Source organism: Rattus norvegicus, chromosome 2 (genome assembly GCF_036323735.1).
Source record: "Rattus norvegicus strain BN/NHsdMcwi chromosome 2, GRCr8, whole genome shotgun sequence".
NCBI classification, from domain to species: Eukaryota; Metazoa; Chordata; class Mammalia; order Rodentia; family Muridae; genus Rattus; species Rattus norvegicus.
In genome coordinates this window covers 112,683,261-112,754,924 of record NC_086020.1, presented here as the reverse complement: position 1 = coordinate 112,754,924, position 71,664 = coordinate 112,683,261, and the positions used below count along the sequence as shown (strand labels likewise).

Genomic DNA, 71,664 nt, shown 5'->3' with positions numbered 1-71,664 from the left:
TCAAGAGATAGAAATGAATAGAATGTTCAGGGGGCCTGTGTTTGTGGCAGCAAAAGAGCTGGGAAAAACACTTGGCAAAACAGTCAGATTTTAACCAAGTATTTATTTCCATCAGCCCTTAAGCCAACATCATAAACATGAGAAGAAACTCTCTCTTTAGCACAAGACTGAAAGGGTTTGTGCTGTGGTCCTAGCAGCTAACTTTCCAGCTTCCTTCCACTGTTCACCAAGCTCTGTAATAACATTAAGATTTCAGTGTTCCCACTTCCCTCCCCCACCCCACCCCCACAGATGAGACATTATCTCATCTGTATCCCATGCTGGCCTGTGGCTGTGGTTGGCCTGCGTGCTTGAAGATGACATTGAACTTCCTACTGCTCTGCCCTGACTTGCTGAGTGCTGACATCACAAGGGTGTACCACCAGGCTGGTTTTATGCAGTGGTGAAGAGTCAACCAGGGGCTTCCTGCATGGTAGGCAATCAGTGTATTGGTTGAGCTACATTCCAGGCCTCTTCATACTACTCCACATTTTGTGTATGTATGTGTTTGTGTGTTTGCACGTGTGTGGAGGCCAGGGCTTGACCTTAGGAGTCTTCCTCAGTCACTATCTAGTTTTTGAGACAGACTTTCTCACTGGACCTGGAGCTCATGGATTCAGCTATACTGGCTGGCCAGCTAGCCCCAAGATTCTTCCTGCCTATGCCTCCCCGGTGCTTGTATTGTGGGGAAGTAAAGACACACTGGCCCTTTTAAAACATGGTAGGTCCTCAGGCTTACATGGCAAACATTTTACCACCTGAGCCATCCCCTTAGCCCACATCTTTTCTTTCAGCAAAAAAGGCTAGGAATAGGTGTTTACTACAACAGAAGACTGTGTGGTTAGCATGTGCAAGGCCCTGCATAAGGCTTCAGTATTCAACACCACTATCAAAGCAATACAATGAAATAAAAGTCAAACTCTAGGAGTGTCATGAGCATGTTGCCCGCTTACCATAATCGGAAAAAATAGTAGCTGGTAAATAATAAAAATCGGAGCAAAATAACATGGAGAGCAGCTGTAAGTGTCATGTGGCTTTGTTCCATACATCCATACTCACCGTGTAGTTACAACACAAGCAGTTTGTAGGCCTCAAACTCTGCCAACCCAGCCTGAATTTACCCAGCTTCACAGAACCAAGGAACCACCAGGCTGAGGACTCACACAGAAAGAGTTGAATCTGTTCGTCCGCTTCCTTCTTTGAGACACTGTAGCCCAGGATTCACAGCAATCCTCCTGCCTCAGTTACCACAACTATGCGGTTCTTTAAAACTTAAAGGTAAATTGAAACTCTGTTCCCTTCCTAGACTTTCTGGGACGGGTTAATATTGTCAACTTGTGAGCATCTGGAGTACCCAGCAGATGATGATCTGAGTAAATCTGGGAGCTTCTACACTGAATTAAGTAAGGTGGGAAGATGCATCCTAAATGTGGGTGATGCCATGTCCCATTATTTAATTAAGAGGTGACAATAAGCTGAGGAGTGGCATCTGCCATCCCACTTCCTGTCTGTAAATACAGTGTGACAAGACACCTCCCCTCCCCTTCACCATGTGCCCCCCACCATGATGCTCTGTTTCCCCTCAAACCGTCAGCCAAGACATACACCCCTCTTTGCTAATGATATTTCTTGTCATGTGTCAGGTCACAGCAACAGGGAAGGCGACTGATAAACTGTCTCAGGATGGTGGTTCTTCTGTCACTAGATGGAGTGAAAGTGTCTCTGCCTTTCCTTAGTGGAGGAAAAAGTTGTAGGGTATCGTGCTCCCTCCCTCTCCAGTGTGTGTGGGAGTATGAGCCCTCAACTAGGACAGTGTTATTTCTATTTCATATTTTGTTTTTCTATAAACAAACTTTATCTGTGGCCTTGTGGCAGACAGTCAGTTCCAGGAAACACACAGCTGACAATGTCATTCCCCTCGAACTGCACATAATATAAAAACAGACCTTAAGTAAATATTTGAATTAGCACAATTACAAAAATTTAACTTCAGGCTAGCCTTTCCGAGCATGTATCGATCACTCCTTCCCAGGGATTCTTCAGTGGATTCGACGAGTCACACCTGCTCATTCAGAGGAAGCTGAACGTGACATTGGCCATGCTGGCAGAGGATGGTTGAAAGAGAGTGTAATTGAGAGGTTAGGTTCCTGCCACCTGTCTATAAATAGCAGCCGAGCGGCACCTCGTGCTAAACACAGAGATAGCAGAGAGGCGCTAACAGCTGGCCCTGGAAGGTTAGGTTGGGCGGCCATTGGATGCTTTTTCTTTTTCAACTATGGATTTGGTCCTGGGAATGACAGGCTAAGCATAGCTGGTTCCTAATGTCTGTCAGGCTCTCCCTGTGACTCTCCAATTGGCTTACCCCTTCATGCTTCCCACTGTTAGTAACACGCTCTTTTCTGTGAACTCGTCTGTTAGATAAGGTGGCCTTGCTTGGCCCCAGCTTTGTCAGTTTGTTTTGTATAGACAGTGAGGGAAAAAAAATGGAAATGCTTCATCAAGGAGAAGTTGCACAAACACTCTTTTATTGTTGTTGTTATTCTACTGTGGAAATAAACAAACAACACCAAGGACAGAAATCTAGGTTGAAAAGTGAAAATCACAAGCCTTTCTATACAATGCTAATACCATAGATATGCCACCAAAGCGTGATGTTTGCGGTGGGACCCAGCTCCTAATAACATAAAGGGTATGTTCATATTGCCAATTTTTCCATCTCAGAAAATATTATGATAATTGTGATAACATCTGTATGGAGTTATAGTGGGAGAGTTTGCACGGTCCATTTCCCTTGCTTACTCTTTCTTTCTTTCCTTCTTTCTTTCTTTCTTCTTCCCTTTCTTTCTTTCTTTCTTCCTTGTTTTCTCTCCTTTTCTTTTATTTCTTCTTTTCCTCCCTTCTTCCTTCCTTCCTTTCTCTTTCTTTCTTCCTACCCTCCTTTTCTTCTTTCTCTCTTGCTCCCCTCCCTCCTTTTTTTCTTTCCTCCTCCCCTCCTTTCTCTTTCTTCCTCCCCTCCTTTCTTTCTCTTTCTTCCTCCCCTCCTTTCTTTGTTTTCTTTCTTCCTTCCTTCCTTCCTTCCTTTCTCTTTCTTTCTTCCTACCCTCCTTTTCTTCTTTCTCTCTTGCTCCCCTCCCTCCTTTTTTTCTTTCTTCCTCCCCTCCTTTCTTTCTCTTTCTTCCTCCCCTCCTTTCTTTCTCTTTCTTCCTCCCCTCCTTTCTTTGTTTTCTTTCTTCCTTCCTTCCTTCCTTTCTTTCTCTTTCTTTTTTCTTCCCTCACCTCTTCTTTCCTGTCAGGATCTTAAGCACCCCAGGCTGACTGTGAATTCTATGTGGCTGAAGAAGACTCTGAAATAATTCTCCTGCCTCTCTGATGTATATACCACCACATCAGGTTTGTTCAATGCAGGGGACGGAACACAAGACTTAATATGTGCTAGGCAAGTAACCTACCAACTGACTTTGTCCCCCACCCCATTTGATTACCATGAGCAGGGCCTGATTTCTAGTGGATTAAAGAACTGCCCATCAGAGCTCTTTCTCAGCGGTGACAGTCCTCGCTGGCTCTTGAGAGGCTAGTCTGTACCTGTGTCTTCTTCTGTTCACCACCACGTCCTGTGATTCTGTGCCTTGTGCCCATACAGCAGGGTTAAGACAATTTCCGCATGCTTACTTCCGTGTGCCTTCTCCTATGCCTATGTCTGATGTCCATAGGACGTATCCACAGGGCAGTTTCCCAGCTGGCTTAGCTCTCCCCAAAGATGACCCTTGTGCCTCTATGTGGATTTTCAGAGAGAAGCTGGAGGGGTTCAAGGGACCAGGTATCGTGTGTCTCTCAGGGAAGAGCTGTGGATGCCTTCTATAGCAGATGGCTTAGATGCACTAGCGACTGTGAGAGGTACAGCCTCGTCATTAATTTCTTCTCCTGCAACCCGACAATCTACCCTAATCGTGTACTCCAGCCTGGATACTGTTCTTGTTTTTGGTACACAGTAACTTAAACAAAGGCTTTGCATTCACAGAGCTCCACTCGAATCAGGGAAGACACAGCACATAAGACGAGAGCTGTGAGAAGAAAATCAGACGTGATAAAGTCATAGCATCGTATGAAATATACCCCACAGGCTCATGCAGCTAAATACTTGGTCTCCAGCTGGGGGTACTGTTTGGATTAATTGTGGAACCTTTAGAAATGGAGACTCACTGGAGGAAGGGGGTCACTGGAGGAAGGGGGTCACTGGAGGAAGGGGGTCACTGGGGACAGGTCTTGATATTTCAGCCGTGTCCAGCTCTTGTGTCAACTCTCTGTTGACCTTCTGCTTCCTGACTGCTGCTGCAGTGGGACCAGCTGCCTCCAATAGTCACCATAGTGGGCCACGTCACCTTTGATGATGAGCCCAAATGAGCCCAACCTCCCCCAAGTTTTCTTCCTGTCAGGAATTTGGTCACAAAAAGAAAAGTAATAGAGTCCCAAGAATAGTGGGGATGGAGATGAAATACTGAGTGAGATTGTCATTGGGGGCAGGGGGGCTTTGAGTATAGAAGCTGGTGGCTGAGGGCATGAGAAGAACTGTTTATAACACCTGCCTGCACCTCACTGGCTTCCTTTGTAACAACTGTGCTTCACCTGGCTTCCTTTATAGCACCTGTGCTTCACCTGGCTTCCTTTATAACACCTGTGCCTCACCTGGCTTTCCCACCTGTGTTCTTATCTGGAAAGTCCAGAAAAACGACTTTGTTTTCAGACTGATCACAAATTTCTAGAGATCCAAAAGACATTTATTCTATCCCATCTGAGGCTCAGAGAACATTGAGGAGGAGTCAGACAAAAAGAGAAAAACTGGAAAACAGGGAGAAGCACTGCAAAATGGCATCTCAGGAGGCAGCCATAGCCATATGAACTCACAGTAGCTGCCTGCACTGGATGAGCACAAGAGTGGGCCATTCAACTGTCAGGTATGGATGGAGGAGGGCTCCGGTGTTCTGCCCCTCACTGATGAACCACTTACCACTAATACAACTAGGGAGATAGGCAATCATTGTGCATTTCTGTGCCCACCACCCTATCAGACCCCATTGCTACTTCTAACCCAACAGTCACAGAGCTGGTTAACTAAATAGGTCACGGGACCAAACCAAAAGTCATGAGTCTGGGAGAGGGACTGACAGTGGTATGTTATGTGGTAGAGGTGGAAGGGAAGGGAGAGAAATAATGTGGGGGTGGGGTGGGATGGAGGATGGAGGTGGGGAAGAGAGAGTGATCAGAATACATTGCATGCATGTACGAGACTGTCAAATAAGAAAGCTAATCAATAGTGAACGAGCATGGATTTTTGTAGAGGTCTTTGCCTCTGAGCTCTTCTCAGGAAGCTGGGAAAGCACCCACATGACAGCTCACAACTGGATGTAACTCCAGTCCCAAGGGATCTGATGCCCCCTTCTGGCCTCTATGGGTAGTGCACACATGTGGTACACAGATGTACATGCACACAAAACCTTCAAAACATATAAAATGAAAAAAAGAGAGAAAGAAAAAACGTTTAAAGAACATGGAAAAGCTTAGTGATTCTATGTCTGCCTCATGCATTTTGATTTCTTTATAGCACAGACAACCATTAGCTTATGGTTCAACCATTAGCTGATGGCTGAGATTAACATATACTTTAACTATGATTGCATGTTTTGTCATGGGTCAAGGTACATGCCATGGTGCACATGTGGAGGGAAGAGGATCGTGGAGTTTGTTCTCTCCTCCCTTTACTTGAATTCTGGGATACCTTGGGGTGGCAGGCTTGAACAGACATTCTCTTATAAGATGTATAGCAGCAAAGCGTCGGTTTTAGCTCTGTCCTTTAGTTTAAAAGAACCAAAAGAATGGTGAGGGTGGTGGGGGATACAGCATGGAGTCTCTTGTCCGTTTCTTTTTTTAACTGTGGGTGTAAAATCCTTATCTGATGGTCTAACACTTCCTTGATGTATCTATCTGCTTCATCGACAACTCCCTCTCAGGTGTGCTTAGATGGAGCACAACACTATTTGCTTAGGAAAATGTTCACATGTACACACACAAAGGTGAGCATGGAGGGAAGGAAGGAGGGGAGGGAAGAGGGAGGGAGAGAGGAAGGAGGGAGGAAAGAAAGGAGGGAGGGAAGGAGGGAGAGAAGGAGGGAGGGAAGGAGGGAGGGAGGGAGGGAAGAGGGAGGGAGAGAGGAAGGAGGGAGGGAAGGAGGGAGGGAGGGAAGGAGGGAGAGAAGGAGGGAGGGAAGGAGGGAGGGAGGGAAGGAGGGAGGGAAGAGGGAGGGAGAGAGGAAGGAGGGAGGGAAGGAGGGAGGGACAGAAGGAGGGAGGGAAGGAGGGGAGGGAAGAGGGAGGGAGAGAGGAAGGAGGGAGGGAAGGAGGGAGGGACAGAAGGAGGGAGGGAAGGAGAGGAGGGAAGAGGGAGGGAGAGAGGAAGGAGGGAGGGAAGGAAAGAGGGAGGGGAAGAAGGAGGGAGGGAGGAAGGAGGGAGGGAAGGAAGGAGGAAAGGAGGGAGGGAAGGAGGGAGGGAAGGAGGGAAGGAGGGAAGGAGGGAGGCGGAAGAGGAAGGGAGGGAAAGAAGGGAGGGACTGAGGAGGGAGGGAAGGAAGAGGGAAGGGAGACAAACAGATAGAGAAAAGCCCTGTATTCTAATCTAGTGAAGCTTTGATCTCCAGAGTCAACCAAACACAATTCGGAATACAGTGAGTACAGGAAAGGTGTCAGCCATGGGCCTCCACTACTCCTCCCTACCTTGACCTTTGGCCTTGGCCTTCACAGGATTAAAAAAAGCATAGCAAATATCACACAGAAAAACATGTTTAAAATAAACATTTTAAAACAAGGAATTAGGTGATCACACAGTTCCCATTTTAAAGGACCAAGCCTTAGGTGGTGGAACACACAGGGGTAACCCGAGAACTTGGGAGACAGAGGCACATTCAAGGCCAGCCTGGTCTATATATCAAGTTCCAGACTAGTCAGGGCTACATAGTGAAATACACATACATACATATGTATGTAGGTACAAGAATGCATGCATGAGTCAAAGCTTCTTCCTTAAAGCAATCTGTAAAACAAACAGCATCAGACGCTTCCTCCTCACTTTCTCCCCATTTTCTGTCCCCCTTTCTCCACATCTCTCACTTTCCTCCACTCCGAACATCGAGAGACCTGTACGTGAGCTGCTCCCAGCTTCCCAGGTTCCTGCATTCCCAGTCAACTCTGCTTTTAAAGTCTCTCAGACCTTAGACTTTTGGACAGCACAGAACGCTGTTTATGGCCCTAGGAGTCTTTTCCTCTGGATTCCAACATGACTCCATCCCTTCCTGTCCATCTTCCCCACACCCCTCTCCTCCGATACCCTTGCTGCATCTTCCTTCCTGTCTGAGCTCCTTATCCCTCCTGGCGGCCAGCGTGCCAATCCACCCCATCAGTGTTCCATCTGTAATTTCTCTGTTTCTGTGGGAAAACAAGACAGGAGTGGCCGCTGCAGAAGACAATGTCCACAGTGGCCTGTGGGAGGCTGCTGGCACGGACCAGAGCAAAAGCTGTCCACTGCAGCAGAAGAGACAGGTCTCTTCAGACAGATGCCTAGCCGCCTGAGCTCGCAGGTATCACAGTCATCTTGCCTGGCAAAACTAGGGAAAAGTCTGATAGATTCCAGATGATTTCAAAACACACTTGAGGGGGAGACTCTCAAGTGGAATTATGCTGGTGCAATACTATCTCTGTAGTATCTTATAAATTGGAGGGTTTAAAATAGAAATTTGACAGTTTCCAGTTAGGGATGATAAACATTGAACTTTGTTCTCTGTCAGCCCCGGGTCATTATGAGGAAAGAGAGTTCACTCAGAGTTGAAACTGAACAACCAGGAAAAGCAGAAGGAAATGCACTGTGTATGAGCACTGGGAAGGCTTAAATGGGTTGAAAAATGGTTGGAAAATCTGTGAAAATGTATGACTAAGCATGAGGCATACCTCCACAATGCAACCTGGCATGCCTCCTCAGTCTTCTGAAGGAAGAAAACAGGCTTGAGCAGGCTGCTAAAGAAGACCCAGGAACATCTTCTGCACCGCCAACCTATCAATGTCAGCAAATGTTCTGAGCCAGCGCTCTAGCAGACTCGAGCCTTTCATTTTATGCAGTTTATAACTCTACCTAGCTGGGCTTGCAGGCATAGGCCTGAGGGCAGCTTTATCACAAGTTCACAGCCTTTGTGAGAAGGGTTTGAGGTCAGCCTGGGAAACTTAGCATAGACCTTGAATCAAAATAAAATGTAAAAAAGGTGGTGGGAAATGGCTACCAACCTAGTGTGTGTGAGGGCATGGTGTGTGCAAGTGCATGTGTGTAGCATGTGTGGTGTTTAGTATGTAGTGTATGTGTGTGATGTCAGTTTGTACTGTTACTGACCATGTAAAGCTTGATCACTTGGTTAAAACCATAACTGAAGGAGCATATATTTGTACAAATATGTGCATATGTGTATATGTGCGCACAGACACACATGTATGCATCTATGTTTACATATGTTCATACTTATTTGCCCATGCTATACAGCAGAGCTTTGTGTGTACGAGTGAGTGCTGTGCCACTGAAGTGCAGCTCCCAGGCCTCTTTCAGCCGGGGCATGGAGGTGGGCAGGGCCTCGTGCATGCCAAGTCCTGGTCCCACTGTGCAGCTCAGGACGACCTTGGTCTTCTTGTCCTTGCATCTCCGTTTTTCAAATGCTGGGATGGTAAGTGTGTGTCACCCTGCCCCATTTGTTTGGTACCAAGGATCAAAGTGGAGGCTTCCTGCAATGCTGGACAAGCACTCTACCATCAGAGTTACATCCATTGCCCTCTTCTTTCGACCTTTAATTTGAAATTTTCAAGCCTAGAGAAGACCGGGAAGAAAGCATCAAGAATACTATGTAGTCCCATCTCTAAGACATCCTTTTTGAAAAACTAATACTCACAGTCATGGCATGGGCGCTGGGCACGTGCACACGACGGGTGGCACACTTACTTGCAAAAGCACGAGTATAAAGTTCAGAGGAGAGGTTTGTGGACTCAGCTCTCTCCTACACTTCTGTGGGTTCTGAGGCTCAAATTCATCATCAGGTTACAGTGTAGGCATCTTCACCTGACCAGCCCAACCCAACCATTTATACAAATATAATGTCATAAAATACCCAATAGTCTAAGTACAGACAAACCAGAATCGTGTAATTCCAACTTCATGCTTAATTTCCCCAACTGTCCCAGCACCCTTATTGTTATTTTTCATGACTTATAAATACTTTAAAAGTTTAATAGTTTGGAAGGGTTCATTTGTAAAATGTCTCTAGCACCTAGGTTTATCCGTTTCATTTTTATTAGATTCCACTGAGATATTCATGCACAAATGCTACCCAGGTGAGCATGTATGGGTGTCGCATCAGGAGGCAGAGATATCAGCTTGTCCTGTTGTCACACTTTGATCTCTCTTTACTATGGCAGCTAGCACATTCACTGTCATTGTCTCCCTTTCACCCAGTGTCTTTACCATCCAGTGGTGAACCCTGCTGGAGTCAGTTCCCACACTGGCGTTATCAGTGTTAATGTCGTTCATTTTTTGGTACTGTTTACATATTAGATAGAATCTTCAATACTAAACTAGGTCCTTTCTTTCTTGGGGGACCGAGAGAAAGAGAGGCCCTATGTAGTCCAGACTAGTTTCTAACTTGTTATGTAGTGAGGGGTGACTTTGAATTCCTGATCCTCCAACTCCATCTCCCTTGGGATTACAGGTGTGTGCCACCATGCTGACAAACTTGAGTCTTTAACACCACAGTAAATGCTCCTTCTGCTCTCAGGGCTACAACCCTTCAATACTAAAAGGAAGACAGATCTCTGAAACTACTAAGGAAATACATTTTAAGTACATTTCTCTTTAGGACTCCATTTTTCTTCATTTATTTTCTTTTTGATATAAATGAATCTGTCCTGGAGTTTTAAACCCTTTTAGACCCTAAGACCATAGCAGTCACAGGGCTGTTACTCATAGGAAGGAATACACTTCAGAAGCTAGAAGATGATGGACCCAGAGTCCCTCCCTTAGCACACCTGCCGTCATCCAACCTTTGTGAGTGTGGGATGCCTTACTTGGTTGTGTGCAGTGTGCAAGAGGGAACTGGATTCAAATGTCTGTTCTGGTGGGTTGTTCTTCCTGCTGTTGTTGTTCGTTTGTTTGTTTGTTTGTGGGAGGGGTTGAGACACGGATTTGCAGTGCAGGCCACGCTGATCTGGAGGTACTGATTTTCCAGCCTCAGTCTCCCAGGTGCTGGAATTGCAGGCTTACAGGTATTCACTACTGAACACAGCTTTGGTTTCTCGGGTTTTTTTTTTTTTTTTTTTCATTTTGTCTTTAGTGGCAAAGCGGGATTGAAATCTTTGTGGAGCGTCCACTCTTCTTCCTTGAGCCAAGATCTTGGGTTTCGCCTGGGTTGAAGAGAAGGTGAGGTGTGCACCTTTGACTTTGCCATCTTCTAGAAGAAGTCTAGAAAGTTGGCGCCAGATGGAAGCTCCCCAGGAGGGAGGAGCTCCCCTGTAGCCATAGCTACTGGTGCTTAGGTACAGTACCATGGCTGAAAGAAACTGGGAACAGGCACGTCCACTTCTGTTCTCACTGAAAGATGTCCTTGCTTTAACGGTTAACAAGAATCCAGCATCTCTGGAATCTGGATCAAGATGTCTCTGGCTCTACCTCACTCTTACTAGGTCATATTTAGCCGTGACACTCTTAATCACTAATAAAGTTAGAGTGACCTCTGTGTTAGTCTGAAATGTTACAGGCACGTAAAGTGTCCCCGAATTAAAAACAAAACATTCTCTCTTTGTTATCCTTTCCACTGTGTACTGTTGAATACTGGGGGTTGCAACAGTCTTTGTTTTCCAAACGTGCTAACAGAAGAGAGTGAGATAACCCACAGTGTGCTAACACACCACAGAGCGGCAACCTTGAGATAAGAATTAGAGGAAAAAGTCAAAACAGCACAGCCAAAGTTGAGCACAGACAAATCTGTCTTTCCTCCAGACCCTTTCCCCGAGCACAAGGCAACACCCTGGCCTCAGCATTCTCTCTGATGAACCTGAACTCACATATAGTCACCCTTGTGCAGCCCAAATGCAGACTGGACAGGCGATTGGCTTCATGGATTGACATGTTGAGTACTAGTGTGTATCTGCTTCGTCCAAATATCATCTGAAGTTGTCAGAGAGGTCATGGATATTTGCAAGGTACAGAAGACTCCCAAGTTCTGTGCCTTCCAGGAACTTCTCTAGTTTATGTGAAAAGAAAATAACCTAAGAACCCAGCTCTCACCACTGAGAGGAAACACGGGACAGCGGCCCTGTCAGATGGCCTGAGCAGCTTTTGTGGATTCCTATCTGGACCGAGACTGCTTTGAAAGCTGGGTCAACTCGAGCATCGAGCAGCAGAATGGCCACCATAGATCAAAAGACAGAAAGGGGGATGGAAGGAACTCTCCAGGGAGGGCCCTCAGGGAATCTTTATCAAACTGATCAAGGAGAGTCAAGCCTAGTGTTCTGAGGTGACAGACAAAAGAATTAATACTGTCTGAGCCGAACACAGGAACCCTGAAGAAAGGTGAGCTCAGGACGTTCTCCCAGTACAGAGCTGACTCCTGAGCATCTACACAGAGGAGTTCAGCTGATGCTCTCACCCAAGCACCTGGTGAGAGGAACGCTTGTCTTGTGAAGAAGCAGACTTGGAAAATCCAAGTAGTTCATTCTTCCTCTAGGACACAAACCCAGAAAGGGCAAAGCCAAAGTCAGATCCCAGCTCTGTCTGACTTAAAACCCATGTTCTGGGCTGACAAGAAAGCACTTGCCTCTAACCCTGGAAACCTAAGTCCCGTCCCTGGGCCCAACTTGGGGGAAGAAGAGAACTGACTTCTGCAAGTTGCCATGCTATGGAATGAACATCCTCCTGCAACACACACACACACACACACACACACACACACACACACACACACATACATACACACACACATACACACACACATACATACACACACATACACACACATACATACACACATACACACACAATGTAATTATTTTTAAAATGTATTTAATATATATGGTTATTTTGCCTGCGTGTATATATGTACACCACATGCATCCTGATACCCAAGGATGTCAGAGGAGGTGTCTGACCCCCTGGGTCTGTAGCACAGCTTCAGTTGTGAGCCATCAAATGGATGCTGGGAATCTAACCTGGGTCCTCTGGAAGAGCAGTCAGTGATCTTCGCCAATAAGACATCTCTCATGCACCAGTAAATGTAATTTGTTTTTTAAAAAAAATTAGGACTAGCTGAGCGTGATGCCTGTATTCTTTCCCCTAGGGAGACGGAGGCAGGAAGATCTCTGTAAATCCAAGGCCAACCTGGTCCCTGTAGCCAGTTCCCAGACCTTCTCTAAAACAGTAATAATAAATAGTTGTATGGAATTGAACTTTGAAAGGAGAGACTCGTTTACTTTAAACCGTTTAAGTTAAATATAATGAACAGTGGGCCACAATCTGCATGTGTGATTCTTGCTTTGTATTGTGGGAACTTTTGCTGGGAATGCGACTCTATTGTGCTCAGAGGATGTTGGCTTTATGCTGTAACCACCAGGCAGGTTGAGTTCAGAAACAATTAGCTCTGTCAGTAAGCCTTTGAGTCTGATTAAGTCAGGAAGTGGTCACTCCCCGAGACAGGGCAAATGAAGGGAGTTAAGGCAGCCACTCCAGAATGAGAAATCTCCTGCCCTCACTTGTCTCTGAAAAGTCCGGGGTTAGAGTCCCACATCTAACCCACATTCAGAGTTCACTCCTTCCATTCACCTTCGGTGGAACAGAGAGAGCATTGTCTGCAGGATCTTGTTTCCCATGTTCACGGTCATCACAACTACAGTCTCTAAGAAACTTCTGTTTATAGAGGCCTGGGCTGGGCTTGTGTTTTGGTAACAGATATCACAGAGCAAAGAGTCAGGCCGCAGAGGAAAATGAAGGGCCTCTACCAGGCTGCTGGCAGGACCCTGGTCACTCTGGGGAGCCTGAGCATCTTCTCTGGATCCATCGCCTTCTTCCCTGTCTTTTCCTGCAAGCTTTGGTACACAGGATGGAGCGTTTGGATTGCCTGTCCCATCTGGAACGGGGCTTTGGTAGGACACATTTCATTAAACACGCTGGCGTAAATGGTAGTGAGAAGAAAGGGGACATAAAATAACACACGATTTAAGAGCTTTCCAGGAATTCAAAGAAGTCTATAGTCCACAGAAAAGCATAATCCTGAACTTAGAGCAGGCATTTCTGTTAGTTGAATTTTAAGAATATAATTTTTCTTAATATTGTTTCATTTGTACTTGTATGTCACGTATACAACAATGAGTTGCTTGGGAAATTCTCATGGGGTAAAGTGGCAAAACCTGTAATCTCAGCATCTGGAAGACAGGCAGGAATTATGAGCTGGAGCCCAGCCTAGGTTATACAGGGAGGCTTTGATTATTATGTTGCTGTGAGCTGGAGGCCAGCCTGGGCTACACAGGGAGGCTTTGATTATTATGTTGCTGTGAGCTGGAGGCCAGCCTGGGCTACACAGGGAGGCTTTGATTATTATGTTGCTGTGAGCTGGAGGCCAGCCTGGGCTACACAGGGGGGCTTTGATTATTATGTTGCTGTGAGCTGGAGGCCACCCTAGGTTACACAGGGAAGCTTTGATTATTATGTTGCTGTGAGCTGGAGGCCAGCCTGGGCTACACAGGGAGGCTTTGATTATTATGTTGCTATGAGCTGGAGGCCAGCCTGGGTTACACAAGGGGGTTTTGATTATTATGTTTCTGTGAGTTGGAGTCCAGCCTGGGCTACACCGGGAGGCTTTGATTATTATGTTGCTGTGAGCTGGAACCCAGCCTGGGTTACACAGGGAGATTTTGATTATTATGTTGCTGTGAGCTGGAGGCCAACCTGGGCTACACACAGGGAGGCTTTGATTGTTATGTAGTAGTTCATCCCTTATAAACTGGTATCCCCACAGTGGACTTAGTTTTGACTAAGATTATAAATGTGTGAGGTAGGTTAGACGTAGGCTGAACATTTATATGTTAGGCATAGGCCAAGATAAATGAACCACGTCTCTCTATCCTGCCACTACCTGAGTTGGAAGGAGGCGGTCTGAAGCAGGCACAGTTATAGAGCTACAGGTGGAGGGAAGTGGCTTGCATGCAAGTTCTGACTTTAATGTTCTTAGGATGGGGATCGAGGCAGGAGGCTCAGCCAGTTAGTTCCTTCCTGCTCTTTCCCGTGCTCTGGGGACAACTGCCTAACCCTAAGATGCTTGGTGAGGATGAAGGCAATTGACCAAAGACTGGCAAGAGCATTGTACTTGATTGCTAGCAAACACCAAACCTTTCCCTTACCCTGTGCTCTGTGCAAACTCTCTGCTCGGAATCACTTGCTAGGAGTCCTACTCAGCTCCCTGGTCCCCATAATGCTGCCTCGTGAGCCTCAATGCCAGCCAGTTTACCCATATGTCTGTCCCTTCCCAATCATGGCTGCGATTTCCAGAATGCCAAGGCGTGTTCCACCCTAGGGCTTTGCTCTAGGGGCTCTGTCTAAACTCTTAAGTGTTTCCCCTTCTGTTAAAGGCGGGATCTTATGTACTTCAGGCTGTTCTAGAACTCTCTCTGAGCTTCTGGTCTTCCAACTCCCAACTTCCCAGTGTTGGGATCATAAGCAAATGGCGCTCTCAGTTTCTGTGATGCTGGAGGTCCAGCCAAGGGCTTTATGCTGAGAGACAAGCACTCAGTCAACTGAGCTATACACCTGACTCCTCCCATCAATTCTCAAGTAAATGTCACTTGCTCACCCACGCCTTCCCTCTTTGCCCTCTTTAAAACTGTAACCCCTTGGAGGCCAGCAACATGAACCAACAGATAAAAGTGCTTGTTGCCAAGCCTGAAAATCTGAATTCAATACCTGGAACCCACATAGACGTGAGAACCAAGTCCCATCAAAGGTCCTTGACCTCCACTCGTGTGCTGTGGTATCCATGTGCCCACTCCCCACCCCAACACAAATAAGTAAATGTAAAAACAAACAAAAACTCTTTAAAATTGTAACCCCTGCCCCCATCTGCCATTCCAGATCCTACAGCCCCGCCCTCATCTACATCACTATATAACTTGACTATTTACTAAGCTTTGTACAACAACAGGGGTTCAGTTCTTATTTTCTTTTTTACTCTATCTCCACAGCTTGCAACAAAGAGAGCTGCCTGCTAGATTCTGACAAAGTAGCATTTGATGGCTACTGTCGACTGAGTAGATGACTCCTGGGCCCTGAATTCTGGTGTCTCGGGATGTGTTATAGAGTTCAAATCTGATAAGTTTTCAAAGGACTACAGGTGAAATCTGGCCTCTATGCAGGAGAAATCTTCCAGAGAAGAAAGCAGCAGAGTGCTCAATTCTTTCATATCTAAATTTAGAACAGTCCTTTTTTTCCTCTTGAGTTTCTTACCAAGCCACGGTTTTGTCTGATGAAGGTCAGCACCAGAAGACCTCTGCCTTTGTCCACACCACCCCTGCCAATCACGTCCCGAGACGCTGCTGACGCACATCTTCCTCTAGTGAAGATGGCTTGTATATCTCAATCCAATTCCCATTTCCTTCACAATGACTCCGTATTCCTTTTGAGACTTATAAGACAGATTTTCTTATAGGTGACACAGTCCCCTGTACTTGTCCAGAGGTTTTTATTTAAGACTTACTAAGTCAGGCCCAAGTTTTGGTCCACAGACTCTCCTAATTCTGTTCTGAAAACCACATGGCTCACAATTTTTCTAGGCTGTCTGAGCAAAGTTATTTAAAGGTATCAGCTGCTAGGAAGCGTAAAGCCAGCAGGGCATAGTAGTTTCAGAGCCCTATTAATCCAGATTCAAGGCCTGCAGAGTAATTTCTGTTGAAGAGACTGGATCCCATGAGTTTGATCACAGGTTCCAGACCTAGAGAGTCCAGGGTCTTGGTCAGAAACAAGCCACAACCTGGCTCCCAGATCCTCAGTAATACAGTATCAGGATTCCATTGGAGCCCTGCATGCCAGGCTGCTATAGAAATGGCTTAGCAGTCAAGGGACTTCCATCTAACAGATAGTATCAAAGAAAAGCCAATGTTTGGCATAGATATAATACTGAAAGCAGATCTTAATGATCTACTGCACAATGGAGAGAGGAGACTCAGCACAGGGCAAGGTTCACGTCCAGATATTAGAGCAAAAGAAAGAATGTAGGTCAAGGGGCAGGGTGTAGGGTAGTGGAAAGAGGAAACAGCAAGGAGAACTTATGGGGATGCTTGCTGAGGGCCGACGAGGTGATGAGACATTGTCCTCAGGGTGATACTGAAGGATAAAGAGAAAAGTACATAGTCAGGGTCACCAAACATCACTGCATTGAAGAGAGGCTGCTCGCTGAGGTTCTTGGTTATGTTTCATTTATTTAATCCATTTATCATGTGTACGAGTGCACATGTGTGCCCTTGTGTACCTTGGAGGTCAGAGAAGAACATTCAGTAGCCCATTCTCTCCTTCCACCTTGGGGAATCAAACTCAGGCCTCAGACTGGCAGCAAGTGATGAGATGGCACGCGCTGAGCCATCACACAGGCACCCTACTCAGATTTGACAAGGAAGTGCAGTCTGGTCAAGTTGATCTTCGTCAGTGGTTAGTTTTCCGCTTAAATAGTCTAAGCCTTTTCATAGTCAGCTTGCCTAAAAACAACTTAGTCACCTCGTCACCCAAAGCAATCTTTTCTTCTCCAACTTCCTTTTCTTTGTGTTGGGAAATCAATTTCAAAGCAGGAATGACCTTTGACTCAATTTTTTAAAGTAGCCTCTTTAAAGACTGTTTATGGGACTCACTGGGAATCTAAGATGATAGGGTCAGTACTGGGGTGGCTCTGGGGATATATGGATATGAGATCAGTGTGGGGACCTATGGATGGCAGGGTTAGTGCTGGAGGATCTATGGATGACAAGGACAGCAGGGTCAGGGCTAGGTTAAGCTGGGGCTCAGCAGTGCCTGTCAGGCAACTCCCACTTACCAGCTCTGTCGGGAGGGAAGATATTCTAAAGATAGATAGATAGGTGCGCCCCTCCCTTTAGCCATTGGGCTATTGAAACAATGGGCCCCAAGGAACTGGAATCTCCCCAGGAATCTCATGCAGAGGGGAGGAGAGGCTGAACTGGTGACATCAGGGAAGGAACTTGTGTCCATTAAGATGGCTTCCCACAAGCCTGGCAACTTGTCAGACCACCGTGACAGATGGACTTGGATCTAGACAACAATGTATATGCCATGGGCGGGTGCACGCACGTCTTGGCCCACACTGTCAGCTATCCGTATCTCTTGTCCTCTGAGGATAAACATGGCTCACAGTGGGTCCTGAAGGCAACTTGGAGGGTTCTTCCTTGTTCCTCTTTTCAGCATGGCCACACTGAACAGATCACTTTTCTCTACTTCTCCCTACTGTCCTTTTATGTCACCTTTGGAGGACAGGTGACCTAGGCTAGTTTGCTGGTCCTGTCACGGGGGAGGCTTTGGCACTAAAACCTTTGATAATACTAGAGAGTGCCATGCTGTCAGCACTAGGCCTACGCTGCAGAGCAATGCCCTAAACCAGCCCTATTTAAACCACCTGCCAGGGGTCGTTAGATTTTTCCAATGTATGTTCCAATGTTCGCTTTTCCCTTCCTGCTCACTGTGTACCTTCTCCAACCCTACTTAGATTTTATGTCTAGGCAACCCTGGAAGCCAAACTGTAGAGGCTCTATGCATTTGAAGAGAATAAAACCAATATGCAGGGTAGCTGACAGCAGTTTCAATGGATAGGGTACAATAGACTAGAGACTAGTAGAATTTATCACATAGTAAAGATCTGGTACTAAATCTATTAGATACGAATTAGACTGATGGGACTCAGATGCAGCTCAGTTACTTAGCAACAATACCATGCATGGAACCCTAGGTTACATCTCCAGCACCACATAAACTGGGCTTGGTGGTGCACAATCTCAGTACCTAGGACATGGAAGCAGGAGGATACGAAGGTCTAAGTCGCTGCCTGAGTTGGAGGCTAACCTGGGTCGCATGAGTTGTAGCTACCCCAGAAGGAATGCAGATGCTCTAAGGGGACAGTGTGCCCCTCCTTTTGGCCATGAGACCATTGAAGCAGTGACCTCTAAGAATTGAGGTATCCCTGGGCATCTCAGACAACCTTGCAGAGAAGTCTGGAGCTGGGACAATAATGGACAAGAACACACCTTGACCAAGGCTGCTCACGTACGCCTGCCTACCTCCGGCTTTCTGATTAAACCTACACCTTCTAGTAAGTCCCTGGGGTTGAACTTGGCAGAGGGGGCTGGATCTCTCAGTTCTTTCCACTGTGAGGATGGGTGGCTGATGGGCGCCGAGGGTCTGAGCTGTGACCCTAATATTGCTGCTAACAAGACCTATCTTAAAATAAATAAAATAATTTAGGAAACAAACAAATAAAAAGACTTGTGATTAAAGCAAGATTCAAGATGTGCTGCTGGCCGTGAGTGGAGTTTAAGGTCTAAAGACCAGGGTCTTGCAGGGACCCTCAGACCTCACCCGTTGTGGTCCAGCTTGCACATAGCATCTGCACTCCTGTGAGTTAGGCCGGATGCTTCCTTTTCAAATGCCACCAGCATTACTTGGTGGTCCCCAGATAATCCCAGTATATACTGACCTAGCTTTTGAGGTCCTCTTCATCCCAGCATAACACAGCTTTCAACTCTGATTTTCTGCTTTTCCCTACCAAGCCTCCCCGACCGCCCCCAACTACAGGTCTGGAACCCCTCTGTCTGGGCCCCAAGCACAGTATAATTTCCTCACCTCTGCAGATGCAGGTCTTTAAGACTGCCCTCAGGTGTCATGCTACTGAAATTAAAGCCATCCTTCAGACTTGCTCTAGACTCTACTTGTCCTGAAGCTTAACACCTAAACATTGTGTGTGTGTGTGTGTGTGTGTGTGTGTGTGTGTGTGTGTGTGCACCAAATACTCGTTCTTGTCTATTTTTATTTTATTTGGTAAATGTACTGTTTTATGTTTAATGTGTATGCATCAGAGACAGAGGCAGAGAGGAAGGGAGGAAAAGAGGGAGGAAGAGAGGGAGAGAGGGGAGGAGGGAGGGAGAGAGGGAGGAGGGAGGGAGAGACCACAAGCTTAGGTATCTCAGAGGCCAGAAGAGGGCAGGGCATCAGAGCCCTGGAGCCAGTCTTTCAGGCAGGTATGAGCTGCCTGCCATGGGTGTCTGGAACTGAATTCAGGTCCTCTGTAAGAGTTGTATGCACTCTAAAGTGCCGAGCCTTCTCGGCCTCTTCAGTGAGGACATTTGTATGTGCACAATGTGCTGGGTTTTTGTTTTTGTTTTGTTTTGTTTTTTTTTATCTTTTATAGCCTCTTAGCCTCTTTCGAAAAGCAGGAGAGTATCTCCATGACAGTTTAACTTCCTGTTTAAGACTGTTTCAGTGGATAGTGTTCCTCATAGGCACATGGGTTTGAACACTTGGTCTCCAGCTAGTGGGAGTATTTGAGAAGGTTATGGAAGCTTTGGAACATGAAACCTGGGCTTTAAAAAGAAAGGCAGTCTCTCAGGACAGATCTTGAGACCTTATATATAGATCAGTCCTATTTCCTATCTGCTTCACAAGAATAGATGCAGTGTGAATAGCCCGCCTGCTGCTCCTTCCCTCATGCCTTCTCTGCCTTGTGCTATGTCTTCTCACCTCAGTGGACAGTATCTTCCCGGAATTGTAAGCCCAAACAAATCCTTTATCCATTAAGCTGCTTCGTTGGGGGGTATTTTATAACAGAAATAGAAAGAAACTAATGCAGGGTCTCAGGTAGCCTCGGCTGGCCTCAAACTCTCCGTGTAAGAGAGACAACATCTACATAAGATCTTGTAAATGACTAAGCTATATCCTCTTTTCATACAACGCCACTGAAGTTTCCATTTCTATTGCTTCCTTCGATTCATCTGCTTCTGGGAACTTCATGGTGTACTTAGGCAGTTTAAACTTCTAGAAAAAGGTCTCATAATTACTGAGCAATGAAAGCGTTAGCCATCCCCAGGGAAACAAGCCAATAGCATGGCGGCCGGCTGGGGACGGGACACTCTCTACCACCAGGCACCTCTCCTCCTGGCCCATAACCACACAGCTTCTCCAGCCCTTCACTTCTGGGACACCCGACTCTCGTTTTCTTTTGCTCTTGACATCCCCTCTCCACTCTCAAATCTCTCCCGTTTTAATTCTTTCCCAGCTCCTTATCTAAAAATAGAAGAGAGCAGCGGGCATCAGGAAGATGGGTGTGCTCAGCTTTGGCATCCCCAACCCATCCACCAGGTGAATTTAACAAGTTATGAACAGCCAGCATCCCAGGCTGCTGCTCAAAGAGCCTTTTCAGAGCTGTGTGTAAACAAGGCAAAATTCAACTGGCCGCTACCACCAAAATAACAGGAAACTGCAATTCTGTAGCGCTTTTCAACTTTCAAGAGGAAAGAAATCCCTGCCAACCCCACACTCAAGGCAAGCTAGAATCTCCGCATCCCATAACACGCAGCTATCTTCCAGAGCTTCGTCAGCAACAGGGCAGCAGCAATCTCCTGCTTCTGAGTCTCTGTGACTGATGACAGGCAAGCCACAGGTCAACCTGGAAACTTAGACAACCCCGGACTCCATTTCTCTGCTCTTCCTAATTCTCCCGTTCTATTTGCACTCCTCTGCCTCCTTAGCATCCCTTGAAAAGGTTTCTCTTGCAGAATCGAGCCACAAACCTCTTTTGACTGCAGATGCTCCTCCTGTTTTTATCCAAAGGACTTTCACAGTAGAGCCACGGCAAGTCGGCCATCTTGGACTGACCAACAGGAGCCATGTGTGAGCCTGTGTTTCCCTCTCCTGGTTTCTCTAGATCCAAGCTTCAAAACAGTAAACACCCCAAACTTGGAGCGCTGCGAGCAGCATCCCACTAAGTCACATGGGTGAGGCTCTGATTTCTCCCCTTAAATTAACTGATTCTGGTCAGGCCACCATGTTCAGTCCTCTGTCAAAATGAAAACCAGTCTATACCTAGTGTCTAATTTTAGGATCATCTCTTCCTGACTTCCATCTCTATCTGAGCTCGGAATTTATACTTTGACTGAGGGTGAGGTTTCTCTGGTTTGAGGATCAGTGATTTCTAGTCTCAATAACCTCAAACAGCTCCATCTCCAGACCTCATGATGAATCTGAGATGAGCTCAGAGATTCCTTTTCCATGATCTACTGCAACGTTCTGGATACACCATTCCCTCCTCCATTAACTATTTTCATTCTGCGCTTTGAGCATTTTTCTTTGAATGGGGACTATAGAGAAAATCCCTTCATAAAAGTGGATAGCACTCAGAACACGGAATGCCATGCCTCGTGCCCATTCTAATGGCTGTTTTTATTATTTAGGAAACAGAGGTCATGTGACTACTCCCCATCGGCAGTCCAAGGCAGCACAATTAAAACAAGTAAAAAGAAGAAACAAGCTGCAAAAGATCAGACCGAGGATAGAATGATTTCTGGGCTCTAGGACAGGTCCCCATTCTGAATAGTCCCATTTGCAGGTTTATAAACTTGTTGGGAAGATGAAAGTGTGTCTCAGGGAGCAAGCGTGCTTGTAGCCAAGCCTGATGTCTGAGTCCAATCCCCAGGCCCCACCCCCACATGGTAAGAAATAGCCAATCTTATCAATTTATCTAACCTGCACACACAGACACACACACACACACACACACACAGCACACACACACACACATTATGCTCTGCTCTTCCTTTTTATCTGGACCTCAAAATTCACACACACAAACACAAACACACACAAACACACACATACACACACACACATCACACACACACAATGTTCATCTCTTCTGCCTTTATCTGGACCTCAAATTCATGCTTTGATACACACACACACACACACACACACACACACACACACACACACACTTTTCTGTTGCTGTGATTTAAAAAACAATAGCATAACCAAAAGCAACTGAAGAGTTTATTCTGGCTTATGATTCCAGGGCGTTTGACTCTATGGTGGCAGGAGGAAGAAGATGGGTCTTTACATTTCTACCTCCACACAGGAAGCAGCAAGCAGAGGGAGCAAGTAGGAAGTGGGGCAAGACTCTAACACAGCAGAGCCCATCCCCCACTTTAGCATACTCCCTCCAGCAAGGCTCCAAGTCCTAAAGATTCCATACCATACCCTTCCCAAACAGCTGCACCAACTTGAAACCAAGTATTCAAATCCAGGAGCCTCTGGGGCCATTCCTCATTCAGAGTACCACACGAAGCCCAGGGCAAGGTCTATGAAGCCAAGATTTAACTGTCCTGACCTGACAGTAGCGGAGGTGGTGCCGGATGGCAAAGTCAACAGAGAGAATGGAAAATAAGTTAGTGTGACTCATGTCCTGATGACTCTAATGGCTTCTTTTCCTCCCTGTCAACACAGCTCCTTTCACAGATGAGGAGGAGATCAGAGCTGTAAATCCATTTCACCCTTTGCCCTGCCTTCTAGCTTGTGATAAAGTTGTCAAGCTGTGAGACAGATTGAACTCTTAGCAGAGGTCCCTTCGATTGTGGATGTTATTTTTTTCCCAATTTTCTTTTCACAGGCTGTCACAGCTGGATCACTCGTGCTGCTGGCTCATCGAGAGTGGACTCAGAGACACTTGGTAAATTCAGAAGTGTCTGCAGTGACCATACAGTGTGAGTGTGTGTGTGTGTGTGTGTGTGTGTGTGTGTGTGTGCGCGCGCGCGTGCTATGGGTTGAACCCAAGTACACAGGCAAACCCTTTACCCACTGAACTACACCTCCAGACTCAATAATGCATTCATATCTCAGCTCTGTGGTCTCCATCCCAGTCCTCCCAGATTGGAAAGGATAAAAGGCCCACTCGAGCCTGTTTCTAATAGTGCTGAGCCAGCTCTGTCCATGCTACCAAAAGCACACAGCATCTAAACAGAGGCCTCCTTTCCATAGCAAAGGCTGAAGATAGGGGGTCAGCTCGGGTTTCCATCGTTTGATTGAGAGGGTCTGTCTGGGGTGAAAGGCAAACCCTGAGTATCGAGTCCTAGAGAAGGGACTGGTTCAATTCATTTTGTTTCTCCAAACACGGACTGGCACCCTGTGTCGGATAGGGAATAAGTAAATAAAATTCTACTGAATTGACTTCATTTTTGCTCAAGTTGGCAGACACGATGTCCTCCTGCAGCATAGACTGGTAGCAAGGGCAACCTGAAAGGAAAGCTGAGAGGACTAGGGATGGAGGTCAGTGGTAGAGTGGGGGCCTGGCATACAGAAGGCCTGGGGCTTACATTTTAAATGGCAGCACTGGGGTGGGGTGGGGTGCAAGAATCCAGTGTGGCACTTGGGAGGTAGAAGCAGGAAAGACCAAGAGTTCGAAGCCAACCTTGGAAACCTAGAAAACACTGCCTGGGCTTCAGGAGACCCTGTCTTGAAAGTAGATAAGAAAAGGATGAAAGCTGTGTGGGTCTGTCATACAGGGGAAATTAACAACCATCACTCTTTCTCCAAGTAACAGTTTGTTTCTGCTTATTTTCAGTGGGAAGCTGTTTTCACCTTTGTAGTTCTGAGCATTCTGGGATGTCCCCTTCATTTCGCAGTAGCCTTGCAGTCTGCCCTCCTTGGTCCATATTGCTTCTACTCCTTTTCAGGGGTCTCGGGGACCAATTACCTCGGTTATGCAGTTGCCTTCCCTTTTCCGTACACGAAGTTCCCATCGGTCTGTGTAGACCCACTGCACTATGAAGAGTATCACCTGACCCTTCAGGCCCTGGACCTGGGCCTGAGCCTCACCCTGTTCTGTGTGTCTGTAGCTGTGTTCATCAAGCTTTCTGCAAGACTGATGCAGACCGGACACGTAAATGTAAGTCTCAACCGATGGAGGCTGGGCTTGCTCTGTCCCGAATGGTGAAGGTAGGGACTATAGGGGATCCCTAAATGTTCTCCCTCAATCACCTCTACCTCCTGCCATGGTCACGAGGGTCCAGCATGTTCCAAGTACTCAGTGATTGATTTTGGATGCATGGGTGGAAATGTGTCGGGAGAACATACGTTAACTGTAGGCACCACCTGCCATTTTTTATCTCAACTAGAATTTTAGAACTGTGACAATGGTACACATTCCAACCTCTTTGGTATTTTCCTCTCTTTTTAAAATGTTTAAATTAACTGACAATTTCACACATGTGTATAATGTATTAGATCATGCTCACTTCATGTTACGTTCTCTCCCCTCTTTCTTATCCACTGAGCCTCTTTTTCCACAACTACTTCCCTTTTAACTTGTGTGTTTGTGTGTGAGCGCATGTGTGTGAAAGAGTATTGTGGTGTGGATGTATGTGTGAGTGTGTAATGTGGTGATGTCGATGTGTAAGTATATGTGGGGGGGGTGAGAGTGTGTGTATGTGTGTGGTGTGTGTGTGTGTGGTGTGTGGATGTGTACATGAATGTACGTATGGTGTGTGTGTGAGAGTGTATGTATGTGTGGTATATCTGGATGATGTGTGTGTGGGTGATATGAATGTGTGATACGTGTATGTGTGTATGTAGCGTGTATGTGAGTGTGTGTATGTGTATATGTGTGGTATATGTGTGTATGTACTGTGGATGTGTGTGTGTGTAAATGTGTGTGGGTGATATGAATGTGTGTATAAGTGTATGTGTATATGTAACATGTATGTGAGTGTGTGTATGTGTGGTATATGTGTGTATGTACTGTGGATGTGTGTGTGTGGGGGGGTGGGTGATGTGGATGTGTAAGTAGAGGTGTGTGTATGTGTGTGATGTACGGGTGTGTACATGAATGTGTATGTGGTATGCATGTACATGTATGTGTGTGTGTAGTATGTGTATGTGTGATGTATATGAGTGTGTGTGAGTGTGTGTATGTGTGATATGTAAGTGTGTGTTTGGACATGTGTATATGCATGCATGATCTCACTTGGCCTGATGGGTTTCATTGAAGTTTCTACTGAATCACAGTTGAGGGGACATTTACTGGCACATAGGCAGTTAACCAGTGGCTACATCACTGAAGAAAACATCTCCTGTTACTCCAGCAATCATTAACTGCCAAGATCTCCCCCAGGAAGGGGTGGGACCTGGTGAGTTCTTCCCCAATCCTCCCAATGATGGTGTGCTGGCTGGTCCAGTCTTATTCTGGGAAACTAACCACAAGTCTAAGCAAAGTGGGTGCCCCACCCGGCTCTGCATTGGTTTCGAGAACAGTGTAAGTTTTTCTCCTGGAAAGATGTATGTTAAACAAACCTCAAACTTCAAACTATAAAAAAATTAGTTTTACTTGTTTCATTTTGCGAGAAGGTCTCTTTTTGTAGCCTGAGTTAACTTGGAACTCATGTGTAGCCCAGGATGGCCTTGAACTCTTGGCAATCCTAGCCTCCCACATGCTGCAATTATAGGTGTGCCTCACCGTGCCAGGCTCTCACACACATTTTTCCTCATTTTTAATTCGTGTCTATGGGTATTTTGCCTGCATGTATGTCTGTAGAGTTCATGCAGTATCCATGGAGGCCAAAGAGGGCATGAGATCTCGGAACTGGAGTCACCCATGGTTGTGAGCTGTCAACTGGGTGCAGAGAACAGAATCTGAATCCCCTGTAAGAGCCAGCCTCTTGTCTGCTGAGCATCTCGCCAGGCACAAACCAACATTTAAATCGTGCTTTAGCACGTTCACTTGCAGTTTTTCTTGGTGCTAGAATAGTTAATCATTTGCTTTATTCTAACATATTAAACTTTACCATATAAAAATTTTCTAATAGAGAATACCAAAAGCTTCATGGAAACTGATTGTACCATCTCCCTTTATGCTTAAATATTCGTCAAATACAGATGCTTTAATTTGGCATCTACCCATGAATTTCAAAAGGTGGCTTTGCTACTGTTAAAGAACATATGGAAAAGTTCTCCCAGTATTTCTGTTTGGGCCGTGCGAACTTCCTAGCTTTTTCCGAGAGAGTTAGTAATAATCCTAATGGGAGGGCCTAGCCAACTTCTGGTTGTGTGGAGCCAAGTTTGCATCTTAGAGGTTGTATGCTTCTCTTAACCAGTTCCTCTAAGGGCTGGGGTGTTGGTACAGTGATTACCAGGTAAGCACAAAGCTCTGTGCCTGATCCTAAACACCACCCAATATAGATATGGTTGGTACACATCTGTGATCTCAGCTCTTGGGAGGCAGAAGCAAGAGTATCAGGAGTTCAAAGTCATCCTTGGCTTCATAGCAAATCTCAAGTCCAGTGTGAGGTACCTAATACCCGGTCTTGAACAAACCAGGAGTTGGGGGCAGGCACAAACCTGGTGATGAAACTTGTCTCAGATCACACAGCTAAGGGGCAGAACCCAATTCTGAACCCAGAGAACCTCTGACCAAGCCTGATTCATTCAGCCTGCCTAAGCCCCTTCCTTATTACTACTGCTGGGCCCTAGTCCCAGCCCATTGCCACAGGACTGAAGGTGGTAGAGTGCAGGTAGGTGACCCTGGATCCTAACTCTTCCAGGTGTGGTCGATGTCCATCCTCTGTCACTTGAAGAGCCTTCTTCAGAAAGAGCCGCTCCCACTGCGAACTCGGCTTCTGTGATTGAGATTCCTATCTATGGGGTCAAGTGAATCTAGGTAGTGTTGGGCAGCTTCTTTTCTTCCAGCTCAATGCTATCTACCCCAACCAGCAAAGCCAGAGCACAGGAAGTTGGCACTCTTGATGCCTTTTGTGGTCAGCCCTGTCCTCTTCAGCTCCTACATAAGTCTGCAAAGGAAGTCCTGTGCATTCCTAGGAACAGAGCTGATTTTACAGGGAGGCCTGCCAAGCAGAGGCAAGCCAACCCACATTCCCTCCCCTTCCTGCACTGCCAGGGCATCTGGAAATTTAGAACTTGACATTTCTCCCAGGTAGCAAACAGTCCACATTTTCTAGAGTTCTTTGTTAGGAGGAGCCCCCGGCTAAGAGAACCAGCGAAATGCTGGCCACCATAGGCATACGGCTACCCTCCTTTGCTACTAACACCTACGTTTAGCACAGATGGAGTTCAGGGAGAAAGGAAGGAAAAACCAGATGCAGAGTTTGGTCATTGAACTCCAGAGACTAATTATTGCAGGAACCTCTCTGGAGAGACAGAAAATGAACAGGAAGCAGAAAGTGAGTTACTTGTGGACCTAGACTCCTTTGGAGGTCAACCAACCCTTTGGCAGCGGTCACATAAGACCATCAGAAAACACAGATGTGTTTGTTATGATGCATAACAGTACCAGTGTTATAGTTGTGAAGTAGCAATGAAAATAGTGTTCTAGCTGTGGGTCTCCACAGCATGAGGAACCATATTAAAGGGTCACAGCAATAGGAAGGTGGAGAACCACTGGGCTCCAAGGTAGTAGTCACTTGGGCTGCTCCAGCAGAGCTCCTCAGCCCGTAGGGCCCAGCACTGTACTATGCTTCTCAGAGGAGATGACTGACAGCAGAAGCACTCATGCAGCCTAAGCCATTTGTTGGTTGGTTGTTTTGAGATAGTGTTTCATGTACCCCAGGCTAGCCTCAAACCCACTTCATAGCTGAGGAAGACCTTAGATTCCTAGTCCTCCGCCTTTACCTCCAAGGTGCTGGGATTACAGACAAGCTCTAATACGCCTGAATTACAAACAGGTTCTAACTTGCCTGGCTTCTGGGTTCTTATTAAAACAAATCTGTAGAACCCACCTGAGCCCTTCAGAATCCTGAAGGAAGAACATAGACAATGTACATTTATGACACACATCCTTGGGAAATTCTAATGACCACAGAAGTCAATGAATTGACACTATAACTTGTTTATTTCTTGTTTATTTCCTTCCTCCACCCCCACAATTCCCCTCTTTAAAAACAAGGTATGACATAACCCCAAGGCTAGCCTTGAACTTGCAATGCAACTAAGGCTAACCTTGAACTTGTGATCTTCCTGCCTCTACCTTCAAGTGCTGGGATTACCATACCTGCCTTATGAGGTGCTTAGAATTGAACCTATGGTTTCATGCAAGCTAGGGCAAGCATGCTACCAACTGAGCTATGTTCCCAGCCTCTTATACCTCATTTCTCTGTAAAAGCATCTCTTCTCACTGGCATTTCTGGACAGATTCCCTATTTCCCTGTCTTCCTACAGCACAGCACCAATTTAGGCAAACATCTAGATAAATTTACGAAGGTCGTTTCCCTTGAGTGCCTCTTTGGATGATTTGACGTGCCTTAATCAGCAAGGGTAGCAGATCGAGTTTCACTGACTGTCATGAGGGACTGATACAAGGAGACTTGAAAGTCTACATTAGCTCATATGGCCCTGACTCTCCGCCCATGCTTGCACAACTCCACTCAGACATCTCGACATATCAGACATAATTTCCAGCAATGAAAAGAGAATATTATTTATCGAAATTTCAGAAGACATGGGTCTTTCTTAGAAGAAAACTGGGATTCCATCAATACAGACTCCTCTACCATGTTCCTACCCGAGATGAGCCCACAGGAAGTTATAATGCCTGACATTTTCCTTTACTTCGTTTATTTATGGAGTGGGGCGCGGGTACTCCATGTGTACGTGGAGGCAGAAGACATCTTTCAGGAGTTGGCTCTCTCCTACTACATTGCACATTCTGGGAATGGCTTTGTCCTCAGGCTTGACAGCGAACACCCTTACCCACGGACACCGCACTGGCCTGTGCTGCTAGATTCTCTACAGAATGAAAGTTCTAGCAATTTGTTTGCTTTTCCTAATAATGCCCTGAACTTTCCTTTAAACTATCGTACATAATATAAAGCCTGCTCCTGGCTGGTACTTTCTCTTGCAAATAAAACATTGATAACCTCCCCAGTATAGAGGACTGTCAGGGTGGGGAGGTGGGAGTGGGCCGGTGGGTGAGAGAGCACCCTCATAGAAGGGGGGGGTATGGGATAGGTTAGCGGTTTTTTGGAGGGGAAACCAGGAATGTGGATAACATTTAAAATATAAATTTTAAAAAATCCAATAAAAGAAAAAAATCATATTAACTAGAAAAAATTTCAAAAGAAAGAGAACAAAAAGAAACAAACAAAAAACTATAAATGTGGGGACAACATCTATGTTACTGGCACGAGCAAAAAGTTGAGGGATGTAGCGTAGAAGTTAGAAAGATATAAAATAATGTTTATTTGGAGATTGGCTGAATAAATAAACTTATGAGCAAATAGTAAAGAAATGGCTTTAACATCCCACAGCTTTTGAAAGAGGAAACACAGATCCCTGTACAGTAGACTCTGCATTGTGGTATCAAATGATATGTGAGATAAATAAGATTACCAAAAAAAATTGATAACCATTACGAATGGCAGTCTTAAGTGTCATTTTGAAAAATCAATATTCTTCCAAAACTAAAAAAAAAAAAAACCTATCACGAAATTTGAGGGTCGGGAGGATTTGGTTTTTTAAAACGAGAAAACAATGATCAAAATACGTTGTAAACGTATACAATTCTCCAAGAAATATTAATTACATTTGAAAAACAGAGAAAGGTAAAGACAGCAAGCAATGGTCTGAAGGAAGATGGAGGAAGTGGAGGTGGCGGCCTCTGGCTCTGGCATCCAGTGCTGTCCTTCAGGGGTTTTTCCTGTTAAGTTCCTGCTTTCAGAAATGAGCCAGGCACTCCTGAGGGCATCCCCAACCCCGACCCACCCCCAACGGTGTTCAATAGGATCGAGGTCATCTTGTTACAGGTCACACAGATAAAGGGCGGGGCAATCCCCACAGAGTCACACTGAGAAATATTTGCAGGAGGTGGGGAGCATTTGATGACTCTGAGAAGCATGAAGACCTTTCTGACCTGCAGTTTTTCTGTCTCCAGGGGCCATGTGCCAAGGACTGCAAAAATAGGATGGCCCAGCAGCCCCACGCAGCAGCCTGGCGCAGCAGCCCCGCGTAGCCCTGCGTGGCCCCCGCGCGGCCCACATCACACACAACTTACATTGGACAACTGATCCAGAAACACAGCAATTATCAGCATTCTCGGTCCAATCAGTAATGCAGCTATGGGAAAATAAGGATCAGGATTTCTGACACCTTGCAGCCATTCCCTCAACTGCGCCCTCCGCCAGCCATCCAGATGGGGTGTCTCCTTTTATTTTCCTTTCATTATTTTTTGTTATGCTTTGTGGCTTTTTTTAATGAAAAGGGGAGGGAAAACATTTCCCCCTCTTGTCGTGTGAGGTGATGGTTTTACTTTTTCTAATGAATGGAGATGCTTGCCTCACAGAAAAGATGCCGGTAAACCCTTCAGGTGTAATTTAAAGACACTTGAGCAAAACATTTATTAACCCGCAGTTCTTTCCCGTAGCAGGAGACAGATGAGCTGGCATGTAATGGCGCATGTCTTGAGCATCATTAATTCTCTGCAACAGTACAAATATTAGGGAGGTATTTTGAGACAGGCTCTCATAATGTAGATGGGGCTGGCAAATCCCCCTGCCTCTGCCTCTGATGTGCTGGGATGACAGATATGGTTCACCACGCCCAGCTTCTGTAAGTGTACTTTGAAATGGAATATATTGTTTTTGAAACAGACAGAATATATTGTTTTTGAAAATGACACTTAAGATTGCCATTCGTAGTGGTTATCAATGACTTTTAGTAATCATCTTATTTAATTTATTTCACATATCATTCACATATATGTCAGAATATAGTACTTACACACCGTAACAGTTCATTGTGATGTGCTCATAGTGGGTAAAATCCACTTTGATTATGTCACCCTATTACCTCTCGTCCCTGCCCACTGACTCCCATGTCTTCCAGCTAGCCAGGCTTCTGCTTTCACGACTTCAGTTCTTTTCTTGGTTTGATGGGCTTGATGGGGTTTGCTTACAGAGACACGGGTGAGGGGTTTCATCTATAACTCTTGCTTAGGGCCTGAGGCCTCAAGTTGATCTCTGTAGAAATACAGGGAACTGTACCTCCTTAGGCAGAGAGAGTTGGGTTGACTTGAGTAGGCCCTTGTAGGAGTTGAAGTCCACTGTACTTCTCCCTCTTGATGTCTGTTGTGTTGTCCTCAGATTAGCCAGTGGAGAAATCAGAATCTAGAAGAATGATGGGGACTAGAGATGGCTCGGGGTGGGGGTGGGATAAAGTGCTTACACAGAGGCAGGCAGATCCCTGGGGCTCGCCGGATAGCTGACCTAGCTGAAACACGGAGCTCCAGGTCCAGAGAGAGACCTGTCTCAAAGGGTAAGGTGGACAGAGATAGAAGAAGCTAGCTACGTAAACTTCTTGCCTCCACATGTGCATGCACACACATACTTGCATGGCGCACACGTGCCATAGTGAGAGTGGGGAGGAGATGGGGAGGGGGAGAGAGAGACAGAGAGAAGAGAGACAGAGAGACAGAGAGAAAAGAGAGGAGAGAGGCAGGGAGAGAGAGAAAAGACACACACACACAGGGGAAGAGAGACAGAGACAGAGAGACAGAGAGAAAAGAGAGGAGAGAGACAGAGAAAAGAGAGGAGAGAGACAGGGAGAGAGAGAAAAGACACACACACACACGGGGGGGGGGGGAGAATCACAATGTGGGTATTACCACTTCTACAACCTCAAGTTCTTCAAGAGAGCAGCAGCATGAAGACTGGTCACAGGAAAGTAACAGCAACTGTTGTTTACCAGCCAATTACCAGCTGAGGTCACGAGCTTCAAGTGTTAGCTGTAACTGCCAGTTAGTTGCAGGAACTAGCTACAGGTACTAGCTGTAGTTAAAAGCTAGCTGCAGATGCTAACTACAGGTACTAGTTAGCTGTAGGTACTAGCTAGCTGCGTGTGCTTTGCTTATCACTCAGTGCTCACAAGTTCATGTGTCCATTTCACAGACAAGGACACTGAGTTTGGAATGTAGGCCACTGACTGCCATACCCTCTCAGGGAGGGTGTGGAGGATCCCACCGCTCTGTGACCTTGCTGAGGCCTCCCTCACTCTCGGATGACAGCTTTCTGAGGGCTTCCCACTGGTGAACAGTCTATGTTCTTAGGGTGCTTGTATCACTGAATAGGTAGGACACCCCAAGGAGAGCAGCAGCTTACAAGGGCCACGGAGATGAGTGCGGTTCTTGTAGTGAACTAGAGTGGAGGGACTAGAGAGCTCCACGCTTGCTAGCTCGGTTTTCCCGATCATCTTAAGCTACTGCCTGTTGCCGTTTGCCAGGTCCTCAGTCTCACCTTTTATCAGGAAATATCCTGGTGGCTTATTTTTTTCCTTTTTTCCAAATCATAATTTGAAATATTATTAATTAATAAGTTTGAATAGATATTAAACACATTGAAAATAAGCAAGGCCTGGTGACAGCTACATGGTGGGGGTGGGGCAGGGTGGGTGGGAGTTGGGTGGAGGTGGGGTGGGTGGGGTGGACTGGAGGGGCAGTAAGACAGTTCAAGGCTACAGAATGAGTTCAAGGCCAGTCTGGACAACTTAGGGAAACTCTGCTTTAATTTCTGAAAAAGACTGACTAGAAGCCTGGGGATGTAACCTGTACAGTGCTTGCCCATTGTGTGTGAGGCCCTAGGTTCAATTCTGAGTATAAGGAAGGAAGGAAGGAAGGAAGGAAGGAAGGAAGGAAGGAAGGAAGGAGGAAGGAAGGAAGGGGAGCAGGGGAGGTGAAAGAAAGACGAGCAAGCAAAGGAGAAGAAAAGAAAATATTTAAAACAATAGGGTTTTGTTTGTTTGTTTGTTTGTGTGTTTGTTTTATTAAAAAGTAGAACTTTGGGAACTAGGAGATGGCTCAGCTAATACTGTGCTGCCATGTCAGCATAAGAAGCTGAGCCTTGATCCCCAGCACCCCTGTAAGGTCTGGGTACAATATACACCTGTGCCTGCCGGTCACTGGGCAAACTTATGCACACTGGTCACTGAGCAGGAGAGAGATTCCTGCAGTCTACCAGCATGCCAGCCTGGCTGAATTGGCAAGCTGGTAGAAAATGATCCAGGAGGACACCCAGTGCTTTACCTCTGGCCTCCGCAGGTAGGCCCCTTTACCTCTCACACACACCGGCAAGTGTTCATCCCTGCACATGCATGTGTGTTTACACCCACAAACACATTCATGTGTGCATATAATACACTCATATCACAAAGTAGAATCTTCATTTAAAATCTCAAAGACCCCAATTCTCTAGAACTGTGAAGGAATTCAAGGAACGCTATAGCTACACTTAGATCCCCTGGTGATTATAATGGAGCTAAAAAGGGGACAGGAGGGACCAGTGTGGGTTTGCTGCTTTACATTGTATTACAGAAACCTGGGGAGCTGTTCCAGGATGTCTGAGTCCACTCCCTATAGCCAAAGACGGAGAAAGCCAGAGACGTAATTAGGGTGAGAACAGGATCACGGGCATGAGGAGTGACTCTCCCCTGCTCGCAGGCCAGAGGATGTGGGAGAGACCGTGGGCTGTGTTGCTCTGTAAGCACTCACCAGTCATCTATGGAGTGTGCTGCCTTGTCTTTAGGATCCCAGCTTCTGGACAGGCAGCCTCCAGGGATCATTCCGGATCTCTCACAGTCTGTGACATTGAAATAAAAATTTCATTTCTTCTGACACATTATTCAGACACAGTACTCTGAGATCTCAGAAGGGAACACTATATGAAAGCAAGTAGAAGAGGAGGAGGTTTTGTTTGGTTTGTTCTTGGAGGAATGCGTGTCTCTTTCCCCGTTTGAAGCCGCTGTTGTGCCCCGAAGTTACATCACATTGCTGAGGTACAGTGCCAGCCCATGACACATGACATGCTCAGAGCAGTACTCACATGACAAGCACATGTCAACCCACAGCTCCTCAGATCTCTCCAACCACTCTCCTTTTATTTACTTATTGACTTCAACCACTTTAGAGCAAAACATTTCCTTACCCAATAGTCAATCTGTCATATCAAACTGACAAAACATTTCATGTTGGCTCTCTGGGAAAGCAAACAACTTTCCACTATATTATTAAATACATAAGGGGCATATCTCCAGTTTATTTGAAAACCAAGAAGAGGAGGAGGGGCAGTTTTAAAATATTTTCACTACATAATCAACAGAAAGAAGAGACAGGCTATGGCATAGCAAAGAATCTTTGCCCACTATTCGCCAAGCAATCTAGAATATAGAAAGAAATGTAGAAAGTAAATACCCAAAAACTCATGTAATCAGCAAGTGGGCCAGTGGGCTGAATTGACATCCTCCAAAATAAGACACAGGTGTGCCCTGACTATTTAAACACAGCATAGCATCCTTAGCCATCGGGGAGACGTGAGTTTAGACCGTTGCTGAGATTGCACCTCGAAACACCCAGAACGGCCATCATCAAACAGCAGCAGCATGCACTGGTGAGGACTTGGGGAAAGAGGAAGCTCGGACTACTGTGAGGATGTACACTGGGGCAGCCACTATGGAAATTGGCATGGAGTCTTCCCCAAGTCTAAAAGCAGAACCACCATATTGCCCAGCTGTGCCTCTCCCGGGTATAAACGCGAACAGTCTGGAGTCAGCAGAGAGATACCCACACGTGCTTAGTGCTGCACGACCCACAGCTAACCGGTTTTGACTTCAGCTTAGGTGCCCATCAACAGATGCATGGATGAAGAAACTATGGTACACGTACACATGAAATGTTATCTGGTAAAGAAAAACGAAGTCATAGCCATCGCAAGAATAGATAGATCTGACATCATGCTAAGAAAAGCAAGCCAGATCCACAGAGAGACACGCCACATGTTTTCTTTCACATGTGGAATCTACATTTAAATTTAAATGTATGTGCATATATAGATAATACTTTCTCAGCCATGTGATACATTCTTGTAATCCCAATAAGCAAAATTCGGATGCAGGAAGATCATGAATTTGAATCAGCCTGCTCTTTATAGTCAAACATCTTTAAAAATTAAAAGTCAAGGCCAGAGAGAGGGGTCAGCAGACAATATGAGTTCCAACTCTTCCAGAGGACCTGAGTTTGGTTCATATCACCAACACCAGGCAGCTCACCATTTCCTATAACTCCAGCTCCAGGATGCAGACAGATACACACACACACACACACACACACACACACACACACACACACACACGTGTTGTGTGTGTGTATATATATATACAATATATAGATGTGTATATATACGTGTGTGCGCAGTGTGCGTGTGCGTGTGTGTGATATTTTAAGCCGTAAAAGCCCCATGCTGCACCCTAAAATAACTACACTATAAAATGAAAAACAAATATGACATCCCTTTCCTTTCTTATGTTGTAAACTAATCTCATGTTGCAAGCAGAAAAGGAGACTATGGCATCAGGTATAGACTCCAATCAGAGCCCCTTTACCTTCTGAAGACAGCCTTCTCTTAAATGTCCCCATACATGTACTCAAACTACTGCTTCAGATATTCAAACTCACTTCCCAGTGTCCATTTACCGTAAGTTATGGTAAAGCCAGAGGGAGAGAAAGAAACAGAACGTGTCCTTGCTCTCCTGACTAACAGAGACTAAAGTACATGGACTATGTTGTAAATTCTCCCCACTGAAGTGGTAGAGAAGACTTTCCCTGCTGTGGATTCCCTTTGTAAACGTCGTATGCTTTGTAAACTTTGTGTAGTTTGGAAACTTCCTAAACTCTCAAGGCAAGAAAGTGGCTCAAACATCTGGAGTTCAACAGCAGCAGCACTGAGAGCAGAAGGGCGGGGCATGCCCTCGCCACTTTGTTTCATCTATGCCCTGAGCCCATTGGATAGTTCTACCCACCTTCAAGGGCAGCTCCTCCTCCACACACACCCCCAGAGTCACTGATCTGTATGATAATTCTCTTTGAAAAACACTCTCATGTCCATGCCTAGAAGTGTGATGTGTCAGTTTTCTTGATGGCTTTTAATCCAAACAAGTAGGCAACCAAGATTAAGCATCGTAGAGTATTCAGAAGATAGAACCCAGAGGACTCAGCAATGGTTACCATGGAGATACGGGAGGCGCACACAGATGCGAAAGAATCGTGAGAGATGAAACTGAATGACTGAATTGAATGAGTCATATTCTTAACAGGGTAAAACACTCAGTGTCAAATATCTCATCATCAATAAAGAGCCATTGTGAGTACCAAAGAGAAAGCAGAGGCCGGCACATCCAGCCAAACGAGTCCTGAAATCCTCCAGACTTACGTAGTCCATACACATGGTGCCTCGCCCTTGAACTCAGAACAAGTTCAGCACTCAGTTCCATGGTTTGTAAAGATTTTAAGAGAGTATTAGGTAATGGTTTTTGCATTTGTTTCTTTTCCTGTTGTTTGACAGAATGCCCGACAAAAGCGCATGAAGAGAGGAAGGTTTGGGCTCAGTTTGAGAGCATGATGGGAAAATCACAGCAGCAATGTGAGGTAGTTGGCTTCACTGTGCCTGCAGTCAGGAAGCAGGGAGACGAATGTCGATGCTCAGCTCTCGATATCTTTTTTTCAGTGCCGGACTGCCGCCCGTGAGGTGATGCTCCCCACACAGAGTATCTTGGTTAATCCAATCTGGAAACCCGCTTGCAGACATGCTCAGATGATTCTAGATCTGTCTGTAATACTGTCAGTAGTCACCACCACAATTACATCTGTGTTTTCCTGCTCCCATGAAAAAGAGCTCAGCTAAGGACTCTAGGGCTGCCAGATCCCATGGATCCTTGCCAATATGCATGCTCCTTGGCCACTTCCTGCACAGAGCACCTCCTCCTGATATCTTGCAGCAGCCCATGGTTCCACCCAGTCTCCTCTCCTCTACTTAGGTTACTCCTTAGGATGCTGCTGCCTCAGGACCTCGGGTGTAAAGATTCACACCTCCGTTTTTAGAACCTGTCCTATTCTAACAAGCCACACAATTGTCTATTTCCTGGACATTTCTCCTAGGTGTTCACAGGCGCATCAACTGATCCTCAAGGTGTTGATGGAGCTCAAGTGGGGACTCCTCTCAGGTGACACTGGGCTTGGCCAGAGGTCAGACACCCTTCAAGACTACTTATGCATCAGATCAGCTACCAAATCCTGACAACTAGAATCTAAAGGTTCTCCACTGCTACCTTCCCTCAGCGCTGATTTCTAGGTTAGGTTTTGCACTCGGCCTTCTCACACTCTAGGTTTAGCTGGGTTCTAGAATGATCTCTATCAAGTTCCAATCTGTTTTTATCACTCCCTGCCTTTAGATCTGTGGAGGTTTGAAGGTAAATGCCCCCCATAGGCTCATAGAGTTAAATATTTAGTCACGAGTGAGTGGCACTACCAGAAAGGATTAGAAGGTGTGGGCGGGATAGCCTTTGAGGTTTCCAAAAAGCCCATTCCAAGCTCAGAGTCTGACTCTTCCTGACACCAGTGGATTCAGGCGTCGAACTCTCAGCTGCTCCTCCATCCAGCACCATGTTTGCCTTCATGCTGCCGTGCTTCTTGCTGTGGTGAGAGTGCGCTGAGCCTCTGAAACTGTAGGCCAGCCCCAGTTCAAGGCTTTCTTTTATAAGAGTTGCCATGGTCAGGGTGTCTCTGCACAGCCATAGAGCACGGACTGAGGCAACATCCTTCTAGGTCAACCCTTCATGTTCAGGCTATCATGATGCATCTGAGTCTTCTCTGATCCTGGGAGTTTCTTGGACGCAGGGGTTGTCTCTGTTAATCTCTCTACAAGTTTTGAGAGGATTTTTCTTTTGAAATTGCATATGTTAACTCAGTGTGTGTGTGTGTGTGTGTGTGTGTGTGTGTGTGTGTGTGTATTATATGAACCCTCTGCTCCCCCTCCTCTGACCCCCCTCCCAATTTCATTTCTCCTCCTCCCTTTCTTCCTCTTCTTCCTCTTCCTCCTCTCCCTCCTCCTCCTCCCTCATTCTACATAATCATTACAGGCTATATACACTTGGATGCTGGGCTATTAACTGGAGCTTGGGTCACCTACCATAGGCAACAACCTTGAAAAAAAATAAAACAACTCTTCCTCTCCCAGTAGTTTCTCAGCTAGGGGTGGGGCCTTGTGAGCACCTCTCATCCATGCTGGAATGTTGACTGGCTGGATCTTGTATCTGGCTTGACCTTAGTCAGACCATCCTAGCTGCCGTGAGTTCAGGAATGCCTCAGTTCTGTCATGTGCAGAAGACTCTGTTTCCCGGTGCTCTCTGACATTTGCCTCTGACGAGATTTCCATCCATCTTCCCTGATATTCCCCAGACTTGAGTGGAACAGACTATGGCCCAGCTTCCATTTAGGGCTGAGTCTGAGTTGCTTTTCCTTCCTGCCATTTCTGAAGCCAGCAGACCCATCCACTCCTGTGCTAACTCTGCACTCCATGCAGGTGCCCCACGAAGTGTTAACATTTCCTTCATGTTTTGCATCCTGATAGACTTTGATGGGCAGAGGCCATGATAATTCTCACTGATTTCTCACTCCTAGGATAATGTCTGATTGTAAAATTAATTTTTTTTAAAAAAAAGATCCCACTTTGGGAGATTGTCAATTGAAGTAATAATCTTCACTACTGATTTTTTTCTATCTGGGCCTTAGATTTTTCTCATCTGGATTTTTTATCTGAGGGCAGCCTTAGAACCAATCCTCTGGTGTAACAAGGGATGAGTACATGTTAAACACTTCAAACTGGGGGCTGCAGAGATTCCTCTGTGGTTAAGACCATTGACTGCCATTCCAGATACCCAGGTTTTATTCCCAACACCAACATGGCAGCTCACAACTGTCTGTCTCTCCAGCTTCAGGCACTCCAATGGCCATGTCTGGCCTCCACAGGCACTCTATACACATGGTGTATAAACATGCATGCAGGCAAGCACTCATGTGCATAAAATATTTTTTGAAACCTTTCAAGTGGTATGTGGTGGTATATGCTACAATCCCAGAACTTAAGCGATGAGATAACCTGGGTACATTTTTGAGGGAAGCCTGGGACTTACAGCAAGGTTTTATCTAAGGGAGGAGGAAGGGGAAGGAAGGAAGAAAGGAAGTCAAAAGAGTATAACATCGTCAACAGAAATCCAAGAAAATGCCCAAGCAAAGTGGAAAGATTCATTGAAAAGGATTCCGATCTTTCTTGGCCATCTATTTTCTTGAAATCTTCAAAACTGGCAGCACAGCAGAACAAGTGACTCCTTCTATTTATCCCTCTCCAGTTGGTCAGCAAACCTATGGTTTTTAAAAATCATTTTAATGTATATTTGTGCATGTTTCTCTGTGCGTATGTGTGAGAGAAGCTCATAGGACACATCAGATGTCATCCTCAGGAATGTCAGCTTTAAGACAAGGTTTCGCACTGGCCTAGAGCTCACTGGCTGGTCAGTGAGCCCCAAGGATCTTCCTATGTCCACTTGTCCAATGTCCACCACAAAGCTCTGAACTTTGTTAGGGGTTCTGGTGGTTGAACCAATGTCCTTGCCTCGTGAGGGAAGCACTCTGTCCTGAGCCATATCTTTTGTTCTGATCAACTGAGCCATTCACTTCCTCGTGGGGCCTCCCCCTCCTCTTCTCTATAAACCAAAGTAAACTAGATGGCTCTGGTCAAAACCCTTTCACAGTGATGATTAACCTTATTAAAAATCCTTAACATTGAAAAATACAGTAAAAGAATTCATAAAAACAATAATCTTATCATTTTATTATAGTTTACATTATTTAGGATTACATTAAAAATAAATTTAGTATAATAACATGCAAAATATTAGGCAACTGTTTACTTTCATCATACAGGAAGTGACAGTCCATGTCATTAACATTAAATTGAGTATTGGTCTGAAACATGTTTGGGAGAAATTTTGTAGTGATATGTGTGTGTGTGTGTGTGTGTGTGTGTGTGTGTGTGTGTGTGTGTGTATAAATTTTGCAGACTGGCTAAAATTTAGAATGACAATTAAATGTTATACTCAAATATCAATGGAAGCCGCCATATGTTTTAAGGTTTGGCCAAACGTATTATTTATTACTTAGTTATATTACAATTTAGTAGGTGTCTTAGTTAGGTTTTTATTGCTGTGAAGAGACACCATGACCAGGGCAACTCCCATAAAGGAAAACATTTAATTGGGGCTGGCTTACAGTTTGAGAGGTTCAGTCCATTACCATCATGGCAGGAAGCATGACAGTGTCCAGGCAGGCAGACCTGGGGCTGGGGGAGATAAGAGTTCTACATCTTGATCTGAAGGCAACCAGGATGAGACTCTTCTGCAGGCAGCTAGGAAGAGGGCTTCTCTTCCTCACTGGGCAGAGCTTGAGCACTAGAAGTCCTCAGAGCCCACCTACGAAGTGACACACTTCCTCCAACCAGGACACACCTCCCAACAGTGCCACTACCCATGGGCCAAGCATATTCAAACCACCACAGTAGGTATGGAGGAAGTGGGCTTTTTGCCGTGATTGCTGCTGCTATTGTTGCTCTGAGTCAGAGTCTCCTTGTAGTTGAGGCTGATCTTGAACTCCTAATCCTCCTCTACCTCCCAAATGCTAAGTTACAGGTATGCATGGCCGTGCCTCTCTACATTTGTTTTATAAAGAAATAAAAACATTAGAAAATTATCAAATTAGTATTTGTGGGTCCATCGATGCAAATAACACATTGTTTATCCTGCTGTACTTGTCTGACTTAGACCGAAAACCTAACTCTGTCTTCAACATCTTTTTTCCTTTTAAGGAAGAAAAATGTGCCCTGATGCCCTCCTTTGGCGTGTTAGGCAGAAAAATGTCATCTAAAGGCTTAGTGAAAATAATCTCGAGGCATACTGTCAAGAGGGATCATCATTTTTATGCTGTTTTTACTTGAATTTTTGCATCAGTGTTTCTTATTCCATTTTTTTCTTTTCCAAAGAGCATGGCAGTTCTATCAATGACGTCAAGGAGATAATTAAGATGGACGGTAGCTTAATCAGCTCTAGCACAAAGCAGTAAACAGATGAAACAAATCTCCCCAGAAGGCTGCAAGGATTCTTCCTCTGTGTGCATGTGTTTAGGCGTGAGCCTTCATGTATGTACATGTTCATATGTGTGCAGATGCATGTGTGTGCATGTATGTAGAGACCAAACAGCATCTGTAGGTGTCATCCCCATGTACTTATAGGTTGTTTCTTGAGACAAGGTCTTTCCCTGTCCTGGAATCCACTAAGTAGTGCAGGCTGGCTGGTTGGTAGCTGTAGGTTTCTACCTGTCTCTGCCTCCCCAGCTCTGTAGTGACCAAGTACCATTGTACACAGCTTTTTGTCTTCATGTGCATTATAGAGACTGAACACGTGTCCTTAGGATTGCAAGCGCAGACTTACCAACTGAGCTGTCTCTACGACACCTAAACAATTCTATTTAAAATGTAAAATAATTGGTTTGCTGTGGCTGAGACAGTCTTGTCATGCAGGCCAGAATCAAGCCTTTTACACAGAATGTAGCCCGGAATTGCCTCAAACATGATGAGGTCTTGCTTCTGCCCCCTCAATACTAGGTATATAGGCTTGCCCCACCATAATCCCCCCTAAAACATATAATCAAACTGTCAATGTTCTAGATGGACTTGAACCAGACATTCAACCCATTTAATGATGCACTGGTTTCTTTGTAGAAGAGTTCACTGCAGGTCTCCTCAGTCCACGGGGCATGTGGGAAGTCACTTACGGCTCATTCTGCCTGCTCTTCAGATCCTCAGGGCAGTGCAGAGTGCCTGCTATTTTGGCTATTGCTCTCCTATGATGGGGAAACTAATAGGAACCACACAGGGATATTAGGTTTGTCACTGGGACAATCACAGTACATTCCATTTCTTGAGCACCTTCTATGTTCTGGGCACTACTTTCTACCAGGAGTTGGCAAACTGTAGCCCATGTGCCAAAGCTAACCAATTGCCTTTTGGGAAATTAGGAATCTAAGCTAAGAATAGTAGTTGTTGTTGCTACTGTTTTTGTTGTTACTGTTTTCAGTTATGTTAAAGAAAGTTAACACTCTAATTTCTGGGCCAGAGAGAAGGTTTATTAGGTAGATTATTGCCAGGCCTACTGCCCTGAGTTCAATCCTGAAGACCCACTTGATAGGAAAGAAGCAACTCCCAGAAGGTGTCCTCTGACCTCTACATACACACAGTGGCATGTGTGTGCACCTCCACATGTACACTAAATAAATGTAAAATAAATATTTAATTTTCAACTTTCCTTTAAAATTTTAAGGCATATTTCATCAAATATTAAGACACTGGACACTAAGAGAGGCGTTCACCCCATTGCTGGGGTCCATCCAGTGCATCCATTTCTGCTCTTGTGTGCTCATTATGACAACATTCAAGACATGCTCCTAGGATTTCTACACTTGATCTTAGCCAAAAGGCCGAGAAGCAATGCTCCTAGAATTTCTAACTTTGGCACTGTTCAACAAGATTTCTTATAGTTCTTAAATGGATGGAGGAAAAGAATCTACATTTCATGACATATGAGCATTCCATCATACACGAACCTCTGTGTTCACAGAGTCCTGTTAGAAGACAGTCATCCCATGTCTGAGGCTGTTCTCCCCGTGGTAGCAGAGCTGAGTACCAGGACAGAGATCACATGACCAGTTAAACCTCAAATATGCGTCATCCGGCTCCTTGCAGAAAAATGTGTTGATCCCTCCTTTAAGCACTTCACAAACAACAAAAAGACAATCTACTTTAAAACAAGAGAGACAGAGGATAAATATATACATCATTTATAAGATAAAATTGTATTTAAGGGTGGTTGTCAAAACAAAAAAGGGGGCAAGAAACACAAGCACAGGGTCAAAAGGATAGAGGGCTGCAATATTAAATTTCATTTTGATGTATTCCTAGATATAGCTAACATCTCACTTAAGCCTACAGCAATCATATTTTCAGTCTAAACACAATTTGCCTGTCACCGGGAAATTACTATGGCCATGCAATCAAGAAAAATCTTCAGGAAGGACTGTAAGTGGAAAGTGAGTTGGGATTTCTACCCAAGGAACAGTAGTTGTCTGAAGAGCTGCGTTAGCATTATAAAGGCTTATAAAGCCTTTATAAAGGGGAAGCCCATGCTCTGTGCCATTGTGTATGGGTGGAATGAATACACAGGCTTGTCTATGTGCATTTGTATATGTGTATGTATGTATGAGTGTGTGTGCACGTGTGTGTGCACGTGTGTGTATGCATGCGGGTTTGGGTGTACGTGTGTGTGTGTGTGTGTGTGGTGTGTGTGTGTTTGAGTGTGTGCACATGTGTGTATGCATGCGGGTTTGGGTGTACATGTGTGTGTGTGTGTGTGTGTGTGTGTGTGTGTCTGTGTCTGTGTGTATGTGTGTGCTCCCAGATGAGCGTGTGCTTATGGATAGAACAGATCATTTTAGATGTCTATCTGTCACTGACCTGGAAGTTACCTGCTTTAGCTACGCTTGGCGGCTTGTAAGCCCTAGGATCCATTAGTCTCTACCCCACAATGCCAGGGTTACAGACACCTGCAGCCTCGTTTGACATTTTACATGGATGTTGGGGATTCGAACTTAGGCCCTCATGTTTGCAGAGCAAGGATTATTGCCCACTGAGCCATCTCTCTAGCTCTTCATTGGCACCTTGATCTCAGGCAGATCGAGATTTAATTGTTCCTCTAACCCTTCCCATCTGGATTTTTGGGCTGGGTTAAGCAAGTCAGAATCAAAACCCCTGTGCCTCGACTTTCCTCCTTTGTAAAGTGGAGGGAGCCCTGTCCTCCTCATCCACTGAGGAATGACACCATTTCTAATAAGAGCAGAAGAGGCCAGCATGGTCCTGGAGAAATGCTCAAGAAATGCTCGCTTCCTTCCCTCACTTCTAATCAAACCTTAGTTCTTGGCTCCCAATTAAAGATTTCTGACAGTTCCCTTTAATCTCCTGTTAGTTTTTGAAAAGCCTCAAGCCAAGCCAAGCCAGACAAAACAAACAGCAAATGGCCAGGAGACATAGTCAGTGCCAAGATGCCCACTTCCTCACAGCCCCTGCCCAGAGGGCAATGGCCTGCCTGGGCTGTGTCCCCGCCAGGGTCTTTATTGCACACGTATTTCTCTTTTATACCTTTCTGACACCCCCTTCACCACTACCACCAATGTGGCTCTCTCTGTCAATGCCTCTTAAATCCTTAAGTGCGTCCATGATACTGTTATTTGGACCATCCTTCAGTGGTTTCTGAGACATAAAAACAGCTAAATTAAATGTCAGAAGCGACACTTGATAAACTGTACGAATAAATACTTCTCTTTTCTCCCCCCTCCCTAGGGTCCAAGGAATGCACAATAAAGTTGAAGCTGCGTTCCCCTTCAATTGGCCTTATTTGTGGTCATTATTTTGAAATATTTACAAAGTAATTTTGTTCTTTAAATTCCCACCTTCTGTGCTCTTCTGAAATAAGATTTGCACATTTTTGGTCCTTTCATTGACATTTAAAAATGTCCGTATTATGATGTAGAAATTGAAGTACTATTGTTGCCATAGAAATATGTAAATTAACAATATACACTTATAGCCAGTGAATGGTTCGTTTTCATTTTTCTTGTTCTGTGAGGGGAGTTTCATTTGAAAGCAACCCCGTATCACATAAATTAGGGAACATTTCTCTCAGTTTTTCTTTATTGCTACCACCAAAGGCGACTCTAAATCTTCACGACACAATGAAGACATGGAATTGTGGCCTGCGTGGGGAGCATCATCCTCCACCCAGCGCCTGTCTTCTCATTCATGTTTTTGCTCTAATATCAATCTACCTAAGATCTAAGGCTGTCCCTTCATTGGTAGAATGCTTTACCGACAGCATGGGTGGGGCATGGTTTTAATCCCTGGCTCCCCATAAAACCGGGTGGGAGGATGACACCTCAGATTCTAGCTCATTGCAGGTAGAGGCAGGACGATCAGGAGTTTAAGGCCATCCTACCACATAGTGAATTTGAGGTTGGCCTGGGGTATGATGCGACCCCATTTTAAAAATCCAATCAGCAGACCTGCAAGACAGTTCAACTAGTAAAGAGACTTGTCCCAAGTCTGACAACCTGACCTCAATCCCTGGGCCCCACATGATGGAAGGAGAGATCCAACTCCCACATGCAGTCTACCTTCTTCCACACGCGTACTGTTTTAACTGCACACTGGCACAGACACAACACATACACACACACACACACATACAACCTTACAAGCAAACAAAAAGCTTTTTGCAGTTAGAAAGAACCTTATACCAAGTTCTCAATAAAGCTCCAAGATCTATGAGGCCATGTTGCTGTAAAATTATAAAAAGTATTGTCTTTTACCCTGCACTAGGTCCGGCGGCACTGCAATGCCCCAAGATATCTGGTAGATATCTTCATCTCAGGCAGCAAAGCCTCTCACCCGCTCTGCTCCATCCCACATCACACTGCCGATGGCTTCTCTCTGAGCTTGGCAACAATCTCTCTACCCGTCCAGTTCCCAAGGCAGGCTTCACCATGCCAGAAACACACATCCAAATTCCGTGGCAGCCCAGTGTCTCCAGCCACCACACACTCTCTTAAACTTAATTTGCCACATGAAAGAACACACAACACAATCACCTCTGATCTAATTGATAAGATATAATTGCCCATCTAGACTCACAAAGGTCTGTACACATCCATCCCTTAAGAACATTCATAACAACCTGTGAATGTACAGAGAAATCTTAACATCTGCCTCCACGTTCTCCCTTTCCTTGATTCAGTCTCCTCCTCACTTTGAAACTTTTCCCCACCCATCCTTCCTTCTCATCCAATGACAGGCCTCGTTCTATCTTGTACCTGCCTTCACCTGTATGACATCATCCTACAGGGCCATTATATGCTCATTCCCAAGAAGGCACTCCATGTGGCTATGGGCTGACTACAGTAGAGATGCCCTTTCTGAGATGGATCAGGAAGGTTCTTCCTGGATTCTCTAGTCATGGCCTTGTGTCTGTGGCTCTCCACCGCTCCTGTGCTGGGTTTGAGTCATTGAGCCACCCTAGCGCCCTCAGCATGTCTGGGAGGCTGTTGAATAGTGAGGTCTCAGGGACTGTCCTGTGAGAGTGCTGCCCATTACAGTCAGAAAACACTGGTGTCCTGTATCAGAAACCCGACAGGGCTTTGACATAAACAGGGAAGCTTCCTCCTCTTCCATTGTAAGACAGACCTCAATTTCCTCATGGTAAAATAGGGGTCACCAGAATTGCTAATTCGGTCTTTCTGAAAGAATCAATGGCATTCTATGCCCACCAGAAAGCCCAGTGCAGCTTGGAGTCTCTAAGCAGCCAGAACTGCGATCAGTTCTGTTGCCCTGATTTCTAGTCCCAGAACTCATTTGATGGGGAGGGAGAGAACATGTCCCAGGGTTCAGCACCAACGTTGTGTTTATAAAAAGATGGGGGGGGGGATTATGTTCTACAGAGGTCTGAGGAAAGGGGGTGCCTCAGTGGGCCCATGCTGAGACATCCCTTCCCCCTGTCACATGACAGTTTAGTATAGAATAGAGTTATTCAGGGCATGGGGAGGAGAGTTTAGAGGGTAGTAGGGCAGAGAAAGGCAGAGGGGAGAGGGAGAGGGAGAGGGAGAGGGAGAGGGAGAGGGAGAGGGAGAGAGAGAGAGAGAGAGAGAGAGAGAGAGAGAGAGAGAGAGAGAAAATAGAGTAGGAGAGGAGAGGAAAGGCCGGCCATGAGCGTGTAGAGAAGGGGGAAAGGGAATAGGGAGAGAGGACAAAGGGGATAGAGGGTAAGAGCAAGAGAGCAAGAGAGAACAAGAGGGAGCAAGAGACAGAGGAGGGGGCAAGCAGCCCCTTTTACAGTGTCAGACATGCCTAACTGTTGCCAGGTAACCGTGGGGTGGAACATACCTGACTGTTGCCAGGTAACTGTGGGGGTGGAGCTTAGACAGAATGCTAACACCTACGACCTCCACACATGCACTGTGGCACGTGCCCGCCTATACGCATCGCACAGATGCACTGTGTAAGTATTAGTTCAAGGGTTTGGACTTCATTCAACACATTCAGTAGATGTCTTCAAACATCAGTCAGTATGGATTCCACTTAATTTGAAAACGGACAAATTCAGGGTAAACATTTTAGACATAACACTTCAGACATAAGACATAAACGCCTTCGTTTTGCAGATGTGGTATCTGTGATTGTGAGAGGCTTCATGACTTCTTCAAGGGCACAGGGCTGAAACATTGCTATCTAACAATCCAGTGCACGGTCTCCCAGGCCCGGGTCCTCAATCAGCACACTGTTATCTGCCCCATAATAGAATGATAAGATTTCTAGCCATGGTCTGGTTATTGCACACGTAGGGGCCCATTAGGATAACGTCCAAGTTAAGAGCATTTGAGCTTTCCCCCTCAGTACAGGGCCCACTGCTTATTCCTGCACCTACATCTTGCTTTAGTATTTATGTCCTACTCTGTGCTGAAATAATTTAAGGTGACCCTCGGATGTTTTACCAACAAGCCACATCTCTGGCTGCTACCACACCCTCTAAGGCCGGGGCAGTCCAGTAGTTGCTTTCTAGAAGTGAGGGGAGAAAATCTGGGGAAACATTTGAGAACCCTGAACAATATCCAGTTTTCGTGGAATTATGTGGAACAGCACAGTAGTATATGCCTTTGGTTAGCCAGAACCCCACTCACAATGTTAATAACCACATTGGGTATCAACACGTTAGAGTTTGCCATTCTAGTCACAAAGAAAAGAACAGGCATTTTACTGTGCCCTTGTCTGGGAGACATAAAAGGGTTAATTCTCCACTGCTGTGTGCCAAAAAAATGTCTAGTTTACAGACTGGAACGAATATGGCACCTTCGTTTTAAACAGCCAATTTCCAGTTTCGTGTGGCTGTTGAGATTCCTAAGCTAGTGACAGGGGCCGGGCAGAATGGGCTGGGTTACTTTGAATGTGGACATATGGGCTGTGGGAAGGAAACTATTTAAGATGGGGCTTAGGGAGAGGGGGAAAAAGTCGCCTTTCCCCAGCTGAGATTTTTCCAAGATGTCGTCATACAAATCTCCAAAACCTCTGCGGAACAGTAGACGGCTCTCATTGGCTGTATGCAAATGATGTGCGAGCACTGGTTTCCTGGCAGAGGAAAACTTACACCAAAGCAAAGATCCAGTCCGAGCCCAGCCCGGCTCTCTACAATCCTAAAAGAACAGTCATTCTTGACAGGACAATTTCAGCCTTTGACATGCCAGGAAGTAATTCCACAATGTCACTCAGTCTGAGGTCTCACCAGTCCTAAGACAAGAAGACACAAATGCAGCGTTTACGGTTTAAGTTTTCGCACAGACTTTAGTACAAAACCTGGAGCAAAAACCGTGGGAGGAGCCCGAATTACATCGAACATTGTCACTAGTAATTAAACCCAGTGTATGGGAAGAAAGGGCTTCTGTCAGGAAATTGCAGGCACAACCTGAAGCTCATTTCTTCCCCCATTTTACAGACAGGGGGCCCTCGCCACGCTCCGGATGTGACACCCAGGTAAGGCTGGGTGGGCGTCATTAACGTACCTCAGAAGTTAGCCCATCCTGGAGGTTCAGAGGCCTTCCTGAGGTTTTCTGACCTATATGTTTCAACGTGTTTCATTTTCTCCAAGAGCAGGCAGACAAGAAAGGTCAGGGGACTTAGGTTAACAGCTGGGAAATGGACTGGGACCCCACAGTATGACATCATTTTTTTTGCAGCTCAATGAAGCAATGACAATTCCATGAAGGAAAAAAAAATCAAAACACTATAAAGTAGCCGGGGCTGCCACAGCAAGTCCCAGAATCTGCAGAGAAAGGACCTGCCTAGCTTAGCCCTTGCCTCTTTGTTAATATCCTCGGACAGGGCACCTCAGAAGAGAGGGTAACAGGGATAGGGAGGGAAGAAGCTAAAAGAGAACACAATGAGAGAGAGTGGGGGAGAGTGGGGGGGAGAGGATGGGAGGGAGGGAGTTGGGAGAGAGAAGGGGAGGGGGAATCTGGGGAACAAACATGAGAGGGCTCCTCCTAGACCTATAATGGGGTTCACTACTATTTATCGACTGTCTTGTGGCTGGTCCAAGGGGAAGAAGGAGGATTAAAACTTGCTTCAGTGTCCAACTGCCAGGCCTGGGGCAGAGCTACATCTCCCCTTTTTGGACTCAGACAACTGTCTTAGGACTCGGTTGTACTGACTTGTCTAGAGATATGTACAGAGAGGCCTATTCACCTGGACAGAGAGGGCAATAGCAGACCAAAGAAACGGAACTGTACCAGTCCCTGGACAACTTGACAGCAACACCGTGGAAGGGTCTCGCCTCCCCAGAAACCCTTCACTAATTATGTAGGCTCTAGGAAGGGTGGGGAGTCAGCTTTGAACTTGTATGGTCCTCTTGAGACTTAGAACTTTGCTGTGAGTTTCTTCAGCTGCCCTACCCCTCCCTCTAGGAAGGGCTGTTTCAAAGCAGCAGGAACAGCTATAAGGGCCTTGTCCTGGGGCGCAGGTTTGAGTGGATGACAAGACTTTCCTAAGTAGCCTGTGAGTATGTGGACACTCCTTGTGGGGTATACCCAGAAACTTAAGTGTGAGAATTTGTCTGGTTATGAAACTTCGGCAAATGGGTCTCCTGAGTGGGAACCCCCAAACATTGACAAAAAAGATGTCCTCAAGGCACCAGCACAGGTCATAGGAGTCTCGCTGGCTTGGTAAGGAGGAACCCTGACCTTGGCTTCGGCCTGTCTCCATGATCTTGTACCATGTGCCCAATTGTGGTGCTGCTCCTACCCTCCCCAGTGGCAGAGCCTGACCTGGATTCCAACCAACTGGTTCAGCACTGAATCAAGGCAAGGATTTAAAGGCTCTGGCCAACCCATTGAGAGGCTGCCTCAGAGTACCCTGCTGCCCCACCTCTGGTAACAAGGTTTGGAGAACTGGCTTCTGTGTTATATACCTCTGTTGCTGGCTGAGTGGCTGCTTCCTATAACCAAGTGTCCGTTCCCTTTGTCATGCCCCAGCAGGGACTACAGGATGGCTTTGAAAGACAGTCTTAGCACTTTCGTCAATTTTCTTTGTTCTCCCCATACAGATCCTCCTGGAAGTTAACAGAAGCCACCAACACTGACTACAGCTAAGCTAGACTATCATAGCTCCTTGACACTTTAATATATATTTCAAAAAAATTGACAATAAATCATTTTTACAACATCACTTCCTAGCCTCCTTGATGGGTGACACACTACAAGGGCTGTCTCAATCATGACAGAACAACTGTCCAGCAACTGAGCAGTACCAGGTGGCCCCTCTAATCTGGGTTTCAGGAAGTTATTCCACAATTCTTGGTGGGAACCATGCAGAGACAGATATGCTCCCCGGGAAATCTCACATAGCTGAGAGGTGTACACATCCTCAGGATGGCTCAAAACTCTAATCCTCTCCCTCCACCTCTCCCTCATTCTCCTGGAGAGGGTTGGTGTCTTCTTTAAATGAGTCACTATCCCCACGATCTATTGAAAACTCTAGCTGTTGTAAGGTCAGGAAGCACAAGAAACAGAACTTTACATAAAACGCCCATAATTACTGAGGTTATTTTTTCCCTGCCAAATTGGCATTCTTAAACTCTCTGGTCACTCCTTTTAAGTCGTTATGGTGTCTACAATTAACTTGATAGGGAAAGGGAATTTATTTTTACACTGGTGAACCTGATCACAAAATCCAGGGCTTGTATATTTACCATCTGAATAACCACTGTGCTTGTTCACACATGTTGAAAGTGTCGTTTGACTTAAGTACACAGAGCAAACTCATTGAAGACTACCCTTTCACCTTGCTCTAGACTCGGAGAAAGATCAAAGCTGCCGGTATTTTTCCAGGGTGACCCCTGCTTTGTTCTGAACACTTCGCCCACCTCCAGTTTGTAGAAGCTCAGACAAAAGCCTCTTGTTTTTCTCTTCTAGAAACCTTCTTATAAACAAGACTCCGTTGCTCACTTGGCATCCCAAGAAGAGGGGATTCTTCCTCATAGGTAGACCTTTCCATTACAGTGTCTTCTACAGTAATAGCATCAATCCCTTCAAACTTTTAAAGCTCACAGTGTTAAAGCAGGGAAGAGCATTGTGGAACTTGGCAGATGAAAAGCACTGTGGGACTTGGCAGGTGAAAAGCATTGTGGGACTTGGCAGGTGAAAAGCATTGTGGGACTTGGCAGGTGAGGAAAGGTATTGAAATGGTTCTGTTCTAATAAGACCGGTGTTGAACAATGAAAAACAGCTTAACTATTAACATCTCTGCCTTGAAATACCCAAGTGGCTAGCATTTTTTTAAAAATGTAACCCTGGTTTATTAAGTAATTCTTTTCATATTGGAGGAGAATATAAAGTAAGTGTTGATAACTGATTTCGATTAGCTCATAAATTATTACTGATAAAGAATGCACAGGGTACCAGATTGTGTCTTCTTAACATGGCACAATGACTTGGAAAAGCCCAGGGCCCAGCGGGAGGCTCAGTATGTGAGGGTAATTTCCATTAAGCTTGGAAACTTCATCCCTGGGACACAACTCTTACCAGCAAGTTATCCTCTGACCTCCACACATGCTGTGGTATATGCAAGCTTGTGTGTGCTCGCACACACACAAATAAATAATTGTTAAAAAAAATGTCCAGCCCACAAAACACAAATGATACAGAAGATAAATGGTAAAGAAGTTTGACCAAGTTACACACCAGTAAAGGGACTGAAAACCAAACCCTTTTGCCTTTGGGGGGTTTCTGCTTTCCCACACATGGAACAAAGGAGCCAAGATTAGCTGTCATGTCCAGAATCCTGGAACTTTAAATACGTGTGCTGGTGTAGAACGTTAAGCCCCCGCATGCTTTGCTTGGCAAATTTCACGAAAAAGATAAGTCCAATGGAATTATGACTTCAGACAGGGAAGTGGATGCTATCACAGACCTAGGGAAGAAGAAGAAGAAAAATATGGAGCTGGGCCACAGATAGGAAAGAATGCTGGTTGTTTTTTTGTTTTTTTGTTTCTTTTTTTTAAACAGCAGTCTGGACAGGAGGGAGCTCAGGCAGAGAAGGGCGCAGCAGGCTCAGGCTGAGAGCACCTTGCTCAGGCCAATCAATCAACAAAGATTTTATTTGACTCGAGTTACTTTATTTGTCAAGGGACGCTTAGGAGGCGCCTGAGATAACATGGACGAGGGTTATATGCCCTGCCGAGTGTAGTGGATTGCAGAAATATCCTAGCGACTAGCTCTGGTAAGACTAGGGAGGGCAGGGGCCTGGGTAACCAGAGAGGGCTCAGGAAATATTCAAAGAATGCTCTGAGGTTGAGCCTAAACAGTGGGGCCTGGCTGGGGATTGTAAAGAGAGGGCAGTTGCAAGCAGACAGAGAATGAGAACCAAAATGGATTTATCCTCTTTAAGTAAATACCCAGCCAGCACTCGGGAGGGGACATCACGGCTGCGAAAAGCACTTGGACTGTGAACTGAAGAATGGGCCTCAGAAGTCCTCAAAATATAAAGATGCTTCGGCATTTGCGATTTCCCACTGGACTCGCTTCTCCCAGAGAGAAATATAAAGAAAAAAACATAGCGCTTCACAAGGCTGGGTTCTCTTACAACATAAAAACTATGAAGTCCAGTGCATTACTCTTGTTGTCATGTCTCCCGGGAAGCTGAAACAGAATTGAGATTTAATTCTACGATTCATGTATCCAACTCTCTTTTCTTCATATCCTTCCTTATCTCCCCTTTCTATTGTTCATTACAGGCCGTCTAATTCTTTCCTCCGACTCAAAGATACTGCATCCTCTGTGTCAGGTACATAGAACGTTCTGAAGGGCAGATGGCGTGAGAGTCTGGGGCAGCAGGCAGAGTTATGAGCTTTTAATATTAGTTCTGCCTCTGACTCATCCTGTGTTTAGGTCTCGAGGCTTGAAGTTTATTCTTGGGATATAGTTCAGGCATTTTCCAGATGAGGAAGGGCTCTGGGGCATCTAGCTGACTTTTCCTAATAACTCACCCAGTGACTGTCTTCCTCTTGTTTAAGCATGGCTTACTTCTCCGAGGGTCTTTGATCCTCTGTCTGCAGACACTCTGGCACCAGGAGCCTTAAAGGTCAAGGAGCAAAGACACACCGGAGGAGGGTGAAATCAGGGGACACTTGTTAGCAACCTCTGAGAACCTGTAGGGCAAACACTGGCTTCTAAGATAGATAGATGGTGTCATCCACGGTGTGAAGAACTGTGTGCTCACTAAGTTGAGGCAGAGACCCAGCAGGTGTGTTCTGGAACAGCTCATTAAACTCTGCTCCCTTTAATCCATGTGGATTGCCAAAGTTCAACATCATGAGGGCCAAGAGCAGAAGTATGCACTTGTGACTCAGTTTCCTCGTGGAAATAAAGGACTTAAAGGAAATAAAGGGCTCATTCAGCTCCTGAGGCTCTTTGCACTTTTAATTGCTACAGTGTTTTTTGTTTTGTTTTGTTTTGTTTTGTTTCATTTTGTTTAATCTATTCGTTCTCCTTACAGTCATTTGGCTCCACGGGGCACACAGAGGGACAGCTTTGGATTCTCTCTCAGTACTATGTGAAACAATACATGGATACAGTAGAAAACTATGCATAATTGGAAATATTGATTGGCAAGATGTCAATTCACTATGATCTCTAAGATATACTAAAGACCTGCTACATATTTGTGATGGTTAGCTTTAATTGTCAATGTGACAATTTAGAACCACCTGGGAACAGAGTCTCAGTAAGAGTTTAGCTATGAGCCTGTCTATGGGGGGTTGTGTTTGTTACATTAATTGATGTGGAAAGACCTAGCCCACTAGAGGTGGCACCATTCCCTAGGTTTGAGTTTGTAGCTGTGTAAGAATGAAGCAGATGAGCTGAGTACTGATTATGCATGCACAGGCTTGGCTCTGCTCTGGACCCTGGATCCTGACTAGCTAGTTTAAGCCTCTACTCTGATGGATTTGTGATTTAACACAATGCTTTCTCCCCCGAGTTGATTTTTGTTGGGATATTTTATTCACAGCAGCAAAAATGAATCTCATTACAGCATATTCAAATACGTAACAAAATGATGTTTATGCAGGTTTGTTTTTGATTGTTTGTTGTAAGAAGTCACACAGGAAGGGATCCTGTATAATCTTCTTTGTCAATAGTACCATCTTGCAAAACCATAGCACAAATTCACAACCTGGTCTTGAACATTGACAGTCAAGATGACAACCATTTCTGTCATGCTCAGGATCCCCCCTGTTGCCCTCTGTGGTCTCACACATTTGCTTTCCACCCTTAATCCTTGGAAATTTCTGGACACCTCTTATCTATTCCCAACTTTTATAACTTTATCATTTCATACATTTTATATAAATATAATCATACATCATAAATGTCTAAGCTTTTATAAGCTCAGCATCATTTTTGTTTGTTTACTTATTTGCTTATTTATTAAGTTACTTTGGCACAGAGTCTTGTGTAGCTTAGGCTGGCCTCAAACATACTGTGTGTCTTGAACTTGAACTTTTGATCTTCTTGCCTCTACCTCCTGAGTGCAAGCATTACAGGTATGTAAACCATGCCTCCTTTATGCAATGTAGGAATGTAGTCTAGAGCTTTGCATGCGGTATGCAAGCTCTCAGCCAGTTGACCTATACCCCCCAGCCATCAAATATGTACCTTCTGAAGTGAGTGACTGCTATAAAGCTGTTGAACAGAATGGAGAAATGAAACACCAAGATTAGTTAGTGAATACAGACAGGGAGCTCTAACTTCCAAGATTAGATCAAAACTTTCCAGTTCCTTTGGGATGGCCAAATGGAGCATAACAGCTATAGAGACTGCCACATGGTCAGGAAATAGCCAGGCACCTCAATCAACAGACAAATTCATCTGTGGTTCTGAGTGAAGTGTGCTCTCTTCAGAACAGCTCATCGCTGGCTGTACATCCCTGAGTGATATCCAAGATGGCCCCAAGAAGTCAAAGATTTGCCCAGCTGAGACCTCTGTGGGTATTTGATCCACTGAATCTGGTGGTATGTTAAAAGTGATTGTTCTTTTAGGCAAATTTGGTGTAATAGTTACATAGCTACAGTACCTGGACATCAGCTACATGCTAACTGGATCCTCAACCTGGACCCTTCCTGTAAGTGCTGATCCACAGAGATTCATCTACCCAATGTCATCACTGGAAACTATAGAAGGCCAACTCTCTGGCCCCTAAACCTCTCCTTTTTCTGTCTAATGAGTGATACTATTAAGAAAATATTTACAGAGCCAGTTGTGTGGCATATCTATAACCTTGGCACTCAGGGGGCTGAACCAGGAGGATCATGAATATGAAGTCAGTCTGGTCTGTAAAGTGAAACCCTCCCTGGTGGTGAATATGCTCGGATCATAGGAAGTGACACTATTAGGAGATGTGGCATTGCTGGAATAGGTGTGTCCTTTGGAAAAAGTGTGTCACTGTGGAGTGGGCTTTGAGGTCTTATGCTCAAGCTCCACCCAGTATGGAAGAGGTCTCCTTCAGATCCAGATGTAGAACTCCCAGGTCCTCCTCCAGCACTATGTCTGCCTGCACACCCCCACCATGATAATAATGGACTGAACCTCTGAAACCAGAAGCCAGCCCCAACTGAATGTTTTCCTTTATAAGAGTTACCTTGGTCATGGTATCTCTTCACAGCAATAAAAACTATCTCAAAGAAAACAAAAAAGAGGAAGATGAGGAGAGGTCAGGGGCGAAAGAGCCATGATGAGGAAAAAGAAGAGGAAGAGGAGGAGAAAGAAGAGGAGGAGGAGGATGAAAAGAGGAGGAGGAGGAGAAAGAAAAAAAGGAGGAGGAAGAGGAGGAAAAAATAAATAAAAGAAATGAACTTTCTGAGCAGGGTCCAAACACTATTCTTTGACAGGCTACATTTTTATTTCCATTGAATAAAAGCTGAGTTAGTCAAAGGCTTTGACATATAAACAAAAAATACACTGGGTGGCCTTACATGTGTAGTGCTTACAAATGGTGCACATAATTGGGCCATTTGAATGCAACTAGCTCCCAATTAGAGGAAGCAACATGCTGAAGTACATAAAGCAAGAACATTCTCAAGTCTCCGGATTTGAAAGCTGTCTGTGCCCAACACACTGAAAGGCCTTTGCTGCCACAAGAATAAAACTCGGCCTCTATTAATATCAAGCCTGGTCCCTCTGAACACTTGCTTCCTGGTGATTTATGAGGGCCAGGCTGCTTCCTGCTCCTTTTGAAAGTTAGGTTTCAACCTAGGAGGAATTCTAAGCAATTTCTCATCCCTTGGCCAGAGGGCAACTTCAGGCGAATCTTTTAAAGAAAGTTTGGGTATTTACAACTCACAAATTGATCCTGGTTGATAGCTCACAAAGGAGAAAGGGGGGACTTGTTGTTATGTCTGATGCCAACTGGGACTTGATCCAAACACAAATAAGTCTACTGCGGGCAGTGTGTGTGTGAACGGATTTTCTAGGTCCCCTGCCCTACAGTAGAAAGATGGAAACTTTTCCCCTTAATCCCTAGCTGCCCTGAGCAGTCAGCTATCCCCGGTGCACCTTGATTCTCCCACCATCTCTCTGCATACATTCATCAGACCTGTGAATCCTGAACCATACACATGAGCTTCTCTTCCTCCACCTTTCTTCCCTGCTTGCTGAGTCCTCTGGGGAACCCCCAAATGTCCTGTGCAGCGTGCTATCTCCATTGGACCTCCATTTTCCTGTCACCTGTCTGCCCACCTACATCAGAACTGTGAATCCTAATCTCGAACCATATAGCCAAAGGATAACCATTGGAGATCTGCTACACCAACACCATCAAGGTTAATCAATCCTCCTCCCAATATCTACTACTGCAACAGGAGGAACATACAGGTACCACAGCCATCCAAATGGCTAAAGGCCCTCGAAAGAACACAGTCAAGAAAAGCCAGGGCAACATGAGCACAGCCCTAGTAGAGCAAGCCCTGGATAACCTAACACAATGGATGCACACCTTAAATCCAATCTTATAAAGATGATAGAGACCTGTAAAGAGGAAATGAATAAATCACTTAAGGAAATACAGGAAAATACAACCAAATGGGTAGATGTCTTTAAAGAGGAAACAAATACATCCCTTAAAGATATAAAGATACACAGGAAAATACACAGGGGAAGGAAATGAATAAAACTGTGCAAGATCTGAAAGTGGAAACAGAAGCATAAAGAAAACACAAACTGAGGAAATCCTGGAGATGGAAGGTCTAGGAAAGGGAACAGGAACAACAGATGTAAGCATCACCAACAGAATACAAGAGATGGCAGATAGATCTTGGTATAGAAGGCATAATAGAAGAATGTAATATGTCAATCAAAGAAAATGCTAAATCTAAAAATCTCCTGACAGAAAATATCCAGGAAATGTGGATATCATGAAGAGATCCAACATAAGACTAATAGGAATAGAAGAAGGTGAGGAGTCCCAGCTCCAAGGCCCATAAAATATTTTCAACAAAATCATAGAAAAAAATTCCCCAACTTAAAGAAAGACATGCCTATAAACACACAAGAATGTCAGTCAGACTGGACCAGAAAGGAAAATCCTTCAGCCACCTAATAATGAAAACAAAAATCTACATTTAAAAAAAAAAAAGAACATTAAAAACCACAAAGGAAAAAGGCTAGGATACATACAGAGGCAAACTTTTCAGAGTTAAACCTGATGTCTCAACAGAGACTCTAAAAGCTACAAGGGCCTGAACAGATATCTTACAAGCCATTTTAAAAAAACAAAAAAAACAAAACAAAACAAAAACCAGATGCCAACCTAGACTACTATACCCAGCAAAACTCTCAATCACCATAGATGGAGAGAACAAGATATTTCTAGATAAATCCAAATTTAAACAATATCTATCCACAAATCCAGCCCTAAAGAAAATACTAGAAGAAAAATTCCAGTCTAAGGAAGATGACTACATCCAAGAAAGCACAAGAAACAAAAATAGGGGAAGCATGTGTGCATGTGCACACATATACACACATCTCATACACATCTCTCTCACATACACACATGCTAATATCACACACACACACACACACACACACACACTGACATCAAAATAACAGGAAAGAACAATCACTGGTGATTAATATCTCTCAACCTCAATAAACTCATTTCCCCAATAAAAAGGCACAGGCTAATAGAATGAATATGAAAACAGGATCCGTCACTCTGTTACACACAAGAAACACACCTCAGCAATAAAGTTAGACATTAATTCACAGTAAAAAGGCTTGGAAAAAGTTTTCCAAGCAAACAAACCCAAGAAGCAAGCTGGGGTAACTATTCTAATATCTAATGAAAGAGACGACCAAAAATAATTAAACGAGACAGGAAAGGACACTTCATACTCATCAAAGGAATAATCTACCAAGATGTTATTTCAGTTCTGAGCATCTGTGCCCCAAACATAAGGGTACCTACATTTGTAAAATAAACATTGCTAATGCTGAAATACCTCATTGAACCCAACTCATTGAACCCAACTCATTGAACCCAACACAGAGATTGTGAGAGACTTCAACATCCCAGTTTCACCAGTGGACAGGAAAGTTCATAGTTTATACCTCCATAAAGAAATTAGAAAGTTCTCATATAAACAATTTAAAAGTACACCTGGGTGCTCTAGAAGGGGGGGGGGGGCAAGCACGCCTAAGAAGAGCAGAAGGCAGGAAATAATCAAAATCAGGGCTGAAACCAATCAGTTAAAGACAAAGAAAACAATGCAAAGAATCCAAGAAAGCAAGAGCTGTTTCTTTGAAAAAATAAGGCAAAAAGATGGAAATGAAGAGGGAGATATAACAACAGACACTGAAGAAGAATCATTAAGTCTTATTTCAAAAGCCTGTACTCCAAAAAATCTAAAAATATTAATTAAATGAATGATTTTCTAGACAGATACCACTTACTAAAGTTAAATCAAGATCAAATAAACTATTTAAACAGCCCTATAACCCCTAAAGAAATAGAAGCAGTCTTCAAAAGTGTCAACCAAAAAAGCCAAGGGCCAGACAACTTTAGTGCAGAATTCTACCAGACTTTCAAAGAAGAGCTAACACCAATACTCATTAAACCATTCTATAAAATAGCAACAGAAGGAACACTGCCAAACTCATCCTATGAGGCCATAGTCACCTTGATACTTGAACCACACAAGATTCAACAAAAAGAATTTCAGACTGATTTCTCTTATGAACATTGATGCAAAAAATACTCAGTAAAATACTTGCAAAATCCAGAAACATATCAAAGGCATCATCCATCAAGATCAAGCAAACTTCATCCCAGTGATGCAGGAATGGTTCAATATACGAAAATCCATCAATGTAATCCACCATAAAAACAAACTTCAAGAAAAAAAAATCACACAATCATCTCATTAGATGCTGAAAAAGTCTTTGACGAAATCCAACATCCCTTCATGTTAAAAGTATTAGAGAGATCAGGTATACAAGACACATACATAAACATAATCAAAGCAACTTACATCAAGTCAATACCTAACATCAACCTTAAACGGAGAAAAGCTTAAAGCAATTCCACTAAAATTAGAGACAAGACAAGGCTGCCCATAGAACAATAAGATAGCTAAATGAGATCAAGGGAATGCCAATCAAAAAGGAAGAAGTCAAAGTATTGTTATTTGTGGATGGTAAGATAGCATACATAAGCAACTCCAAATTTCTACCAGAGAACTACTACAGCTGATTAACACCTTCGTCAAAGTGGCTGGATACCAAATTAACTCAAAGAAACCAATAGCCCTCCTTTATACAAATGATAAACCGTAAGAGAAAGAAATTAGGGAAACTACACCCTTTACAATAGCCACAAATAATACAAAATAGCTTGATGTAACTCTAACCAGCATTTCTTACAGAGAAGATACATTTTGGGTCTGAAGTTTTGTGAATGGGTTGGTATCCCTATCGCTCCACTGGGCTTCCTTCCTGGCTACAGGAAGTGGCCTCTTCAGGTTACATGTCCACAATGCTGTGAGTCAAAGCTACGATCACCCACATTGATTCTTGAGAGTCTCCCCTATCGCAGGTCTGACGTGTCCTCAAGATGACTGCCACCTCCCCACCCTGTCATTTTGCAGATTTCTAATTATTTTCATCTCTCCTATCCCTCCCCACACATGATCCTGAACACCCACCATCTCCCTCCCCATCCCCTCTCCCTCCCAGTTCCCTCCCTTCATCTGCCTCCTACAGCAATTTTATTCTCCCTTTTAAGTGCGATCCAAGATGGAGCAGAGACTGAGGGAATGGACAACCCATAACCTGCACAATCTCATGGGCAAGCCCCAACCCCTGACACCATTGATCATACTCTGTTATGCTTGCAGACAGGCATCTAGTATGGCTGTCCTCTGGGAAGATTCACCCAGCAGCTGATTCTGAAGGATGCAGAGACACGCAGCCAAACAGGGGGTGGAGGTTGGGGACTTTTATGGAATAGTTGGGAGAAGGATTGCAGGCCCTGAAGGAGATAAGAACGCCACAGGAAGACCAACAAAGTCAACTAGCCTATACCCGTGGGGCTCTCAGAAACTAACCACCAACCAAAGAGCCTATGCAGGCTGGATCTAGCAGTCGCCTCTCTGGCACTTATGTAACAGATGTGCAGTTTGGTCTTCATGTGAGTCTCAAACAACGGAAGCAGAGGCTATTCCAAAAGCTGCTGCTTGTCAGTGGGATATCTTCTTCTAGTTGGGCTGCCCTTTCTGGCCTAAGTGGGAGAGGATCTGCCTGGCCCTGCAGAGACTGGATGTGCCTAGGGAAGGGGGGTGGGAATATACTGAGGGGACTCCACCCTCTCAGAGGAGAAGGGGATGAGGGACAGGTTATGGGAGGGGTTGACCAGGAGGAGGGGCAATGAGTGGGATTAAATAGTAAACAAATTTAAAAAAATTTTTTAAAGAAAACAACAAAATATCAAAGATATGATCCTTTTGTGGGTGACAGTGTTGTGCTTCTAAAATAATTCCATTTGAGGAAAACAACTAAGTAATCCAACTCCCAGGTTGCCCATAATTATTTCTCAAAAACCAGCACTAACAACAACACCAGCAAGAACAACAAAACTGTAAGGGGCCCGGAGGCTGCTGTTCACCCCATTGCAACATTTTTGCTACTCACACAACTTAAGACAAAGGTTGGATTCAGTTCTATTCTGAACGTTCTTTGTCAGCACCTAGCCTGGTAAGGAAACTATAGTGTCAGAGCCTAGAAAGTTCCAGCAGAATGTGGAAGGTACAAGGCTCAAACTGACACTGTGAAATAGAAGAGGCACCGAGAACGCAGCTCAGCTGGTAATCACTCTTGCACTTAGCATGCACAAGGCTGTCTTAGGGTTTCCATCGCTAAGAGACACCATGACCACAGCAACTCTTAGAAAGGAGAACATTTAATTGGATCTGACTTACAGTTCAGAGGTAGTTAGTATTGTCATCAAGGATGGAAGCATGGCGGTGTGCACAGACAGGCAGGTGCTGGAGAAGGAGTTAAGAGTTCTACCTCTGGATTGGCAGGCAGCAGGAAGTGGGGGGGCACACTTCCTCTAATAAGGCCACACCTACTCCAACAAGGCCACAAGTTAGAACACTATTTCTCTACATTAATTCTAGTTCTAGAATTGAATTATTTTTACATTTAGAGTTTTGGTTTTGTGAGTTTGGTGTGTGTGTGTGTGTGTGTGTGTGTGTGTGTGTGTGTGTGTGTGTATGCTTCCTTACATGAAGGAGTCAGGGAGCACAATGAATGTGGTGGTTTATATATGCTTGGCCCAGAAAGTGGCAGGATTAGAAGGTGTGGCCCTGTTGGAGTGGGTGTGTCACTATAGGCATGGGTTTAAGACCCTCACCCTAGCTACCTGGAAGTCAGGATTCTCCTAGCAGCCTTCAGATGAAGATGTAGAACTCTCAGGTCCTCCTGCACCATGCCTGCCTGGACGATGCCATGTTCTTGCCTGGATGACAATGGACTGAACCTCTGAACCTGTAAGCCAGCCCCAATTAAATGTTGTCCTTATAAGATTTGCCTTGGGGCTGGGGATTTAGCTCAGTGGTAGAGCGCTTACCTAGGAAGCACAAGGCCCTGGGTTCGGTCCCCAGCTCCGAAAAAAAGAACAAAAAAAAAAAAAAAAAAAGATTTGCCTTGATCATGGTGACTGTTCACAGCAGTAAAACCCTAAGACACTATATTATAACAAATGTGCGGACAGAAGAGGGCAACTTTCAGAAGTTGGTTCTTGAGATGACTGGGGTAAGGCCATCTTGTCCTGATCTTAACCTGACTCCCTTTGTGTCTACTCAGGTCCCTTTCATCCCTCAACCTCCTGAACCATCACGTCTGCCTTGGTATCACATTCAGGACTTTCCATGAACCTGATCCTGCCAAAGTAACTGTTGGATGTATAGCCAAAATAAATAGCCAGGTTCCCTGACCTAACCCCAACGATGATGTCATTGTGGTTTTTACCTTTATACACATTGTACCCCTGAGCTTTGTTGTCAAGAGTTCTTTGGGACAAAGGCCTGCTCTCAGTCACAGGCTACTAAGGGACTCTACTTTGGCCTTGTATGCATTGTAGACTGTAAGCTCACACCCTATTGGAGCCTGGTCTCTCTGGTTTCCATGGCTGTTCTGTGCTACGCACTCATGACCAGGAGGCCGTGGCATTCCTGTCTTCAGTTCCAGTCTTGCTGTAGGAGTGTTAGGATTGTAGAAGCACATCGCTGCCTCTGACTTTTTTCTAGACAGTCTCACTTGTCTAGTAAGGACTAGCCTGGAGTCGCTCTGTAGACCAGACTGGCCTGGAACTCCTGCTTCTGCCTCCTGGGTGTTGGAATTAAAGGCATGTGCCTGCCACTACACCCAGCATATCTGACCTTTTACATGTGTTCTGAGGCTTGAACTCAGGTCTTCATGTGTGTGTGGCAAGTGATTTCACCCACTGAGTCATCACCCCAGCCTTCAAATTCAGTTGTATAAGTTGTATATAGTTGCTTTCATAATGTAATGGTAGGTCTGTGTGTGTGTGTGTGTACATGTGTATGCACATGCAAGTCTGTTGTTGTTGTTGTTGTTGTTGTTGTTGTTGTTGTTGTTGTTGCAAGCAGACTCTGGCTCTACAGCTGTGGCTGATCTGCAGCTCACAATCTGCACCATGCTGGCCTGAAACCTACAGTGATCTTCTTGCTTCGTCCACTGCCTCCCAAGTGCTTTCTATGATGCTTGGTCAGGCATGCTGAGTACCATGCTGACTACCGTGCTTAAATTTTTTGTGTTTCTTTGTTTGGGATTTGGGGTGGGTTTTTGTTTGTTTTGTTCTGTCTTTTGTTTATTTTTTTTGTTTGTTTTTTTGTTTTTTGAGATGGTCTCACATAGTCCAGGCTGTCCTTGAACTCACTATGTTCCCAAAGCTAGCCTCTAACTACACCTGCCTCCATCTCTCTAATGCTGGAACTCCTGGTGAGCTCCACCAACCCCATTCTATCACGGAGTATTTGTTCCCCTGCCCCCCATCCCTGTCTCCGTTCCCCCCAACCCCGGCCAGGTCTCACTATAGCTCACAGAGATCTGCCTCCTGCCTGCACTGCTGGCATAAAGTCCTGCACACCACTCCCAGCTTCTCACAGACTGCATCTGATAGACACCTCCCATTATTTTTCTGCTGTTAATGCCGAAAGCCAACTAATTAATACTAACGACCTGGGCCCCTGTGAGGTAGGGTGATTTTACTAACTGAAGTAAGAAAGGGAGCGTGTGGGTGTTGTTGGTACACAGGAACTTAGCACCCTTCCATGAGAGCACACTCCTCCCTGGTAGTCCAAAGGCACACCTTGGAAAAGGAAAACATCCATTAGTTTGCTTGGATTTGCTTAGCCTGTGTGTGTGTGTGTGTGTGTGTGTGTGTGTGTGTGTGTGTGTGTGTGTGTGTGTGTATTTTGAGACAGTATCTTACATAGCCCATGGCGACCTCAATTTCACTATGTACCCGAGGCCAGCTTCTATTACGCTCTGTGGTTATGCGATGTGATGCTGTTCTGTGGTCCCGTTCTGTGGCACCGTTCTGTGGCCCCGTTCTGTGGCACCATTCTGTGGCACCGTTCTGTGGCACCGTTCTGTGGCACCGTTCTGTGGCACCGTTCTGTGGCACCATTCTGTGGCACCGTTCTGTGGCACCGTTCTGTGGCACCGTTCTGTGGCACCGTTCTGTGGCACCGTTCTGTGGCACCGTTCTGTGGCACCGTTCTGTGGCACCGTTCTGTGGCACCGTTCTGTGGCACCGTTCTGTGGCACCGTTCTGTGGCACCGTTCTGTGGCACCGTTCTGTGGCACCAATGTTCTATAGTTCCATTCTGGGATTCTGTCTTACATTTCCATTCTGTTGGTGCTGGTCTGTGGTTCTGTGGCTCCTTCTCTTTGCTTTGGGGCATCATTTCCATACTGACTTTTTTTTTAAATTTGATTTTGTATATCCTGTGGTAGAAAAGGCCTTTTTTTTTTTATTTAACGGGCCTAAGTATTATGGTAGAAGAAAAATAAGTAGTTAATTAAAATAAATCAATATTAAGATTATAAAATCACTCCAACATTAATTGATGTATTAAGGATGATCAAAGACTATTTCTAAAGACTTGGCTGCATGCACATGAGAGATGACTACAGCAAGGATTAAAGCCTCCTTCCCACCTTTCCTTCCTCACCAGTTCTGAGGATCACTGTGACCTTATTTACCTCATGTAACCAAAAGGTCTTATCTCAAAAACTGCCATTGGCCACTCCAAATAAGAATCAGTTCTTCCAAATATGTACAAATAGTTAAAACCTGAATAGCAAGGCCAATAGCCTTCTTTCTAAACACAAGAAAGCCATGGCTTTCTTTCGGTTTTGCTGTAATGGGGATCTAGCCCAGGGTCCCACACAGCCTTTCCAAACTCTCTGCCCCTCCACCCTAGAATAAAACCATGTCTCAAGCCATAGAATAGAGTGGTAGCTTCCAGAGTCCCAGGAAAGAAGACACTGATTGCCTTAAAGCCTGGCCAGGGTGATCCCCACTGAGTGACCTGAAAGCAATGTGCACCAGAACGTAGACGCCAGCAAGAGGCTTGGAACACCTCTTCCTTGCTGCTTCTGTTGGAACTCTGTATCCCTGCTCCACATGCAGGGATGAACAGAACAACTGAAAACCAGACACGCAAACCGGACGCACATGAGCAGAGGTAGCAATTACCTTGGGGATGGGTGTCAATGTTATGTAGAGCTGGTTCCTCAGGTACAGCTTACCTACTACTAAGAAAACCCATCACACAGCACAAGAGGCCTGCTCAGAGCACAGACGGTTTGCTTCTCCTGTGGCCAGAGATCCATCTAATGACTCAGACAGAAGACTGCACTCTGAGGCTCTGAATGGTTCACTAAGTCCAGTAGTAACAGCTCTGGAAGTTGGCATCTAGAAGCCAAGATACGACGGGAAGGGACCACTCACCGGTACTCTCCACCTCACCCCGTCAGACTGGTTCTGTCTCTCCTTCTCTCAATGCATAAAATTCTCACCAGTAAGGTAGAAATCTTATTGCCTAAAAACTGCTCAGTGGGGGATAGCTTTGGTGCCTTTAAAAAATATTTTTTAACAAACTTTGTAACATATGTATGTGCAGGCATGTACAGGCATGTGTATTCCACAGCACATGCGTGGGGGTTAGAGGTCAGCTTTGTGAAGTCACTTCTCTTCTGCCCTTTCATGTAAGTTCTGGGGATTGAACTCTGATCATTAAACTTGCACAACAATGGATTCCCCACTGAGCCATCTGTCTCACCTTGTACTGCTAGTTTCTACTTTTGGTTTTTTTCTTCTGTTTGCTTGTTTGTTGTTTTTGCTTTCTGGGACAGGGTTTTGCTATGTAGCTCTGGTCTCGAACTGACAGAGATCCACCTGCTGCTGCCTTCTGCGTTCTGGGATTAAAGGCGAGCACTACCACTGCCCAACTAGTTTCTATTCATTTTAATTGCTTTTATTTTTATGTGTTTGTTTGCTGGGTGGATGCCCTTGTAGTCAGAGAATAATTTGTATCACTTGGGTCCCTGAGTGGGCTGCACACAGGTCCTTAGGCTTGGCTGCAAGTGTCTTTGCTGGTTGAGCGGACTGACTGGCCTGGTTGTTAGTTTGGTTTTGTTTGTTTGTTTGTTTTTGTTTTTTGTTTTTGTTTTTGTTGTTGTTGTTGTTGTTGTTGTTGTTTTGATGAGGACCGAACTCAGAGCCTTGTGCTTGCTAGGCAAGCACTCTACCACTGAGCTAAATCCCCAACCCCTGGTTGTTAGTTTTTAACTGAAGTCTCCACTTACTTGGGCAGGCGCTGTGGTGAGAAAGCAGAGCTCGATAGATCCCTCTGTGCCTCAGGTGTCTCCCCCGAACGGTGAGCCGCCATAAATGTCTTCAACTAGTTCTGTTCTACGAAGGGTCTTGATCTCCTGACAGGTAAAAAGACCGCAGTCCAAATGTTCCCACCGTCTGGCAAAACAGTAGTTCGGGCAGTGCTGCTTTCACTTGGAAGTTGGGGAGTGCTCGTATTGGAGCACGGTTAGGATAACCGGTTACAGCTCCAGCAGGCTACTCAACCCGCCATGTCCCTTCCTCCATTCCTCCATCTGGAAAGTCAGAAGACCGGCAGTGCGCAGTCGCAGTGCTGTCACACAGGTGAGAGACTGGAAAGCGCTCTGCAAATATTAAGTGCTTGTGTTCCCGCCTGTTGTCACAGGCTGGTTTCATACCCCAAACAAAACAAACAAACAAACAACAATAAAAAAAACCCCAAACAACAACAACAAAACCTAAGCTCTAAACTGCAGTGTGTGTCCTGGACAAAAGTAAGGAAGAAAGGGAAATTGGTTGAAAATAGGTCTTCAACCACCATGAAAAGATGATGCTTCTGAAGTGAAATGGAAGCAGGGCGTTTTGATAGGTGGATGGGATACGTGAGAGTGTAGTGTGTACCACCCCTGCAAACAGATGCTCTCTGTCGTTCCGCGCAGCTCCACTCGAAGCCAACCATCTCCAATGTTCCCTTTTGTTAAAAGGAGAAACTTAAAGTGGAAACTCCAGGTACAGCCAGGTGGTTTGTTGTTTGTTTTTCCTATTAAATGTGAGGTTTCCTGCAAGGGCAGGGATAGGCCTCCCTTCGAGCCAAAGTCAGCAGAGTTGGGTCCTGAAAAGTTCTGTGTAAGAGAGGTTCACTCTGTGCTTTCAGGGTAAACTGTAATTCTTTAACAAGATGGTCTTTAAAAGGCATGTTCTCTAGCCCAGGTGCCCAAGGAGATGGATTAAAAAAATGGGAAGAATATATGTACATATATGGATATTTTAATAAGTAATGAAATCATTCACCCAGAGATGCGTTAAACAAGTTATAGTCATGTTAAGTGAATTAAGCTAGCTTCAGAAAGACAAGACTGTTTGTTCTCTTTCATACATGGCTCCTAGATTTTATACAGACACGTACTCACGATGTAGTGGCACACACCTTGAATATCAATACCTGAGAGACAAATTATTGAATTTGAGGCCAGCTTGGTCTACATGGTGAGTTCCAGGCCAGCAAAGGCTACATAGAGAGATCCCATCTCAAAAAAAATAGAAAGAAATTAGAAAAGAAGAAATTAAAAAGTAAAAAGCAGAAGCAATGAAATCTAGTGGGAACAGAGAGGGACTAATGGGGAAGGGAGGGGGGAGAGAGGACAGTGTCGGGGGCGTTCTCTGTAGGATATGTGCTTCCATGGGACTATCCGATGAACACAGTACCATGTGCAATTAATGCCTGAGGAAAGAGATGAAAATCCCCCTAAAAGCAGCCAAACAAAATATAATCTCGGCTGTTTAATTAACTGTCAGTCAACAGACATCTTCTGACCAGCGACGACCATGTGTAAGGCTTTGGGCTAAGCTCTTTGTGTCAGATACAATTTTAAGAAACAGCAAAATGCAAAACAAAAGATAACAGAGCTTGCTCTGAAGAGCTGTGGATCTAATTGGACAGATAAGACGTACACATCCGACCAGATAAGTGCTATACCAGGCTGTCCCTGATTGGGGCCAAACAATTAGTTCAATACTAAGTGTAAAAGCTGGAGACAGACTGCTCTGGGCCAGAATGGGCCAAGAAAGGCTTCTAAGAACAACCTGAGAGAGGCCGTGGTGGGTCAGTGTGGGAAGGTGACTAGAGAGAGCTGGAGACAGAGAGGAGAAGGCGGGAGTAAGGGCTGGTAAGTAGGATCTTTCTACAGGACTCATTCGAGGATGAGTGGGTGTCAGGCCGTGGAGATGGCTCAGCAGAGAAAGACCATTGCTCAGATGACTTGAGTTCGCTCTCCAGGATCCTCATGGTAGAAAGAGAGAACTGACTCCTGCAAGTTGCCTTCAGACCTCTGCCCTCACAGCATGGTGTGCACACACCAACATCCCTCCCTCCCCACCAACTCCCCACCCCCCACACATAATAAAATAAAAGTAGCTGTTTGATATAAGACTGAAGCTTAAAACATTTCTCTTTCTCCATCTCCCTGTCTCCCTTACCCTCTGGTGAGAACTCGCACACAGGGAGGTAGAAAGTGCTCCATGCTCAAAGACAGGCATTTTTGACCTTTAACTGCTAAATGCATCTCTGTCCTTGCTCATCTCTACCGTCTGCCCGTTCCTCTTTCTCCCCTTCCTCCTCCTCCTTCTTTCGCTCTCTTCTCTCAGCCTGAGTTTTCTTGGGAACCATCACTTCCAATTGTCCAGTTGCACTGTGGAAAAAAAAAAAAAGGAAACCTCTTGGGGCTGTTACCGAGGACTGCAGAGTGTTTAGGTCTCAAAACCTTGGAACATTGCAACAAAAACGTTCACAAGACCCTAAGTTCACGCTCTTCCAAAACAAGCTTGCCAAGTGAGGGCGGCCATTACTAGCCTTCCCATTTCACATCCAGTTTTCCTCTGAAACTGCTTGAAGCTAACATCTGAAAGACTGTACTCACACTGAACAGAAATTAGAACTTAACAGCTCAGACCTGACTGAACTTTCTGCCATTCCTTGTTTCTTTTCCTGTTTTTGGTTTTTGTTTTCGGGTTTTTTTTGTTTGTTTGTTTTTGTTTTTGTTTTTTTGAAACAGGGTTTCAGGTAGCCTAGGCTGACCTCAAACTCACTATGTAGCCAAAGCAGACCTTTCACTTCTAATCCTCCTGCCTCCACCTCCTAAGGTCTGGAATTACAAGTATCTGCCAACACAGTAGCCAGTTGATACAGTGCTGGGTCACTCTGTGGGCTTTGCACATGCTAGGCAAGCATTCTGACAAGTGAGATACACTGTAAATCATTGTGCAAGTCATTGTGGGGATTTTTTTGTTTTGTTTTTTATTTAACTAACATATCTGCACTAGGATTCCCAAGTCTAGAGAAACAGAATAGGTAGAATGAATGTATATTACGAAAGGTTATCAGTCAAACTGGCTTGCATAATACAGGCTAAGCAGTCCGAGGTGGCTGAGTACTGGAGAATTCGCCTGGTAGTTCTCAGCCCATGAGGTTGGATACCTCAGTTGCTCTGTCTGGTGCTGAGGCTGTTAAATCAATATTGGAGACCTTCTGGCCTCCAGTTTATATTGGAAAGCCAACATGCTGCATTCCACTGCCAGGGAAGGATGGTGGTGGCGGCAGCAGCAGCAGCAACAACAATGGATTAGATGCACTTCCCATCAAGAAGTGAAGGTGGACAGGCAAAAATAGCATTGTTTCATCCTCAGACCTCTTCATATCTAGTCTACCACTGGAAGGTACTGCCCAGTTTGTTAGACTGTCTTTCCCGTCTGTTAGTCATTTTATAAACACCCTCATGGACCCATTTCGTTGATTACAAATCTGTCCACCATCAAAATTATTTATGAAATATTTGGGTAAAATGCTAATGGCACCAGAATGAGTTTCAAATTCAATACCTAATGGCAGAAGAGCTGCATATATTGTAAAGTCTGTCTGACTGTCAAAAAAGTAGTTCAAGGGTCTGAGTCAGCTGTTGAGACTCGTGTCGTCTTAGGTTTGGAAATAACAGCTGTCCTCGTTGGGATTTCTATTACTGTGATAAACACCATGACCGAAAGTAAACTGGGGAGACAAGTTTATTTCAGCTTAGGACTCTCAGATGGAGTCTGCAGGAAGTCAAGGCAGAAACTGACCTCTGAACCGAAGAGGCACAGTAAGGAGTGAAGAGCAGCCTGGGGCCTGATAGCCAGCCAGCAACTGAGCCTCGGCTGGGGCTCCAAGCAAATGTCTTTAAAAAAAACTAAACTGTGGAGGCAACTGGGGACTGACTTCAGGCCCCCACAGGCACATGCACACACACACACACACACACACACACACACACACACGCACGCACGCACGCACGCACGCACGCACCTGGTAAACACAGGTGTGCTTCTATACACATGAACACAGACAATAGATTGAAGTTTCTCTCTATTAATTACTTAGAAAGTTCAACACACGCACTGTACATAAGACTAAAACTAGTAATATCGGGAGGTGGCTTCATTCAATAAAGCAGTGCTTTTCATTTTAAAAGCCTGGCCCAAAAAGACTTTAAGGAAGTTTCAGTCTGCTGTTGCTGCTGCTGCTGAAACACTTGTTTCTGAATCAGTCTTTGCTTCTAAACACTGCTTTAAGGCAGGGTATGGTGCCTTGTGCTTAGAATTCCAGTCTTGCATAGGCATGAAGATCAAGAGTTCAAAGCCAGCCTTGGCTATATAATGGGAGCTTAAGATCAGACTAGGCTACCCCAGACATTGTCTAAAACAGAACAAACCAAACACTTATGTGTCCAAGTACACTCATTTTTTTTATTGCAGAGAATTGAGATTCCCTGTGATCTAGACTTTCCCTTTCTTCTTCCTTCCCTTCCCTCTACCTCTCTTTCCTTCCTCTGTCTTCTCCATCTCCTCCTGTTCTTTCTTCCCTCTTTCCCTTCTCTCCCCTTTCTTTCCCCTCTTTTCTCTTTTCCTTTCTTGGCTTTCCCCTCCCCTCACTTGCAATCCCCTCTTTCCAACCTTCTAACCCCTCACCCCCAACCCCTTCCTCTCTCACTTGAACACGTGAACCGCCTGAAACACAAGGAAGCTACTGATGTCTTCCAGGACCTTAATCGGAAGAACAGCTTTATCTCTCGGGCAGCCAGACACTACACAAATGTTTGGTTTTCCTTGTATCACATAGTTAGGAAGGTTCAAGGAAAATGATTGTAAGACTTCTCTAGGAGGACTCAACATTCTGGAGAAGAAAAAAGAAGAAAAGAAAAACCAACAGATAAGCATGAGGAGAACCAAAATCAGACCTACAGCTCTGGAGGTATTCTACAGGGAAAGTTTGAGCAAGGTTGGT

At 45.1% G+C, this 71,664-nt stretch overlaps 1 protein-coding gene and 1 long non-coding RNA gene across 10 annotated transcripts; one reads left to right on the top strand and one right to left on the bottom strand.

Moving 5' to 3' along the window:
• Nucleotides 1–13,000: 13,000 nt before the first annotated feature.
• Nucleotides 13,001–50,378, top strand: Tmem212 (transmembrane protein 212). 7 transcript variants are annotated; one of them, XM_039102864.2, is made up of 6 exons: nucleotides 13,034–13,247; nucleotides 22,805–22,898; nucleotides 23,868–24,079; nucleotides 48,652–48,689; nucleotides 49,619–49,709; nucleotides 50,257–50,378. In XM_039102864.2, exons 1-5 carry the CDS (start codon nucleotides 13,089–13,091, stop codon nucleotides 49,686–49,688), a joined length of 573 nt encoding a protein of 190 aa, XP_038958792.1. In that variant the 5' UTR covers nucleotides 13,034–13,088; the 3' UTR covers nucleotides 49,689–49,709; nucleotides 50,257–50,378. The 7 variants fall into 7 exon arrangements, with proteins under 7 accessions (XP_063138424.1, XP_038958792.1, XP_038958790.1 ...); XM_039102862.2 differs by having other exon boundaries at nucleotides 13,035–13,247; nucleotides 22,805–22,864; nucleotides 23,756–24,079; XM_063282354.1 differs by lacking the exon at nucleotides 49,619–49,709 and having other exon boundaries at nucleotides 13,001–13,247.
• Nucleotides 30,600–37,346, bottom strand: LOC102555566 (uncharacterized). Of its 3 annotated transcripts, none has more exons than XR_591016.4 (4): nucleotides 35,980–36,153; nucleotides 33,677–33,764; nucleotides 31,179–31,301; nucleotides 30,600–30,614 (listed from the first exon to the last, which is right to left on the bottom strand). It is a non-coding gene; the product is annotated as an uncharacterized LOC102555566 (long non-coding RNA). The 3 variants fall into 3 exon arrangements; XR_010063794.1 differs by lacking the exon at nucleotides 30,600–30,614 and adding an exon at nucleotides 31,401–31,437 and having other exon boundaries at nucleotides 30,831–31,301; nucleotides 35,980–37,346; XR_010063793.1 differs by lacking the exon at nucleotides 30,600–30,614 and having other exon boundaries at nucleotides 30,831–31,301; nucleotides 35,980–37,335.
• Nucleotides 50,379–71,664: the final 21,286 nt, after the last annotated feature.

Excerpts from the sequence above, each read along its gene's own strand:
- Tmem212 (XM_039102862.2), top strand. The coding sequence starts at position 13,089 with ATGAAGGGCCTCTACCAGGCTGCTGGCAGGACCCTGGTCACTCTGGGG. Across the intron at positions 22,865-23,755 it reads AGTGGACTCAGAGACACTTG|TGGGAAGCTGTTTTCACCTT; the intron begins GTAAATTCAGAA and ends GCTTATTTTCAG. Across the intron at positions 48,690-49,618 it reads GCTCCGGATGTGACACCCAG|GAAGGGCTGTTTCAAAGCAG; the intron begins GTAAGGCTGGGT and ends CCCTCCCTCTAG.